Here is a 72,089-nt window from a genome sequence, read left to right as displayed (position 1 = left end):
CGAAGCTATTTAGATGAGTAGCGACATCTTCACTAGGAAGGCCGGCGAATTGATCCTTCATAACAAGATTCAACAAAGCGGTATTGATTTCACAAGATTTAGTATTGGCAAGGGGAGCAATCGGAGTGCTAAGGAAATCATTATTATTGGTATTGGTGAAGTCACACAATTTGGTAGTATCTTGAGCCATCACGACAAACAAGCAATCCAACACATGAGCAAACAAAAGGCAAGAGAGAAAAAGGCAAACGGAAAAAGAGAAGGAGAGGGAGAAGGAGAAGGAGAAGGTGAATAAAACGGCAAGGGTGAAGTGGGGGAGAGGAAAACGAGAGGCAAATGGCAACTAATGTAATGCGGGAGATAGGGATTGTGATGGGTACTTGGTATGTTGACTTTTTGTGTAGACTCCCCGGCAACGGCGCCAGAAATTCTTCTTGCTACCTCTTGAGCTTGCGTTGGATTTCCCCGAAGAGGCAAGGATGATGCAGCAGAGTAGCGTAAGTATTTCCCTCAGTTTTTGAGAACCAAGGTATCAATCCAGTAGGAGGCCACGCTCAAGTCCCTCGTACCTACACAAAAGCACTAGCTCCTCGCAACCAACGTGATTAGGGGTTGTCAATCCCTTCACGGTCACTTACGAGAGTGAGATCTGATAGAGATGATAGATAATATTTTTGGTATTTTTGATATAGAGATGCAAAGTGAAAAGTAAAAAGGCAAAGTAAAAAAGCAAAGCAAGATTAAAGTGATGGAGATTGATATGACGAGAATAGACCCGAGGGCCATAGGTTTCACTAGTGGCTTCTCCCAAGAGCATAAGTATTCTACGGTGGGTGAACAAAATACTGTTGAGCAATTGACGGAATTGAGCATAGTTATGAGAATATCCAGGTATGATCTTGTATATAGGCATCACGTCCGCGACAATTATACCGAAACGATTCTGCATCTACTACTATTACTCCACTCATCGACCGCTATCCAGCATACATCTAGAGTATTAAGTTAAAAACTGAGTAACGCCTTAAGCAAGATGACATAATGTAGAGAGATAGATTCATGCAATATGAAATAAACCCCATCTTGTTATCCTCGATGGCAATGATACAATACGTGCCTTGCTGCCCCTTCTGTCACTGGGAAAGGACACCGCAAGATCGAACCCAAAGCTAAGCACTTCTCCCATGGCAAGAACTACCAATCTAGTTGGCCAAACCAAACAGATAACTTGAAGAGACTTGCAAAGGTAACCAATCATACATAAAAGAATTCAGAAAAGATTCAAATATTATTCATAGATAGACTTGATCATAAACCCACAATTCATCGGTCTCAACAAACACACCGCAAAAAGAAGATTGCATCGAATAGATCTCCACGAGAGAGGGGGAGAACATTGTATTGAGATCCAAAAAGAGAGAAGAAGCCATCTAGCTAATAACTATGGACCCGAAGGTCTGAGGTAAACTACTCACACTTCATCGGAGAGGCTATGATGATGTAGAAGCTCTCCGTGATGACGGCCCTCTCCGATGGAGCTCCGGAACAGGCCCCAAGATGGAATCTCGTGGATACAGAAAGTTGCGGCGGTGGAATTAGGCTCTTGGCTCCGTATCTGTTCGTTTGCGGGTACATAGGTATATATAGGAGGAAGAAGTACGTCGGTGGAGCTTCGATGGGCCCACGAGGGTGGGGGCACGCTTGGGGGTGTAGGGCGCGCCCCCCTACCTCGTGCCCACCTCGAAGCTTCCTTGGCGTAGGGTCCAAGTGAGGGAGTCCTGGATCAGGGGGTGTCCGGATAGCCGGACTATAACCTTTGGCCGGACTCTCGGACTATGAAGATACAAGATTGAAGACTTCATCCCGTGTCCGGATGGGACTTTCCTTGGCGTGGAAGGCAAGCTTGGCAAAATAGATATGTAGATCTCCTCTCGTTGTAACTGACTCTGTGTAACCCTAGCCCTCTCCAGTGTCGAAATAAACCGGAGGGTTTTAGTCCGTAGGACAACAACAATCATACCATAGGGTAGCTTCTAGGGTTTAGCCTCTCTGATCTCGTGGTAGATCTACTCTTGTACTACCCATATCATCAATATTAATCAAGCAGGAGTAGGGTTCTAACTCCATCGAGAGGGCCCGAACCTGGGTAAAAACATCATGTCCCTTGTCTCCTGTTACCATCCGCCTAGACGCATAGTTCGTGACCCCCTACCCGAGATCCGCCGGTTTTGACACCGACATTGGTGCTTTCATTGAGAGTTCCTCTGTGTCGTCATCTTTAGGCCCGATGGCTCCTCTGATCATCAACAGCGATGCGGTCCAGGGTGAGACTTTTCTCCCCGGACAGATCTTCGTATTCGGCGGCTTTGCACTGCGGGCTAATTCGCTTGGCCATCTGGAGTAGATGGAAAGCTACGCCCTTGGCCATCAGGTTAGATTTGGAAGTTTGAACTACATGGCTGACATCCGCGGAGACTTGATCTTCGACGGATTCGAGCCACAGCCGGGCGCACTGCACTGTCGTGACGGGCATGATTTAGCTCTATCACCGAACAGTGCCCTGGAGGACGCACCCGCATCCGCTCTGACCCCTAGCTCGGAGCCGACTGCGCCTAACGAGGACGGGTGGTTAAACCCCGCCCCGGGGGCTGCAGTCTCGACGGCGATCGAGCCGAACACCAGTCTTATCCTCTGCGAAGCTCGTGACTCCAAAGTTCCGGACTCTTCTCCGGGCTCCGAACCATCCGTGCCCCTGCCAATCGAATCCGATTGGGCACCGATCATGGAATTCACCATTGCGGATACCTTTCAGCACTCGCCCTTCGGTGACATTCTGAATTCACTAAGGTCTCTCTCTTTGTCAGGAGAGTCCTGGCCGGATTATGACCTGCAGGATTGAGATGTGGACGACGAAGAAATTCGACGCCCACCCACCACCCACTTCGTAGCCACTGTCGATGACTTAACCGACATGCTCGACTTCGACTCCGATGACATCGACGGTTTGGATGACGATGTAGGAGACGAACAGGAACCAACACCTATAGGGCACTGGATAGCCACCTCGTCATATGACATATATATGGTGGATACACCCAAAGAAGGCAATGGCGACGGAACAGCGGGGGATGACCCCTCCAAGAAGCAACCTAAGCGCCGGTGTCAGCGGCGCCGCTCTAAGTCCCGCCAAAGAAAAAACGGTGATACCAGCACGGGAGACAACAACACCCCGGACAGTGCCGAAGACAACTCCCTCCAGCAAGATTCAGCGCAGGAGGATGGAGAAGCCAGCCCTCCTGAGAGAGCGGCAGACAGAGAGGAAGAGGATGATAATTACATGCCTCCATCCGAAGACGAGGCAAGCCTCGGCGACGATGAATTTGTCGTGCCTGAGGATCCCGTCGAACAAGAGCGCTTTAAATGCAGGCTTATGGCCAAAGTGAGTAGCCTTAGGAAAAAACAGCAGCAGCTTAGAGCAGATCAAGATTTGCTAGCCGACAGATGGACTGAAGTCCTTGCGGCCGAAGAGTACGAACTCGAACGCCCCTCCAAGAGCTACCAAAAGCGCAGGTTGCTACCCTGATTAGAGGAGGAAGCACCTAAATCACCAGCGCATGAGACAGCTGACGGGCCACCTCGCGGCCGCGACAGAGAGGCCTTTCGGCCCTCCACTCAAGCCGCACCCCGGCGTCGCTCAAAAAATACCAAATCACGGGGAAATGCGCTAGACCTGTGAGATATGTTGGAGGACAAGGCAAGGCAAACAAGATCGATCTACGAATCGCGCGGACGCCCACGACACGAGACGATAACTGTCACACCGGATACAGTAAATCTGGCCGGGCCGAACACAGCAGACAAAGCTCATCTGAGCTACGTCGTGATATAGCCCAGTACAGAGGTGCCGCACACCCACTATGCTTCACAGATGAAGTAATGGATCATCAAATCCCAGAGGGTTTCAAACCCGTCAACATTGAATCATACGATGGCACAACAGATCCTGCGGTATGGATCGAGGACTATCTCCTTCATATCCACATGGCCCGCGGCGATGATCTACACGCCATCAAATACCTCCCACTAAAGCTTAAAGGACCAGCTCGGCATTGGCTTAATAGCTTGCCAGCAGAATCGATTGGCTGTTGGGAGGACCTGGAAGCCGCATTCCTCGACAATTTCCAGGGCACCTATGTGCGACCACCAGACGCCGATGACCTGAGCCACATAAATCAGCAGCCAGAAGAATCTGCCAGACAATTCTGGACACGGTTCCTAACCAAAAAAAATCAAATCGTCGACTGTCCGGACGCAGAGGCCCTAGCAGCCTTCAAGCATAACATCCATGACGAGTGGCTTGCCCGACACCTTGGACAGGAAAAGCCGAAATCCATGGCAGCCCTCACGACACTCATGACCCACTTTTGCGCGGGAGAAGACAGCTGGCTGGCTTGTAGCAATAACATGACCAAGAGCCCTGGTAATTCGGATAGCAAGGACAGCAATGGCAGGTCGCGTCGCAACAAGCACAAGTGCCGCATTAACAGCGACAATACTGAAGATGCAGTAGTTAATGCCGGATTCAGAGGCTCTAAACCCGATCAGCGGAAAAAGGAATTCAAAAGAAACACTCCAGGCCCGTCCAATTTGGACCATATACTCGATCGCTCGAGCCAGATACATGGCACCCCCGAAAAAATAGCCAGTCACACCAACAGGGACTGTTGGGTGTTCAAGCAGGCCTTCAAGTTAAATGCCGAAAACAGACACAAGGGGCTACATAGCAATGACGAGGAGGAGCCCTGTCGGTGTCAAAACCGGCGGATCTCAGGTAGGGGGTCCCAAACTGTGCATCTAGGCGGATGGTAACAGGAGACAAGGGACACAATGTTTTACCCAGGTTCGGGCCCTCTTGATGGAGGTAAAACCCTACGTCCTGCTTGATTAATATTGATGATATGGGTAGTACAAGAGTAGATCTACCACGAGATCAAGGAGGCTAAAACCCTAGAAGCTAGCCTATGGTATGATTATTGTATGTTGGAGTTGTCCTACGGACTAAAACCCTCCGGTTTATATAGACACCGGAGAGGGTTAGGGTTACACAAAGTCGGTTACAATGGTGGGAGGTCTGAATATCCGCATCGCCAAGCTTGCCCTCCACGCCAAGGAAAGTCCCATCCGGACATGGGACGAAGTCTTCAATCTTGTATCTTCATAGTCCAGGAGTCCGGCTGAAGGTATAGTCCGGCTACCCGGACACCCCCTAATCTAGGACTCCCTCAGCAGCCCCCGAACCAGGCTTCAATGACGAGTCCGGCGCGCAGATTGTCTTCGGCATTGCAAGGCGGGTTCTTCTCCAAATTCCGTGTACCTGTTGAATAATGTCCGGTTTTTGTAATTTAGTGCTCCTTGGCTTCTACGCCCAATAATGGTCGTCTTCCACGTGTCAAACGAATACAAAAAGTCTGGGTGTTTTTATATTTACACCCCTAGCCGCGTAAATGAGCTGCCTATTTAAAGGGATGAGGATTTAGATCCAAACCACACCTTCTCCCCTCCGCGAGTGTTCATCAGAGCGCATCCGACAAAGGTCCATTCTACCATGGCCGGCCGTCGCAACTCCTCCTCTCGCCCTTCTAGCCCTTAGCCCGGAGATTGGGAGAGGTGCTCCATCCCGCATAGCGAGCTAGTGTCGCTCCAGACCAAGGGATTTCTCCCCCCGGCCCATATGGTCCCAGTTCGAGCTGGACTTGCCACCTATAATGGCGGAGAGCAAGCGGAGCGCGCCCCCAATCCCTCCAAGGGAGAGCGGGTATGCCTTGTCCCTTATTTAATAAGAGGGCTCAGATTTCCAATTCATCCGTTTCTCCAGGGGCTCCTGGAGTTCTATGGTCTCCAGCTGCACAACCTCACGCCTGCCTCCATATTGCATATCGCGGGCTTCGTAGCCCTTTGCGAGCTGTTCTTGGGTGTTAAGGCTCATTCCGCGCTGTGGAAGAGGATATTCTGCCTGGTGCCCCGTTCTTAGGAGGGGTCAATATATCAAGTGGGCGGAGCTGAAGTGTGGCGTGTCGCCGGGACCGGATATCTATCCGGAACCCCAAAGAAGGCGTCCGAGGACTGGCCTTCAGAATGGTTTTATATGGAGGATGTCCCGCTGCCGGATCCTATTCGGACCGGCCTCCCTGAATTCAGCAGTGCTCCCTTGAAGAAACGCCTAAGCTAGCGTCCACGGAGCTCTCAGAGAGAAAGTGACAGGGACGTCCTTTACCTGATGGGCTGGATAAGACTATTGGCTCATTCCGGACTAACCATGATCGGAGTCATGGCCATATGCATCATGCGAGGGGTGCAGCCGCTTCAGTATAGAGGCCACCCCATATGGGACTTCAACGGGGAGGACGACGCCACCCGTCACAGCCGTAAGGGGCCGGACTTAGCTGCCGCTCTAGTAAAGATCTTGTCCACTTTGTACAAGGGAGAAGAGGAGGAATTCCTCCGCGTCAACCCACAGGGTGGATTTACTATGTACAATCCTCCAAGTTGGGTAAGCGGACAATTTCACTTGCCCATCCGTTTCATATTCCCATGATTAAATATATAGTCTAACGACTTCAACGCAGGAAATGCATCAGGAAGTAAAGGACATAAACAGCCGTCCTCCACAGCCCGAGGATCCGGAACGGTCCCTCGATCCGGCCTCCGAAGAGGATCCGGACATATCGGTGGAGCTGACTGACGGGGTGTTTTATCAGCTGAACAAGGACAATACCTTGGTGGCCATTACGGCCGATTACCCAGGGTTAATCCCGTCCTCCCAAGTAACTGAGACAGGAGTCCCAACACCTTGGAAAGGGATCCATCCCCACGTGTTTTCAGTTTCCTGACAACAACCGTGTTTTGCAGGGGAGGTTCCTGAGGCGGGAGGCCGATCCTGCGGCGACTGGCCAACGAGGGGCTGCAGGGCCCCGTGGGGCAAAAAGAAATGTAGTCCGGACCGAGGCACCGGCGCAAAGGTATACTGCGCCTCCTTATTCTCCGGTGTTATTCTTTCAAGGCATATTAACACTCGTGCTCTGTTCAGAACAAAGAGACCTCGCCGGACTATATCTGGAGAGGCTGCCAATCGCGCCTCAACCAGCCAGGCTCCAAGGCTCGGTCCGGAGGCGGAGGCAAACACGAGGTGCGCACCGGACGCTCCTCCGACAGAGGATGTGGACAGGCTGTCTGCCACCCATTCCGAGGTGGAGAGTGCCATGAACCACCGGCTCCGCCGGACAGTTCTTCGTGACGCTTGTTTCTCCCAAGAGGCGCTGGATGCCTTCAATTCGGGAGATGCGTATCTCCGTGCCGCTCAAAATGGTCTAGCCTGAGCCACGGAGTAATATGTAAAAGACATACGGGTGAGAAAATTTAATGGTTATATGTATCAGTAGCCCCCGAGACTTGAAACAGTTAGAATAACTGATTTAAGGATCATGTAATACACAGGTTCTTTCAGAGAAGAATACCCAACTGTCCCAGGAGCTAAGAGAGTGCAAAGCCCAACTTGAGGCCGCACTAGCCGCGACAGGGGAGCCCAAGGAGACCCCCTCTGGTAATATATGCTTCAAAAAGATAAGTGTTATGCAGCGTATGTGCGAATCTGACAAATCAAATTGCAGATGGCGTTGGACTGGATCCGGAAAAGCAACAACTCCTACGTCAGCTATAGGCTCGTGAGAGCGTGCTGACAAAGGTGAGGTGGGAGAAGAATGATCTTCAGGATGCCAACACCAAGCTGGGCGTTGAACTAAAAGATGTTCGTGCCCAGCTGTCGGACTCCACTAAGGAGAATCAACGGCTTCGACGCGGCATATTTAGTAAGTGCTTAAACGAACTTTGAAAAAGGAGTTCGGCGACGAAGTCGACTAACAGAGTTATGTCTGTAGGTATGCTAACAGGTCGTCCTGTAGAGGAGATGCCCGGTTCTACGGGTGACCTTCTTCCCGAGCTCTCGCAACTGCACGAGCGAGTTCGACAGGCGATGCGAGGCGTTGCCCAAGCCTTATGGCCTTCGCACTCCATGCCCGAGGGCCTTGGAGAGCTTGCAGAGAAGCTGAAGGAAGCTCGGCGGCGCTTCCGGTTGTGGAAGATATCGGCCTGCCGTCAAGGCGCTAGGGAGGCCTGGGCCATGGTGAAGACGCGATACACGAAGGCTGACCCAAACCACATGGCCGAGGTAAGACCTGTGGGGCCCGATGGGAAGGAGATCCCTGTAAGCTTAGTATACGGCCAAGTAGAATTGGCCACAAAGTATTCCCAGCAGGACTGTAAGCTAGACAGCCTGTTGGATGGTATTGGAGAGGAATACGAGCAGTCATAATGACTATGTAATTTTAATTGACATGTGTAATGTCTTCTAGCCGAATTGTAGATTGTTTGTCGTTGCTGACCTTTTCGCTTCGACCTCGGGACCTGACGGTCCGGAGTGTGTCCGAATATCCTTGCGGTTATATAAGAACCGGGGTATGCATGGAGACCAGGCGTAGGGGTCATTAGTGCTTTATCAAACAAGTGCCCAACTAGTTATGTTATATTACATGGTTAGTAAGAAACATCTTCCAGGGAGAATAGTTCCGTTAGGGGTTCCTTTCCCTGGGAGGCATGCCCTAAAGTGCATGTCCGGACTGCGAAAGAAAGAGACGCAGAAAAAGCATCTGGGGGCACATAAATAAGTAAAAAGGTCATCTTGAGTTCACCGACCGAATATTCCCTTAAGAACGCTAGCTTTCGGCTTCACCCAGTCTGAGGTACACATCCGGCTGACCCGACAGTAACAATCTTAGAGGTGCTCCCTTTACCGCCTAGCCGAACAATCGGGAACGTAGGGGTAAGCACAGGAGCCAGGCAACCCAGCTTGGCCAAAACTTAAGTCATATCGATGCATATAATGGTGAACAAAAGGTACATGCGGAAGTGTGACACATGTGTTGGGCACGAAGCCCGTATAAAGAAGCCCCCAAGTTTAATGAGCGCGAGTAGCGCGTCACTTGATGAGCCTTTAAGGGCTATAATAGAAAAGAGGGGAAGGAGAGAAATATAAGACAGAAAATGTAAAATATGGACAGAGGAAGGAGATGAACACAGAGTCCGGCGCTAGGCGTAGAATCTTTGGAGACGGGCTGCGTTCCATGGGTTCGGCTCGAGTCGGTTATCCGAGGCATCTCGCAGGCGGTACGCTCCACCAGTCAGGACTTGGTCAATTATGAAGGGACCTTCCCACTTGGGCTTGAGTTTGTCCTTTTTCTTGTCCGGCAGGCGTAGAACTAATTCGCCAACGTTGTAATTTTTGGCCCGCACTTCTCTGCTTTGATATCTTCGAGCCTGCTGTTGATAGAATGCGGAACGGGCTTTTGCCACGTCACGCTCCTCCTCCAAGGCGTCCAAACTGTCCTGCCGATCGATCTCGGCCTCTCTTTCTTCATACATGCGCACTCGTGGTGAGTCATGAATTATGTCGCAGGGCAAGACTGCCTCTGCGCCATACACCATAAAAAATGGTGTGTATCCGGTGGTGCGATTCGGCGTGGTCCGCAGCCCCCAGAGTACGGAGTCTAGCTCCTCTACCCAGTGCGTGTTAGATTCCTTAAGGGACCGCACTAATCTGGGTGTGATGCCGCTCATGATAAGACCATTTGCGCGTTTGACCTGACCGTTAGTTTGTGGGTGATAGACGAAAGCATAATCGAGCTTGATGCCCATGTTTTTGCACCAGAGTTTTACCTCATCGGCCGTGAAGTTCGTGCCGTTATCAGTGATGATGCTGTGGGGGACGCCATAACGGTGTACGACCCCGGATATAAAGTCTATCACCGGTCCGGATTCGGCTGTTTTAACAGGCTTGGCTTCTATCCATTTGGTGAACTTGTCCACCATGACCAGTAAGTATTTTTTCTTGTGGCTTCCGCCTTTAAGGGGTCCAACCATGTCAAGCTCCCAGAGGGCGAAGGGCCAGGTGATGGGGATAGTTTGGAGGGCGGTGGGTGGCATATGGCTTTGGTTTGCAAAAAGCTGGCAACCGACGCATCATTGGACCAAGTCCTGAGCGTCTGCCCGGGCCGTCAGCCAATAAAAGCCTGTGCGGAAAGCCTTGCTTACAAGGGACCGAGCTGCAGCGTGATGACCACCGAGTCCAGCATGAATTTCAGCCATCAAGTTCCGCCCTTCCTCTTCGGAGATGCATCTTTGAAGGACTCCGGTAGTGCTTTTCTTATAAAGTTCTCCCTCATGGACTTTATAGGCCTTAGATCGCCGCACTATGCAGCGTGCCTCATTTTGGTCCTCTGGGAGCTCCTGCCTAGTAAGGTAGGCTAGGAATGGTTCTGTCCACGGGGCGATGACGGCCATTATTACGTGGGCTGAAGTTGTAATTTCATTGCCAGAGCCTCCGATTATGTCAGATTGTTCGGCGTCGGACAGTGCGGTTGGGTCCGGGCTAGTATTACCAGGTTCCCCTTCCCATACTACGGATGGCTTAAACAGCCTTTCCAAGAAGATGTTGGGGGGCCTGCATCGCGTTTTGCGCCGATGCGTGCCAAGACGTCTGCCGCCTGATTGTTTTCCCGGGCTATATGGTGAAATTCGAGTCCCTCGAACCGAGCTGATATTTTTAATACGGCATTGCGGTAAGCTGCCATTTTTGGGTCCTTGGCATCGAAGTCTCCATTTATTTGGGATATCGCGAGGTTTGAATCCCCGCGCACCTCTAGGCGTTGAATGCCCATGGATACTGCCATCCGGAGGCCATGTAAAAGGGCCTCGTATTCGGCTGCATTGTTGGAGTCTGTTTACATAATCTGGAGTACGTATTGGACTATGTCTCCTGTGGGGGACGTCAAGACGACGCCAGCCCCTAGTCCGGCCAACATTTTGGAGCCGTCGAAATGCATGATCCAGTTTGAATATGTGCCGTACTCTTTAGGGAGCTCGGCCTCCGTCCATTCTGCGATGAATTCGGCCAAAACTTGCGACTTAATAGCTCGCCGTGGCTTATGAGTTATGTCAAACGGGAGGAGCTCGATGGCCCATTTTGCAATCCGGCCCGTTGCGTCGCGGTTGTTGATAATATCATTGAGTGGTACTTCCGAGGCTACTGTTATCGAACACTCTTGAAAGTAGTGTCGTAGCTTCTGGGATGCCATGAATACCGCGTATGCAATCTTTTGATAATGTAGGTACTGTGATTTGCATGGGGTGAGGACAGTGGACACGTAGTAGACCGGCTTTTGAAGGGGGAATTTGTGTCCGTCCATTTCCCTCTCGACGACGAGCACTGCGCTGACAACCTGATGGTTTGCTGCAATGTACAATAGCATTGGTTCGCCGATGTTTGGCGCGGCCAGGACTGGGTTTGTTGCCAATATGGCCTTTATTTCGTCGAGTCCGGCCGTGGCGGCATCCGTCCACTCGAAGTGTTCGATGCGCCGAATGAGGCGATAGAGGGGTAGTGCCTTTTCTCCCAAGCGGGAGATGAAGCGGCTTAGAGCCGCCACGCATCCAGTTAATTTTTGCATTTGTTTGAGGTCCTTTGGGATATCCAATTGTGACAAAGTTTGGATCTTGGCTGGATTTGCTTCGATTCCTCTACCGGATACAATGAAGCCCAAGAGCTTTCCGGCTGGAACGCCGAAAACGCATTTTCCGGGTTGAGCTTGATGTCGTATTTTCAGAGGTTATCGAATGTAAGCCTCAAGTCGTCTACTAGAGATTCGACATGTCTTGTCTTTACGACCACATCATCCACGTATGCCTCCATTGTTTTGCCGATCTGGTTTGCCAGACATGTCTGAATCATGCGCTGATATGTTGCGCCGGTGTTTTTGAGCCCAAAGGGCATTGTGTTGAAGCAGAATGGGCCGTATGGTGTGATGAATGCCGTTGCGGCTTGGTCTGACTCTGCCATCTTGATTTGATGGTAACCGGAGTATGCGTCGAGGAAACACAACAAATCGTGTCCTGCAGTGGCATCGATAATTTGATCGATGCGGGGGAGGGGGAAGGGATCCTTTGGGCAAGCCTTGTTAAGGTCCTTGAAATCAACGCACAGGCGCCAGGATTTGTCCTTCTTTGGTAACATCACCAAGTTTGCTAGCCAGTCCGGATGTTTTATATCTCTGATGAATCCGGCCTCCAGTAGCTTGGCTAGCTCCTCTCCCATGGCCTGTCTCTTGGGTTCGGAGAAACGCCGAAGGGCTTGTTTGACCGGTTTGAATCCTTTTAGGATATTTAAGCTGTGTTCGGCCAGCCTGCGTGGGATTCCTGGCATGTCTGAAGGGTGCCAGGCGAAGATGTCCCAATTTTTACGTAGGAATTCTTGCAGTGCGGCGTCTATATCAGGGTTTAATTGTGCCCCGATGGAAGCTGTTTTATTGGGGTCCATTGGATGGACCTGGAATTTGACTATTTCGTCCGCTGGTTTAAAGGAGGTGGACTTGGATCTTTTGTCGAGTATCACATCGTCCCTGTTTACCGTGGAGCGCAGCGTAGTCAGTTCCTCAGCCGCTAGGGCTTCGGATAGTGCCTCGAGGGCCAATGCGGCTGTCTTGTTTTCGGCGCGGAGTGCTATGTCCGGATCACTAGCGAGAGTGATGATTCCGTTCGGCCCGGGTATCTTGAGCTTCATGTACCCGTAATGGGGTATTGCTTGGAAGATTGTAAACGCTTCCTGCCCTAGCAGAGCGTGGTATCCGCTACTGAACGGGGCCACCTGGAACGTGACGTCTTCGGACCTGTAATTATCCGGCGTGCCGAACACCACATCTAGTGTGATTTTTCCTGTACAGCGTGCTTCCCGAGTGGGGATTATTCCTCTAAAGGTTTTGCTGCTTCGCTCGATGCGGTTCCAGTCTATTTCCATTTTTTGAAGGGTTTCCTCGTAAATGAGGTTCAATCCACTGCCTCCATCCATGAGTACCTTGGTGAGGCGAAAGCCGTCCACAATTGGACTGAGGACCAATGCGGCTGGTGCTCGAGCTGTTCGGAATTTAGGTTCATCACTTGCATTAAAAGTAATAGCCGTGTCACTCCATGGGTTTATTGTTGCTACTTGATAAACTTCGGCGAGGCTGCGGAGTGTTCTTTTTCGCATATTATTTGATGCGAATGTCTCGAAGACTATTAAGACTGTACTGGAGTCCCTAAGGTGGCTTTCTGCGGCCTCCGGAATTAGGAGATCTTCGCCCATCTTGGCCACCTGCCGGAGTATCCAACATGCTCTAAGGCTGTGAGTTGGTGTGGCGTCCTCTGTACTATGAATTTTACAGGGTCCATTAAGCCATCCCTCCAGTACGGTTCCATGTCCTGTAGAGGGTTTTGGTTTTTTGGTTTTTAACCCAGGTGTCTGACGATGATGCACCCTTTCATTTCGGACGAGGTTTCTATTCAGGGCCGGATTATCCCAAAATTTTATTTCAGTTTTCCAGGCGCTTTCCATCACACAGTACTTTTGTACTATGGACGCCAAGTCAGCGAAGCGTGTAATATCACGACGACTTATGGCGTTGAGGATTCCCTTGTCCGTGCAATTATTGCAGAAGATTGAGATTGCGTCTTCCTCGCGGCAGTCCTTTATCCTGTTCATAACCAGGAGGAACCTCGCCCAGTAATGATGTACTGTTTCTTCGGGCTTTTGCCTGATTTGGGATAGATCGCATATGTTCGGGTGGGTGGGTGGAATTAAATCCGAAACCTCACCCAATCTGAGACTCAGAGGCCAGGGAGTTTCCGAACTCTGAAGTTTGGATTCTTGGATGTTGTCCAATGAATCTAGCCCGTTGCCTGATTCTAAGTTCAGGTCTTGTCGTGGTATTCTCACGGGGGGCTTGCGAGTCGACAGATGCCACAAGGGCTTAGTGTGTGGGTAAGACTGCTGCTGATAGGCCCGGGAGCGGGTATGCGAGTAGCACGCGGTGGTTTACCCAGCTTCGGAGCTCTCCGGAGAGATAATACTCCTACTGATGCATGTCTGAGTGTATCTGGTATGTATATCTGGTACAGAGTGCTCTTGGAGTTGTATCTAAGCTCAGTGCCATAGGCATCTGGCTTTGTATATGCCTCATATGTGTGTATGAGCTAGCTAGCTAGTGGGCATGAGAGAGCTCCATCGTGAATGAGCATGGATGCATGCGTGTCCCCCTGGTGGATGGATGGATGGGTGGTATATATATATGGGCATGGCTAGCTTATTTCCTAAGCTAGGTGAGTGGCGTGGGGGGCAAGTGGGCATGGGGCACCATGCCCATGAGAGGTGTGGTGCATGCCATGCTTGTCCCCTGGGCACTTTATAAAATAGTGCCAAGGGGACCGGTACACTATAGATGACGTCGCAGTATGGCCTTCTCGTCGATGTCTTGTCGGTGTCGGGTCGCGCTGCAGTCGGCAGCCGGCTGGTTGGCGCAGTCGGTAGTCGGCAGTCGGCCGGGCAGAGCAGTCGGACGGGAAGCCGGCAGGAGCGGCCGGACAGTCGGACTGAGGGGCTTTGCTAGCCCCGATGTCTTGAAATATCATCTTGCTGTCCTCGGGGTACCCGTGGTCGATTACTCCGACAGGTCTTGAGTTACATCCTCCCCTCCGCGGGTATCCGGCTTCGAGGGATCGGGAATCCGTACGTAGCTAGTCCTTAAGATAGATGAAGGGTCGCCGCACTGCGCCTCTACCACGGCAACATGATGGGTGACTTGGGGAGAATTAATCTCTCTTAGGTCGGGTCTAAGCCCAACCTGGTCGTAATCCGTAGTGACCCCCAGGGCGGCGATGCGATCCAAGAGCTCGTTTACGAAAGAGAGCTCCGTTGGATCCAACTGCTCGACGAGTTTCGAGCTGACGTGAATATTGCTTTTGATGACCCGAGAGGTCACCGTCGGCGCAACAGTCGAACAGGCGGTCATAAGAAAACCACCTAGCCAAAGAGTTTGGCCGACAGCCAAGGCTCCCTTAATAACGGCGTCGTCTTTAAAGACGAGGAGAGGCATCCGTCCTGATTGCGACAGCACAGAGGAACTCTCAATGAAAGCACCAATGTCGGTGTCAAAACCGGCAGATCTCGGGTAGGGGGTCCCAAACTGTGCGTCTAGGCGGATGGTAACAGGAGACAAGGGACACAATGTTTTACCCAGGTTCGGGCCCTCTTGATGGAGGTAAAACCCTACGTCCTGCTTGATCAATATTGATGATATGGGTAGTACAAGAGTAGATCTACCACGAGATCAAGGAGGCTAAAACCCTAGAAGCTAGCCTATGGTATGATTATTGTATGTTGGAGTTGTCCTATGGACTAAAACCCTCCGATTTATATAGACACCGGAGAGGGTTAGGGTTACACAAAGTCGGTTACAATGGTGGGAGATCTGAATATCCGCATCGCCAAGCTTGCCCTCCACGCCAAGGTAAGTCCCATCCGGACACGGGACGAAGTCTTCAATCTTGTATCTTCATAGTCCAAGAGTCCGACAGAAGGTATAGTCTGGCTACCCGGACACCACCTAATCCAGGACTCCCTCAAGGCCCGGCCGCCGAACAATAGTGGACAGAAGGGCTTCCCCACACAAGTGCGGACGGTGAAAATGATATACGCAACCCAAATACCCAAAAGGGAACGGAAGCATGCGCTAAGGGACATATACGCGTTGGAGCCAGTCGCCCCAAAGTTCTACCCATGGTCCTCCTGCCCGATCACTTTCGATCGAAGGGACCACCCCACTAGCATCTGCCATGGCGGATTCGCCGCATTGGTTCTAGACCCAATCATTGACGGATTTCACCTCACTCGAGTCCTTATGGACAGCGGTAGCAGCCTGAACCTTCTTTATTAGGATACAGTGCGGAAAATGGGCATAGACCCCTCAAGGATCAAACCCACAAAAACGACCTTCAAGGGCGTCATACCAGGAGTAAATGCCAACTGCACAGGCTCAGTTACACTTGAAGTAGTCTTCGGATCCCTGCATAATTTCCGAAGCGAGGAGTTAATCTTCGACATAGTCCCGTTCCGAAGTGGCTATCACGCACTGCTTGGACGAACCGCATTCGCAAAGTTTAATGCGGTGCCGCACTACGCATACCTCAAGCTCAAGATGCCAGGACCTCGAGGAGTCATTACGGTCAATGGAAACACCGAACGCTCTCTCCGAACGGAGGAGCATACGGCGGCCCTCGCAGCGGAAGTACAAAGCGGCCTCTCATGGCAATTCTCCAGTCCGGCAATAAAACGTCCGGACACCGTCAAGCGCGCCCCGAGTAACCTACAAAAAGACCGCCTGGCACGTTCCAAGCAAGCGTAGCAATGCGGCCCCAATCCCAGCCCTCGCGCAATTGTGAAACCAGTACTACGCGTACATAATTACGCTCTGGAAATACCATGGGCACAGGGGGAGGGGCACGACCACGGCACACCCAAAATGCGGCTCAACCGCACTAGGGGCTCCCGATTTTGTCATTTTTTCTTGCTTTCAGGACTTCACTCTACGGAAGGCCTGTCCGGCAGTACAATCGCCGAACACACGATGCAACAACCAAGGAGGCAGAAAGCTACGTCGAATGCCCAGGTGATCTCTATAACGAGCAAAATACACGTCTTACATACCGTCCCGCAGCTCGCCCCTGGAGGGGGACATGTCAAATAGTCCCATCTCTTGCTTATTGCACTACTTGTATCGTTCTGCTTTTCCCACAGCCTTTTCGAATAAACAATGCTTAGCTTCAGCTTATTATTGCATTCTCTATTCATTCCTTTTCCTATATATATACATGTTCAGTTATGACATTATGCACCCGTACACTTTGGTACGGCCAATATGCCAGGGGCTCAAGCACCCCATAATACGGCATGAGAAGTCCGAACACTTTCACAAGTGCGGCACTCCAAACTTATAGCATTATATGCATCAGCTCCGAATCATGTCTTTGGTCAATAGTTGGGTTTGCCCGGCTCCCATGTTTTGGTACCTTACGTTCCGCTATATCGGCTAAGGTAGCGCTGGGAGAACTACTGCGATTGTGCCCCGGTTGAGCTGGGCTAAGCACCTCAGTAGAGAAAGCTAAAACTGACTGTCATGATACGGCGAGAGCTGGTCGCTGTTCGAGAGGTTTCGAGTCCTTAAAGACTCATGCCGCTTAGAGCGAGGAGTCGGCTTTGTCCGGCCTAGGCGTGTCTAGCACCCCGAACTCGGTCTTCCGAACACTAGGGGCTTCGCCGAAATTTAAAATTATAGAATTCTCTGGCTAAGTGAGAGTGATAACGCATTATAGTCCGATTTCCTCGTTCGTTGTGCTGAGTGCCTCCCTCGAAGGACCCAAGAATGGGAAAAAGAGTGCTCGGGTTTATCCCGAACACCCCAGCACTCGTGGCATGGGGGCAGAAGCCGACGACTCGCCATCTCTCAGATTTTATAAACGGCCGCATAGAAGGCAATATTTTAAATTAAAAACAAGCGTTGCATAGCGCATATTAACAAATTTTCAGCGCACACGATAACACGAGCGAGTTTACTCAAATATTACATCCTTGGAACACTCATCCGCCACAAGGCGGGCACCCTTCAGGACACCCTCATAGTACATCTCGGGGTGGCGATGCTCCTTGCCCTGCGGTGGCCTGTCCTTCACAAGCTTCTCCGCATCCATCTTGCCCCAGTGCACTTTAGCACGGGAAAGCACCCTACGGGCACCCTTGATGCAGACGGAGCGCTTGATTACTTCAAGCCGTGGACAGGCATCCACCACCCCCCTCACCAGCCCGAAGTAGCTCCCAGGCACGGCCTCTTTAGGCCACAGCCGGACTGTGATACCCTTCATGGCCTGCTCGGCCACCTTATGGAGCTCGACCAACTGCTTCAGCTGGTCGCCCAAGGGCACAGGGTGTCCGGCCTCAGCATACTGAGACCAGAACACCTTCTCCGTCGAGCTCCCTTCCTCGGCCCGGTAGTAGGCGGCGGCATCTGACACGCTGCGGGGCACCGGACTCGGGTAAGTAAGAAGTAATTCACTTTCACATGCTTGCTTTGCATAATGAATGCCTTACCCGCCGCTATCTTCTTCATCGCCTCAATTTCCTGGAGGGCTTTTTGGGCTCTCGGCTTTGACAGACTTGGTGCTTTCAAGGGCCACCGCGAGCTCGACTCTCGCGTCTTTGAGTCAAGCTCCAAACTCTTCGTGTTTCTTCATGAGAGCCCGGAGCTCTTTCTGCACCTCCTCCACCCGCGCTTCCTGCTTTCCTCACTTGGTGCGCTCTGCGGCCGATTTATCTTCAGCCTCGGACAGCGCTTGCTTCAGGGTCGCCACCTCGTTTGTGGCCCCTGCAATAGTCACGTTGATCCTGTTATCTTTGCAACCACATCTTTCTGATTCATACTTACATAAGGTATCACTTACCATCCTTGTCCTCGAGCTGCTTCTTGGCACGGCGAGCTCTTGCTCGGACCGCTCGAGGTTCTGCTTCAGCGCGTCCACCTCCGCAGTTAGTGCGGCAGAGGTCAACAGCGAAGCCTGCATACGCATATCGACATAATTATGTTAGGCTCCTACGAATATTACTAGATCCTCTATTCAGCTTTTTCCTTGTGAACGCCAAACAGAGCATCAGGGGCTACTGTCTATGCGGTAATATTTTCATATATTTTCTACATACCTCAAAGCCTGTCAACAGGCTGGCACAGGCTTCAGGCAGCCCGCTCTTAGCGGACTGAACCTTCTGGATCACCGCACTCATAATAGTGCAGTGCTCCTCGTCGATGGAGGCGCCGTTAAGCACCACCAACAAGTTATCTGGTGCCTCCAGTTGGACGGAGGTCACCGACGCACGTAAGGCACAGATAACTTGATTAGTAGGCTGTGTCGCTGTCTTGACTTAAACTAGGGTTGGGCCCGTCCATCCTCGCGCAGGACCTACACTATAGAATGGTCCTCTTTTATCAAATCATGTCTGAGACTACTAACTGCAGCGTAACTAGATGAATAATACTGTCGGACTCCAGAACCGCTGAAGGTTCCGGCGCGGTGTCCGGCCCAAGGCCGGACTTGGGGCCCTTGGGAGTCTTGCCCCCTTTGCGCCTGGAGTCCGTAATGTCGCCTTGTGGCGCCTCCAGGACTACCTCCCCATGGTTTGGAACCTTTTGGGACAACACCTCGGCGTCGTCCGTAGGGCGAGGGGAGGAGGCGGTCAGAAGTGAAGTGCTGTTCACATCCGACGAATCCAAGGAACCGCTCGACGACACGTCGAGCCGGGCTTTGGGCGGACTGCATAATTATATTCGGTGTAAGAAGAAACCGTGCAATGAAGGAACACTATGAATCACTCTGGTGTCCGAATACTTATGACTTCTCCAAGGGCTTGGCCCTGAGCGGCCACTCCTCTTCGCCGTTGTCAGCATTGGTGGAGTAGTCCGGGGGGAGGGTCCTCCCCTTCTTGGACCCGCCGGCCACCCCAGTTGGGGCGGCCTTCCTTTTCTTTTCTCCCCCCGCTGGAGGGGGAGAAGCCTCTTCTTCCTCCTCCTCATCTTCATGGGAGGAGTGTGCGTCGGAGTCATCGGATGATGAATCCGACACCATCGGGCATCGGGAACTCTTCCCAATTCCCGTGGCCTTCTTCTTGGCCATCTTCTCCGGCACCACGTAAGGTGCCGGACCCAGCAGCTCCGCCAAGCGGGTGTCTGTTGGGTCTTCGGGCAAGGGAGCCGGATAGTTGATCTGTCCGGCCGTCCTCTGCCAGTCCTGTCAAAGGCATGGGAGTTTAGATCCCGCATAGAGTCAAACTATGAAAGACAGATATCCTGTAAGAGGTAAAATAGCTAACTGCGCTGGCTTGACGCTGCATGCAGAATCCGCGATCCTCGGTGGCGGAAGCGGGAGCCTCGGCGCCTTTGAATAGCACCTTCCAGGCATCTTCGTATGTTGTGTCGAAGAGCCTGTTTAGAGTTCGGTGCTGGGCCGAATCAAACTCCCACAAGCTGAAAGCTCATTGTTGGCACGGGAGGATCCGGCGGATGAGCATGACCTGGATTACGTTGACGAGTTTGAGCTTCTTGCTCACCAGGTTTTGGACGCATGTTTGAAGTCCGGTCAGCTCTCCCGAACTACCCCACGGCAGGCCCTTCTCTTTCCAGGAGGTGAGCCGCGTAGGAATTCCGGATGGAAACTCGGGGGCTGCGACCCATTCAGGGTCACGTGGCTCGGTGATGTAGAACCACCTCGATTGCCACCCCTTTACGGTCTCCACGAAGGAGCCCTCGAGCCATAGGACGTTGGGCATCTTGCCCACCATGGCGCCTCCGCACTCCGCCTGGCGGCCGCCCACTACCTTCGGCTTGACATTGAAAGTCTTTAGCCATAGGCCGAAGTGGGGGTGGATGCAGAGGAAGGCCTCGCACACGACGATAAGCGCCGAGATATTGAGGATGAAATTCGGGGCCAGATCGTGGAAGTCCAGGCCATAGTAGAACATGAGCCCCCGGACGAATGGGTGGAGAGGGAAGCCTAGTCCATGGAGGAAATGGGTGAGGAACACCACCCTCTCATGGGGCGTGGGGATGGGGATGAGTTGCCCCTCGTCGGGGAGCCGGTGCACGATGTCGTCGGAAAAGTATCCGGCTCTCCTCAGCTTCTTGATGTGTCCCTCCGTGACGGAGGAGACCATCCACTTGCCTCCCGCTCCGGACATGGTTGGAGAAGGTTGAGGTGAGGGATGCGTACTTGGGCGCTAGAGCTTGAGTGTGCGAAAATGGATAAGCAAAGGAGGAAGAAGGCGTGGATGAAAAGGTGGATCCTTATCCCCTTATATGGGCGGACGAAGCTATGTGTCCTCACCCGTCTGGTAAAACTCGCTTGTTCCCCAAGTGCCGTAATTGATGGCGCGGTTGGGTTACCCACGCCCGTATTGATGAGAATCCCGCGATAAGGGGGCACGATCTCTGCTTCAACAAGACGTGCCAAGGAAACCACCTCGCAAAACACGCTGGGGTGGGACAGTAAAAATGATTCGAATAAAGGCTTGGTTGTGGTGTGATGTCACGCCACAGAATACGTCAGCAGATTAGATTTGTGTAAACATTATTCTCTCTACGGCAGTATGTGGAACTTATTTTGCAGAGCCGGACACTATCCTTGTGTTTAAAATATTCTATGAAGTATTCGGAGGAGGAACCCGCCTTGCAATGCCGAAGACAATCTGCGCGCCGGACTCGTCGTCATTGAAGCCTGGTTCAGGGGCTACTGAGGGAGTCCTGGATCAGGGGGTGTCCGGATAGCCGGATTATAACCTTTGGCCGGACTCTTGGACTATGAAGATACAAGATTGAAGACTTCGTCCCGTGTCCGGATGGCACTTTCCTTGGCATGGAAGGCAAGCTTGGCAATACGGATATGTAGATCTCCTCCCATTGTAACCGACTCTGTGTAACCCTAGCCCTCTTCGGTGTCTATATAAACTGGAGGGTTTTAGTCCGTAGGACAACAACAATCATACCATAGGCTAGCTTCTAGGGTTTAGCCTCTCTGATCTCGTGGTAGATCTACTCTTGTACTACCCATATCATAAATATTAAACAAGCAGGAGTAGGGTTTTACCTCCATCAAGAGAGCCCGAACCTGGGTAAAAACATCGTGTCCCTTGTCTCCTGTTACCATCCGCCTAGACGCACAGTTCGGGACCCCCTACCCGAGATCCGCCGGGTTTGACACCGACACCAAGTCTCTTGGGTCATATTCAGGAAGAAAATCACGTTCCAGAAAGGATTATTCCGTTTGGACTCCGTTTGATATTCCGTTTCTTCGAAACACTAAAATAGGCAAAAAAAACAGCAATTCTGGGCTGGGCCTCCTGTTAATAGGTTAGTCACAAAAATAATATAAAAGTGGAAAATAAAGCCCAATATAGTCCAAAACAGTAGATAATATAGCATGGAGCAATCAAAAATTATAGATACGTTGGAGACGTATCAGGCATCCCCAAGCTTAATTCCTGCTCGTCCTCAAGTAGGTAAATGATAAAAAGAGAATTTTTGATGCGGAGTGCTACTTGGCATAATTTCAATGCAAATCTTCTTAATTGTGGTATGAATATTCAGATTCGAAAGATTCAAGACAAAACTTTATATTGACATAAAAAATAATAATACTTCAAGCATACTAACGAAGCAATTATGTCTTCTCAAAATAACATGGCCAAAGAAAGTTATCCCTACAAAATCATATAGTCTGGCTATGCTCTATCTTCACCACACAAAGTATTTAAATCATGCACAACCCCGATGACAAGCCAAGCAATTGTTTCCTACTCTAACATTTTCAAAACTTAATTTTTCGATCTTCACGCAATACATGAGCGTGAGCCATGGATATAGAACTTATATGGAATAGAGTGGTGGTTTTGGAGAAGACAAAAGGAGGGGAAGATAGTCTCACATCAACTAGGCGTATCAACGGGCTATGGAGATGCCCATCAATAGATATCAATGTGAGTGACTAGGGATTGCCATGCAACGGATGCACTAGAGCTGTAAGTATATGAAAGCTCATCAAAAGAAACTAAGTGGGTGTGCATCCAACTCACTTGCTCACGAAGACCTAGGGCAATTTTGAGGAAGCCCATCATTGGAATATACAAGCCAAGTTATATAATGAAAAATTCCCACTAGTATATGAAAGTGACAAAATGAGAGACTATCTATCATGAAGATCATGGTGCTACTTTGAAGCACAAGTGTGGCAAAAGGATAGTAACATTGTCCCTTCTCTCTTTTTCTCTCATTTTTTTATTTGGGCCTTTTCTCTTTTTTTATGGCCTCTTTTTTTCGTCCGGAGTCTCATCCCGACTTATGGGGGAATCATAGTCTCCATCATTCTTTCCTCACTTGGGACAATGCTCTAAAAATTGATGATCATCACACTTCTATTTTTCTTACAACTCAACAATTACAACTCGATACTTAGAACAAATATGACTATATGAATGCCTCCGGCGGTGTACCGGGATATGCAATGAGTCAAGAGTGACATGTATGAAAGAATTATGAACGGTGGCTTTGCCACAAATACGATGTCAACTACATGATCATGCTAGCAATATGACAATGATGGAGCGTGTCATAGTAAACGAAACGGTGGAAAGTAGCATGGCAATATATCTCGGAATGGCTATGGAAATGCCATGATAGGTAGGTATGGTGGCTGTTTTGAGGAAGGTATATGGTGGGTGTATGATACTGGCGAAAAGTGCGCGGTATTAGAGAGGCTAGCAATGGTGGAAGGATGGGAAAAAGTGCATATAATCCATGGACTCAACATTAGTCATAAAGAACTCATATACTTATTGCAAAAATCTAGAAGTTATCAAAGCAAAGTATTACGCGCATGCTCCTAGGGGGATAGATTGGTAGGAAAAGACCATCGCTCGTCCCTGACCGCCACTCATAAGGAAGACAATAAATAAATAAATTATGCTCCGACTTCATCACATAACGGTTCACCATACGTGCATGCTACGGGAATCACAAGCTTTAACACAAGAATTTTTCAAATTCACAACTACTCAACTAGCATGACTCTAATATCACCATCTTTATATCTCAAAACAATTATCAAGTCTCAATATTTTCTTAGTATTCAACGCACTCAAAAGAAAGTTTCACAAATCTTGAACACCAAGCATATTATTATTAAGCAAATTACCATGCTATTATGACTCTCAAAATAATCTAAGTGAAGCATGAGAGATCAATAGTTTCTTTAAAACAAACCACCACCGTGCTCTAAAAGATCTAAGTGAAGCACATAGAGCAAAATCATAACGCTAAAAAAGATATAAGTGAAGCACATAGAGCAAAACTACATAGCTCAAAAGATATAAGTGAAGCACATAGAGTATTCTATCAAATTCCAATTCATGTATGGCTCTCCCAAAAGGTGTGTACAGCAAGGATGAATTTGGAACACTAAAAAACAAAGACACAAATAATACAAGACGCTCCAAGCAAAACACATATCATGTTGGTGAATAAAAATATAGCTCCAAGTAAATTACCGATGGAAGTAGACGAAAGAGGGGATGCCTTCCGGGGCATCCCCAAGCTTTAACTTTTTGGTGTCCTTGGATTATCTTTGGGGATGCATGGGCATCCCCAATCTTAGGCTCTTGCCGCTCCTTGTTCCATAATCCATCAAAAGAATTCACCCAAAACTTGAAAACTTCACAACACAAAACTCAATAGAAATCTCATGAGCTCCGTTAGAGAAAGAAAACAAAAGACCACTTCAAGGTACTGTAATGAACTCATTCTTTATTTATATTGGTGTTAAACCTACTGTATTCCAACTTCTCTATGGATTATAAACTATTTTACTAGCCATAGATTCACAAAAATAAGAAAACAACACACGAAAAACAGAACCTGTCAAAAACAGAACAGTCTGTAGTAATCTGTAACTAACGCAAACTTCTGGAACCCAAAAAATTCTACCAAAATTAGACGACCTAGACAATTTGTTTATTGATCAGCAGAAATTGGAATAAGTATTTTATCACGTTCTGATGATTTTTAACAATTCGGGAACTGAACGCAAAGTTTCTGGAAATTACAGCAGGATCAAATAACTATCATCCAAGAAGATCCAATAGGTCTAACTTGGCACAAACAATAACTAAAACACAAAATCACATCCAAACAGAAGGTAGATGGGTTATTTATTCCCTAACACAAAAAACTAAAAATAAAATTGGGTTGCCTCCCAACAAGCGCTATCGTTTAACACCCCTAGCTAGGCATAAAGCGAGGATAGATCTAGGTATTGCCATCTTTGGTAGGCAATCCATAAGTGGCTCTCATGATAGTTTCATATGGCAATTTTATTTTGTTTCTAGGAAAGTGTTTCATGCCCTTTTTTAATGGAAATTGGAATCTAATATTCCCTTCCTTCATATCAATAATCGCACCAACTGTTCTAAGGAAAGGTCTACCAAGAATAATAGGGCAAGAAGGATTGCAATCTATATCAAGAACGATGAAATCTACGGGCACATAATTCCTATTTGCAACAATAAGAACATCATTAATTCTTCCCATAGGTTCCTTAATAGTGGAATCCGCAAGATGCAAATTTAGAGAGCAATCATCAAAATCACGGAAGTCAAGCAAATCACATAAAGTTTTGGGGATAGTAGAAACACTAGCACCCAAATCACGCAAAGCATAAAACTCATGATCTTTAATTTTAATTTTAATAGTAGGTTCCCACTCATCATAGATTTTTCTAGGGATAGAGACTTTCAACTCAAGTTTTTCTTCATAGGATTGCATCAAGGCATCAACAATATGTTCGGTAAAGGCTTTCTTTTGACTATAAGCATGAGGAGAATTTAGCACGGATTGCAACAAGGAAATACAATCAATTAAATAGCAACTTTAATAATTAAATTCCTTGAAATCCAATATAGTGGGTTTAGCAACATCTAGATTTTTATTTCTTTCAATCCCACTTTCATCAATTTCATCATAAAGATCCAAATACTACGAATTTTTGGAATGCCTTCTAGGTAAAGGAAGATCATATTCAGTTTCATCACGATTCATGTTGAAAAACAAAGATTTGATAGGTGACACATCAATAACTTTTAGATCTTCATCTTGATTTCCATAGGAATTGGAAGAACACGCTTTAATAAAGGCATCTTTCGTAGCACGCATCCTAGCGGTTCTTTCCTTGCACTCATCAATGGAAATTCTCATGGCTTTGAGAGACTCATTGATATCATGCTTAGGAGGAATAGATCTAAGCTTTAAAGAATCAACCTCAAGAGAAATTCTATCAACGTTCCTAGCCAAATCATCAACTTTAAGTAATTTCTATTCAAGTAAAGCATTAAAATTCTTTTGTGAATTCATAAACTCTTTAACACTATTCTCAAATTCAGAGGGCATCTTATTATAATTTCCATAAGAGTTGTTGTAGGAATTTCCATAATTATTAGAAGGATTACTAGGATAAGGCCTAGGATTAAAATTCCCTCTATATGCGTTGTTACCAAAATTATTCCTACGAACAAAATTCACATCCATAGATTCATTATTATTCTCAATCAAAGTAGACAAAGGCATATCATTAGGATCAGAAGAAACACGTAGCAAATAATTTCATAAGTTCATCCATCTTTCCACTCAAAACATTGATTTCTTCTATCGCATGCATTTTTTTATTAGAAGATCTTTCAGTATGCCATTGAGAATAATTAACCATAATATTATCTAGGAGTTTAGTAGCATCTCCTAAAGTGATTTCCATAAAAGTGGCTCCCACGGCCGAATCTAAAAGATTTCTAGAAGCAAAATTCAATCCGGCATAAAAATTTTGTATAATCATCCATAAGTTCAAAACCATGAGTAGGGCAATTACGTATCATTAATTTCATTCTCTCCAAAGCTTGTGCAACATGTTCATGATCAAGTTGCTTAAAATTCATAATGTCGTTTCTAAGAGAGATGATCTTAGCGGGAGGAAAATACTTAGAGATAAAAGCATCTTTGCACTTGTTCCAAGAATCAATACTATTTTTAGGCAAAGACGAAAACCAAGCTTTAGCACAATCTCTAAGCGAAAAAGGAAATAGCTTCAATTTAACGACATCATTATCAACATTTTTTTTCTTTTGCATATCACATAAATCAACGAAGCTATTCAGATGAGTAGCGACATCTTCACTAGGAAGGCCGGCGAATTGATCTTTCATAACAAGATTCAACAAAGCGGTATTGATTTCACAAGATTCAGTATTGGCAAGGGGAGCAATCGGAGTGCTAAGGAAATCATTATTATTGGTATTGGTGAAGTCACACAATTTGGTAGTATCTTGAGCCATCACGACAAACAAGCAATCCAACACACGAGCAAACAAAAGGCAAGCGAGAAAAAGGCAAACGGAAAAAGAGAAGGAGAGGGAGAAGGAGAAGGAGAAGGCGAATAAAATGGCAAGGGTGAAGTGGGGGAGAGGAAAACGAGAGGCAAATGGCAACTAATGTAATGCGGGAGATAGGGATTGTGATGGGTACTTGGTATGTTGACTTTTTGTGTAGACTTCCCGGCAACGGCGCCAGAAATTCTTCTTGCTACCTCTTGAGCTTGCGTTGGATTTCCCCGAAGAGGAAAGGATGATGCAGCAGAGTAGCGTAAGTATTTCCCTCAGTTTTTGAGAACCAAGGTATCAATCCAGTAGGAGGCCACGCTCAAGTCCCTCGTACCTACACAAAAGCAATAGCTCCTCGCAACCAACGCGATTAGGGGTTGTCAATCCCTTCATGGTCACTTACGAGAGTGAGATCTGATAGAGATGATAGATAATATTTTTGGTATTTTTGATATAGAGATGCAAAGTGAAAAGTAAAAAAGGCAAAGTAAAAAAGCAAAGCAAGATTAAAGTGATGGAGATTGATATGATGAGAATAGACCCCGGGGGCCATAGGTTTCACTAGTGGCTTCTCTCAAGAGCATAAGTATTCTACGGTGGGTGAACAAATTACTATTGAGCAATTGAAAGAATTGAGCATAGTTATGAGAATATCCAGGTATGATCATGTATATAGGCATCACGTCCGCGACAAGTATATCAAAACAATTCTGCATCTACTACTATTACTCCACTCATCGACCGCTATCCAGCATGCATCTAGAGTATTAAGTTAAAAACTGAGTAACGCCTTAAGCAAGATGACATAATGTAGAGAGATAAATTCATGCAATATGAAATAAACCCCATCTTGTTATCCTCGATGGCAACGATACAATACGTGCCTTGCTGCCCCTTCTGTCACTTGGAAAGGACACCGCAAGACCGAACCCAAAGCTAAGCACTTCTCCCATGGCAAGAACTACCAATCTAGTTGGCCAAACCAAATGGATAATTCGAAGAGACTTGAAAAGGTAACCAATCATACATAAAAGAATTCAGAAAAGATTCAAATATTATTCATAGATAGACTTGATCATAAACCCACAATTCATCGGTCTCAACAAACACACCGCAAAAAGAAGATTACACCGAATAGATCTCCACGAGAGAGGGGGAGAACATTGTATTGAGATCCAAAAAGAGAGAAGAAGCCATCTAGCTAATAACTATGGACCCGAAGGTCTGAGGTAAACTACTCACACTTCATCGGAGAGGCTATGATGGTGTAGAAGCCCTCCGTGATGACGGCCCTCTCCGGCGGAGCTCCGGAACAGGCCCCAAGATGGGATCTCGTGGATACAGAAAGTTGCGGTGGTGGAATTAGGTTTTTGGCTCTGTATCTGTTCGTTTGGGGGTACGTAGGTATATATAGGAGGAAGAAGTACGTCGGTGGACCTTCGGTGGGCCCATGAGGGTGGGGGCGCGCCTGGGGGTGTAGGGCACGGCCCCCTACCTCGTGCCCACCTCGAAGCTTCCTTGGCGTAGGGTCCAAGTCTCCTGGGTCATATTCGGGAAGAAAATCACGTTCAAGAAAGGATTGTTCCATTTGGACTCCGTTTGATATTTCGTTTCTTCGAAACACTGAAATAGGCAAAAAAACAGCAATTCTGGGCTGGGCCTCCGGTTAATAGGTTAGTCCGAAAAATAATATAAAATTGGAAAATAAAGCCCAATATAGTCCAAAACAGTAGATAATATAGCATGGAGCAATCAAAAATTATAGATACGTTGGAGACATATCAAGCAGCCACGTAAAACTTGCAACAACAAAGTAGAGGACGTCTAACTTGTTTTTGCAGGGCATGTTGTGATGTGATATGGTCAAGACATGATGCTATATTTTATTGTATGAGATGATCATGTTTTGTAACAGAGTTATCGGCAACTGGCAGGAGCCATATGGTTGTCGCTTTATTGTATGCAATGCAATCGCCCTGCAATTGCTTTACTTTATCACTAAGCGGTAGCGATAGTCGTAGAAGCAATAGTTGGCAAGACGACAACGATGCTACGATGGAGATCAAGGTGTCGCGCTGGTGACGATGGTGATCATGACGGTGCTTTGGAGATGGAGATCAAAGGCACAAGATGATGATGGCCATATCATATCACTTATATTGATTGCATGTGATGTTTATCCTTTATGCATCTTATTCTACTTTGATTGACGGTAGCACTATAAGATGATCTCTCACTAAAAATTTCAAGGTACAAGTGTTCTCCCTGAGTATGCACCGTTGCCAAAGTTTGTCGTGCCGACACACCACGTGATGATCGGGTGTGATAAGCTCAACGTCCTTATACAACGGGTGCAAGCCAGTTTTCCACACGCAGAATACTCAGGTTAAACTTGACGAGCCTAGCATATGTAGATATGGCCTCGTTACACTGAGACCAAAAGGTCAAACGTGAATCATATAGTAGATATGATCAACATAGTGATGTTCACCATTGAAAACTACTCTATTTCACGTGATGATCGGTTATGGTTTAGTTGATTTGGATCACGTGATCACTTAGATGATAAGAGAGATGTCTATCTAAGTGGGAGTTCTTAAGTAATATGATTAATTGAACTTAAATTTATCATGAACTTAGTACCTGATAGTATTTTGCTTGACTATGTTGTTGTAGATAGATGGCCCGTGCTGTTGTTCCGTTAAATTTTAATGCGTTCCTTGAGAAAGCAAAGTTGAAAGCTGATGGTAGCAATTACACGGACTGGGTCCGTAACTTGAGGATTATGTTGGGGAACGTAGTAATTTCAAAATTTTCCTACGAACACGCAAGATCATGGTGATGCATAGGCATGAGAGGGGAGAGTGTTGTCCACGTACCCTCGTAGACTGAAAGCGGAAGCGTTAGCACAACGCGGTTGATGTAGTCGTACGTCTTCATGATCCGACCGATCAAGTACCAAACGCACGGCACCTCCGAGTTCAGCACACGTTCAGCCCGATGACGTCCCTCGAACTCCGATCCAGCCGAGTGTTGATGGAGAGTTTCATCAGCACAACGGCGTGGTGACGATGTTGATGTTCTACCGACGCAGGGCTTCGCCTAAGCACCGCTACAGTATTATCGAGGTGGACTATGGTGGAGGGGGGCACCGCCCACGGCTAAAAGATCAAACGGATCAATTGTTGTCTCTTTGGGATGCCCCCTGCCCCCGTATATAAAGGAGCAAGGGGGGTGCGGCCGTCCAGGGAGGAGGGCGCGCCAGGAGGGAGTAGGACTCCCCCCTTTCCTAGTTGGATTAGGACTTGCACTACAAAAAAAGACACATCCGTGACATTTTGGGCCGAACGAATTTTTTTTCTGTCATACATACGACACTTCTATGACGATAATTGTGACAAAACCCGATATCATCATAGATGTGGTGGGCTCCTACTTCTATGACAAAAAAATCATGACAGAAAATGGGTTTTTCATCCTGGGCGAGCCGGAGACGCAGCTGCATGACATTCTTTGGGCCGTCCATGACGGAAAAAACCATGGTAGAAGCGAGGGGGAGGAAAATTTCGGGGAGTTCCCGGTTACGGTGGGAGGTCGGGGGTCGAGCGATGCGCGTTTCTCTCGTACACGTACGCACGTGTGTGCGAGGCGTTGGCTCTAACTGAACCCGAGCGAGGCGTTGGGCTCTAACTGAACCCGAGCGATTGCACTGCAGGATACGCGTTACTGAACCCGAGCGATCGATCGATGGCTGTTAACTGAACCCGATCGAGCGATTCCTTGGCTACTGCTGCTAACTAAAGTCGATCGATGGGATGAACAGTGAGCGTTGCGGGGGGGTTTGGATGAACAGTGAGCGGTGGCGTTGCCTCTGGATGAACAGGACCCCATGGTGTGGTGGAGGGCTGGATGAACAGTAGACGGTGGAGGGGTGCCCGTGGAGGTGTGGATGAACAGGACCCCGTGGTGTGGAGGGCAGGATGAATAGTAGACGGTGGAGGGGTGGCCATGGAGGGGTGGTTGAACAGGACCCCGTGGTGTGGAGGGCTGGATGAATAGTAGACGGCGGAGGGGTGCCCGTGGAGGGGTGGTTGAACAGGGCCCCGTGGTGTGGAGGGCTGGATGAACAGTAGACGGTGGAGGGGTGGTTGAACAGTAGCCGGTGGAGTATCGCACGGTGGAGGCTGGATGAACAGGAGCCCGTGGAGGCTGGAGGAGGTCGACGGTGGATGAACAGTAGCTCGTGGAGGCTGGAGGGGGTCCATGGTGGAGACGAATAGTATCCCGTGGAGTCCCGTTTTGCGGTACGCCACACCCCTCCCGATCAACAGGACCCCCATTTCGACCGTAGGAGGTCTGTTTCCTCCGTTTTGCGGTACGCCACACCCCTCCCGATCAACAGGACCCCCGTTTCGACCGTAGGAGGTCCGTTTCCTCCGTTCTGCGGTACGCCAGGCCTCGTTTCCATCACCTGTTCCATCCAAGCCCTCCCGATGAACACGACCATGCATTCCGTTGCCTCCCCATGAACACGACGACGACGCTGTTTCTCCGTTCCGACCCAGCCATGTCAACGAGCCCTCGCCGTACGTATGCGCGAGTAGGCGTTGAGACCCCGCCCGTATGTACACATACGTGGCTGTATTTTCTTTCTTGCACCCTGGCTGCCTCTACTACGACACGTGCGGTTCTCTACATCCACCAGTATATATGTACGTACACGTTCGCGACCAGAATGACAACGCTACGTACGCTTCGACCAGGTGGGTCCCGACTGTCAGGCACTTCCTTGCCTGCGAAGATGTAGCTGGTGGGTCCCAGCAGTCAGGGGGGCGAAATACAGTGGCCCGTCCGGTGGGTCCCCGCTGTCAGGTGGAGGAATAATTATTTTGCACGTAATAAGGAGGCACTTCCTAGCTGCGGCCGTGGACCTAGCTGTCAGCCTCTCCATGTACAGTCCACATCCGATGGAAGTCGTTCCTTGACCACGTTCACCACGCCACGGCGAGAGCACCAGGGCGGTGGACGACGGCGAGGCCTAGGAAGGGGACAACGCGGAGCCGGGGAAGACGCGGCAGTGGATGCCCAGGCGTAGAGGAGTACAAGGGTTCACTGGTTCGCTGCGGTGTGAGGCTGCCGTCGCCGCAGAATAACAGGGGGTGTGGGTGAGTAGAGGGATGGCCTGGCCAGCGGTGGGAGTAGTTGGTTCCGGTGAGGCCTCCGCCGCAGCGCAGCAGGCCACGGGAGGCAGGAGCACGAGGCACGACCGGCGCTGGGTTGGGCGGCTGGAGCAAGAAGACCAGAGGTTGAAGAAGCACTACGGCCGTTGGATGGACATCGTACGGTCACTGGAGCTAGAATCGTGCATATTGACTAAGTTGACAAAGCCCTCCGTCCCCGTCAACTTAGTAGGCCCACAAGTTAGCCTCCCACCAAGGTGGGTCCCAGCTAGCAGGGGTATTCATTTTTTTGTGCATAATAAGGAGGCACTTCCTTGCGCGCGAAGATATAGCTGGTGGGTCCGAGTTGTCAGCGGCGGTTACGTTTTTTCGCGAAATACAATGGCCCTTTCGGTGGGTCCCTCATGTCAGGTGGAGAAATCATTATTTTGTGCGTAATAAGGAGGCATTTCCTTGCATGCGGCCGTGGACCCAGCTGTCGGCATCTCCACGTAAAGTCCGCTTCAGATGCATGTCGGTTGTTGACCACGTTGACCAGGCTGCGCCGAGAGCACCAGGGCGGTGGACGACGGCGAGGCCTAGGAAGGGAACGACACGGAGGCAGGGAAGACTTGGAAGCTATTTCCCACGCGGAGGGGAGTACGACTGTACGAGGCCTCGCCGTCGCCGGAGAATAACAACATGTGTGGGTGAGTAGAGGGATGGCTAGGCCAGCGATGGGAGTACAGTGGGGCGGTGAGGCCTGCGCGGCAGCAGAGCCGGCCGCGGGGAGGAGGGAGCAGGCAGTCCCGCCGGTGCCTGTTTGAGCGGCTGGAGCAGGAAGAGCAGAGATTGAAGAAGCACGACGGCCGTTGGATGGCCATCCAACAGTCACTGCTTGTGCGTCAACCTTTTTTTAGGAAAGCCTCAAATCTGTGGGAAACAGCATACAGCCCATCTGCCATTATTTCTAATAATTATACATCCCATTTGCTAATTATTAAGGTTTTTTTGGAGCCCATATTCTTTTTGTTAGCATTACAGCCCATATTGTGGCCATGGTTAAAAAATTATACGAAATTTTGCATATTTCGGTGCGGTCCAAACTGTTTTTAATCCTGAAATTTCGACTCACATTCAAACTGATTTTAAAAATAAATGTATATCAATATAAAATCCAACAAATTCTCCACGCATAAAAATTAATGTAATTTCAAATCTCGAAATGAAAAAAAGATATTTGGAACTAATTGCCGGTTTGATGTGTTTTAAAAATGTACAGCCCATTTCACATTACTGATGGGCCATTTTCTCGGCCAGCCGAATGAAAGCTCTCCTCCTCGTCTTGAAAGATTTGCAGCCCAACAGGCCTGACAAAGTGACTTAGTTGGAAAATCACAAAAAAAACTAGGCTGTGGCCGTGGACCCAGCTGTCAACCTCTCCACGTACAGTACTCTTCTGATGGAATATCGTTGACCACGTTGACCACGCCGCGCCGAGAGCACCAAGGCGGTGGACGATGGTGAGGCCTAGGAAGGGGACGACGCAGAGCAGGGGAAGACGCGGCAGTGGATGCCCACGCAGAGAGGAGTACGAGGGTTCGCTGGTTCGGCTGCGGTGTGAGGCTGCCGTCGCCGCAGGGCCTGGCTAGCGGTGGGAGTAGTAGGGGGCGATGAGGCCTCATCGGCAGCACAGCCGGCCACTGGAGGCAGGAGCAGGCGGTCTCCCCAGCGCTGGTTTGGGCGGCTGGTGCAAGAAGAGCAGCGATTGAAGAAGCAGCAGGACCGTTCGATTCAAATCCAACGGTTACTGCTGCTAGAATCGTTTGTTGACTAAGTTGACAAGTCCTGCGTACGCGTCAACTTAGTAGGCCCACAGGTCAGCCTCCCAACCAGTGCGCCCCAGATGTCAGTGGGAGGAATCATTTTTTCACGTAATAAGGAGGCAGTTGATTGCGTGCGGCCAGGCCAGCAGAGGGAGTAGGGTGGGTCGGGGAAGCCTGCGCGGCATCACAGCGGGCCACAAGAGGAGGGAGCAGGCAGTCCCGCCGGCGCTAGTTTAGGCGGCTGGAGCAGGAAGATCAGAGATTAAAGAAGCACGTCGGCCGTTGGATGGACATCCAACACTAACTGCTGCTAGAATCGTGTGTTCACTGACAAAGCCTTGTGTAAACAAGTCAGCCTCAAAATCCGTGGCGTGTACAGCCCATTTGTTATTATTTTTATAATTTTTACTCATTTTCTAATTCATGCGGAATTTATTGCAGCCCGTTTTCCATTTTTAGAATTGCTGGCCATTTTCTGGTCAGTACCAGGGTCAAAAAATTAACTAAATATGTGGAAAATTTTGAAAATTCACAAATTTTTGCTGGGGAACGAAATATTATTAATCCAAAAATTAATAACCATAGTAAAATAAATTAGTACTATGTCATGTTAAATCCAATGAAATACATATAAGATATCAGTGAAGAACAAAAACAAAAAAAAGAAACTTATATCCCATTTGCTATAAATTTTTTGGAATTTTCAACCCCTTTTGATATTACTTTTAACAGACATTGACCATACTCTTAAGCCAGGTCGGAATGCATCCCTCCTCGTCTTGAAAGATTTGCAGCCCAGTAATTCGAAGAAAATAAATAGGCCTAGCTTGGGTATTCTTCAAAAAGAAATACTGGGCTACCTATTTTCTCATAGAACTGGTGCATGAGCATTTAGCTTTATTTATTTATTTATTTACTTATTTATGTTTAGGGGACCATGAGCATGTACCTGGGCCGGATTCATGTGAGAGCCTCCCTTCCAGTTAATTATGGGCTTCTCTATTGGGCCTTCATCAGTGGGCTGCATCTTATCAACAAGTGGCAAATGTGTTCCGAGTTTTAAAAAAATGTGTTCCGTACGATAAATAGTATGCGCTACGTACGGTACGGGGCACTAAAGGATCGACCCGTGCAACGACTTCCAAAACATTGTGTTTGTCGTTCTAACAACACATTTATTCAACCAACAGACGAAATATACTACTGATTGTACATTGAAAACAGGAGCAGCAACCAGGGCTGGGGGTGCAACAGAAGCAGTAAGCAGGCCAGAAGAGTGAAGACGCAGCTCTCTCTTCCAAACCAAACATTAGCCATCATTACAAAAGGGCTACCAAAAAAGAACAAGTGTATGCATCAAACTAAATAAAGATCCTACTACACCAAGTGTATGCATCTAACTAACTGGCTCAGTTAGACGTTACTATTTATTAAGCTGCAGTGGAGTCGCAGATGGAAAGGAGTGGGAAACTTCACTGGTTCGGGTGCGCGGCAGCACAGCCATGGTGCCGCCCACGGGAGACAGGAGCAAGAAAAGAGGTTGAAGAAGGAGCACGGCTGTTGGATTAACATCCAATGGTCCAGCTGCTAGAATCATTTGTTGATTAAGTTGACAAATTCGTGCGTACACGTCCACTTAGTAGGCCCACAAGTCAGTCACCAAATCCGATGGGTCCCAGCTGTCAACGGGATGAATAATTTTTTTCGCAAAACAAGGAGGCACTTCCTTCCGTGCGAAGATACAGTCGGTGGGTCCCAGCTGTCAGGTGGAGGAAACATTTTTTTTCAGCTTAATAAGGAGGAACTTTCCTTGCGTGCGACCATGGACCTCGTGGGTCCCAGCCGTCAGGCTCTCCACGTAAATTCCTCTTCCGATGACTCTCGTTTGTTGACCATGCCGCACCGAACGCAGCGAGGCGGTGGACGACGGCGAGGCCCCAGACGGGAACGACTCGGAGATGGGAAAACGCGGCAGTGGAGTCGCAGATTGAGAGGAGGAGAAGGGTTATAATTGGTTCTGTTGCGGCGTGGGGCTGTAGTCTGTGGAGAATAACATGAGGTGTCGAGGGGTGGAGGGATAGCCTGGCCGGCGGTGGGGTAGCGCTTCGCAGCGATGCGTGCTAAGCAGAGCCGCTAGCCGCCGGAGGACAGACCAGGCGGTCCCGGCGACGCTGGAGGAAGAAGACGAGAGATTGAAGGTGCATGCCGGCCGTTGGATATAAATCCAATGGCTGTGGATGACACAATCATTTGTTGACCAAGTTGACAACGCCCTGCGTAGGCTTCGACCTATTGGCCGACATGTCAGCCTGCAAAAATGTGGCATATATTTAACCTAGAGGCACATTTTTTCTATATATAGTTAAGAAATTAGCGAGTTATTGCTCAAAATAAAAATGAGCGCGTTATTATTAAATTGGTCCTTAAAATCTTCGCAATCACCAGGATTTTCCTTGCGTGTGAGTCAAAAACAACTAGGATTTTCCTGGCGTGTGAGTCAAAAACAACCAGGATTTTCCTTGCCTGTGAGTCAAAAACAACCAAGATTTTCCTTGCCTGTGAGTCAAAAATAACCAGGATTTTCCTTGCCGACTTCCGTTAAACATTTACTTTTATAAGTTGGGATGTTTTTATAATGTATATATAAGTCTCTATAAAATATACGATAATAGTAATAATATAAATATATATAATGTGGTTAGAAGGGAAAACATAAATTGGACACAGCATTACTTTTATAAGAGACCTGCGTTTTATACCCCACAGTAGGCATACTAACAAGTTCACACACAAATACAACAGAAAAGTTAAACATTCATATCAAACTCAAGTTCACAGGACACGTTCATATCCATAGCCAACATTCACAATCAACAACTCAAAAGATTCATATATACACAAGCTCAGCATATCTATGCATCCAAATGATTGATAGATCACATGACAATATTCATACATAATTTACAAAAAGATTCAGATATACACATGTTCAGTATGTTTATGCATCCAAATGATTGAGATCACAGCCAATTTGATCCATGGACGAATTTAATTACCTAGGGTACAGAGTGGTAAATGGTGTTCAATTGGAGGTACTTCTTGCTAAAATTACTTCTTGTACGAGTAAACTTTCGAGTACATAAGAGGCAGCACAGACAATCTGAACTTTGCTTGTACGTTTATCCTCAAATAGTGGCCTTGTGCCGAGGGAGGTTTGAGCAACTTGGCCACTACTTTCATCGAACCAGTTTACTGGCTCATCTTGGTCCTGTATCTCGCCAAAATTCTACATTGCAGACGAGAAAGGAAGCGGTTGAGAAAATGAACCACCCAAATTTTTTGTGCAGTTCAACTGAAATGGAGCATCCTTGGCGTGCAAATTGATTAAGTGCCAGATGAATATACACGTCAACCAACTTGTCTGGAATCTTTAGACTCCATGCCATATAGTTCGCTACCACATGTGCCGATAACCAAAAGGCACAAGTTGGGACCAAAGACTGGACTGCGTTTTTCTGGGCTATGCACCAAGCAATATTTTTGGCGTGCACTCTCCTAATACTTGGAGTTTGACAATTGGTTGACGCTGGTTGATACTCGAATGAATATAGGCACTTCTTGTCAACATCGTCTGTGATAGCCCTTTCGTAAAAGGGTCTGCCAGATTCTTAGCCGTCTGGATATAATCCAACACTATTACTCCGGAGTTTCTTGATTTTCTGACATATTTCAATCTTCTTCTTATGTGCTTTGTGGATTTCATGTTGTCCTTTGAACTCTTAGCCTTGACAATTGGTTGACGCCGGTTGATACTCGAATGAATATAGGCACTTCTTGTCAACATCGATGCTTGTCTAAGTGAACTTTGGAGTACATAGCAGCAGCATAAGTACCTGTCCATCTGATCATTTTGTGCAGTTCTACTGAAATCACCCGATGTAATGATTTGCCTGCGAGTTCAGGCTCCAAAATACTCCTTTATGAAATTGGCAAACAGTAGCAAAATACCAAATTACCAATACATATGACATGCACAATAATCAGGATAAAGATCAGTACCAACCTGTGTCAGGTAGCATATCAATTACTATTTCCTTTGACTGTAGGCCGAGATAAGCCAAGCGACTGACAGCAAAGGAAGAAAGCATGCGGAGTTTAGCGACTGACAGGAAAGGACGGAAGCTGTCGAGGCAATGAAGCACCCAAAGTTTTTTTGCAGTTCCACCAAAATCGAGCATCCCTATTGGCACATATATTGAGAGAGTGAGATTACTGTAATAGTGGGACTAGTTTATGAAACATACACTAACAAATAGAAGCATCCTCATTATCTTAATGGGTAAAGTTAGCAACATAGTAGTCTTGCTTAAAGAGAGGTATTAGTTTATTTAATCAATGCCAATTAGCTCAACTCAACACTCAAAGCATTGCCATTTATCATAGGTTGCAAAACTTTCACGTGCAAAGATAAAGGAGTTTCTCATGACAGTAGCACGATACAAATAGAGATGACAGCAAACTAATATGGATGAAGGCCTTAGGCCCGTACCAACCTGAGAAAAAAAGCTTATTCATGTAGTCCCATAAGAGATGATAAAGCACTCACTAGAATCACACAATAGTATATATTTTTGTGCACTTCAAATGTATGGTTGAAATCACTCTTGTTTACCAGTGCTGAGATTATATCGAAAGATTATCAAGAACTTCCAGCAGAGTTAAAGCACTGGCTGGGATACAGTTCATTGTATTGTCTTGTGTAGTTCCATTTAATGTATGATTGGCACAACATGATCCCTGTTTGCACAAGTAGGAACAAGGTGAAACCTTCATTAGCTTAGTGAGAAAGGATAGGAAGACATTAGCATATTACTCAACTAGTAGCATCAAATTCATGATGGACAATACGCAAAACATTGCCTCATTGAACCAATGGCAATAAATTGACATGCAAAAAATAGCACTATTATGTCATGACAGTAATAATATTCCCTCCCTGCTCCACTACATGATTCACCTCCATAGACAAACATACACACGTACATGATTCAGCATAGGGTCCTACTAAAGATTTTTTTAACTCCAACAGGAAAATTAGGCAGTAATAAATTAGTGGTACTTAAGTACTCCTAATTAATTAAGTGAGACAGCAGAAGTGGAAGGGCTCCCTGGAAGATCGTCTCACATGTAAGGTAGTCGTTGCCGGAGCCCTTGAATGGCCTCGACTGAGGCCTCTGGCTTCAGCAAGATCGCCTTGGCACTGTTTATTCTTCTTCTTCTTCCTCTTCATGCTCTGTTTCTCTTTATCCTCACCAGTTGGTGAAACCAAGTACATGATTGGCCTTCTAATTCAGAATTGGTTTTGTCAGTGAGGGAGTACAAGTGTACTAGTAAAAAACAGCATTATTTTCTCATGGCAGTCGGAAAATAGAGATGAACACATGCATTAAATATCATTCTTACCTAAAGGAAGGTTATGGCGCCAATATGGATGATGAGGATTGGAACACAGATCTCCCTTTGTGCAGTTCCACCAAAATGAACCAACTGTTCCATTCTGACATTCCAGTTAAACAGCACAAAAGGCACTTCTTTTAAGAAGAGTTTTGTGCAGTGCACCAAAAGGTCACAACAGCAACCAGGTGAATTGGATATCCCTGTTTGCACAAAAAGGCAGAGGAAACAGTCAGAGTCTCAAACAATTACAGGCAAAAACATTTGGCTAAACTTGTCATGGCTTATAACAGTGGCATGGCTTCATTTTTACCAGGGACATTAGATTAAGAACAACTAAGGCTGCGTTCGGTTCACAGGTTTGGTGCAGGATTTCCGTAGGAACACAATTCCTACGGTATTCTTTCCCTTCCAATCGTTCGGAACACGGGAAAGGTGAATAGTGTTTCATAGGAAAGCTGGTCTGGTAGTACTGATTCCATAGGATTAGAAACATCCACGCACTGCTCATTTTTTGGGTGGAAGCCCGAGGCAGGCGCTCGCTGCCATGCGTTAGACAAGTTGTTGTGCTGTGTTGCCGGAATAAAAAAATCAACCTATGTGTGGTACATGAGGTGAGGACAAGAGTAGTCACTGTGCAGCTGAATAAACAAATAGCATCTCATACTGCCAAGCATGCTACTCTAAAAAAACAAAACTATACATTTCGTAGTCCATCCGAACACATTCTCTTGAGAGTTTCCTCTGGTTCGCTGTTCCAAAGTTTTATACCTACATTCCTTTCCTATTCCTCTATTTTTCATCAAGACCTATGTTTTCTGCCCCTTTATTCCGAACGGAGCCTAAATATTTGGTATAAGGGCATGGGACAGTGGGTGCACCAGCAGTCCAGCACCATGTACGTAAACAGGGGCATAAAGTGGTGATTCATAGTTTGTTGCCCCAAGAAACAAACATCCAAGAAACATATCTGGGTTGGTCCCATTTTTGTTCACTCTAGCCACCTACTCCTATGTGTGGATAGCAAATCTAGTCCTGGTCATACCACTGTGTACAGCGTTACCCCTGTATTTCCCTTTTCGACCAAGAGACCGGTTGGATGACCAATCTGTACTACTTTCACCCACTTTCCTTCCTGTTTGTACCAAGTCCGATGTACGTACTAAATTCCCCCACGCCCACTTTATTTCTTGTTTGAACCAAGTAGTACAAGATTCGACTCCGTGAAGTAGCTTTACCTCCAACAATAGAAGAAAAAAATGTGACGTTGGATCATCCGATCGAGAGGGGCTGAGAGGTAGAAAATGATGCACATGCAGCAACGTAGCGAGCTGGGGAAGTAGTGCTAAGGCGGTTTCGAACGAGGGGGATACGTCCGGATCTGTAACCAGTGGTGAGGATAGAAAGCCAGTGTTTTTTGAAGGGAGAAAGACAGTGTTACTACCCCTATCTTGTTTAGATCTGGAGAGGATGAGAGTGTGTGAATAGAGCAACCCTAGCAAGCAAGCGCGGAGGCTCCGACCTATATATACGTAGTGAGCAACCCTAGCAAGCAAGAAACCCCTATCTTCATCAACTCGTACAAGACCGAGAAATTTGATTACTACAATGCCCTCTCCCTCACGGACTGAGCTCTGGTGCCTTAACTGCGCCTGCCTTTGGCTGCATGACAGGAGGGCCAACCACCTGTTGGGCCCACCTGTCATAGACGCAAAGGCAGGAGCAGTAATTAGAAGCTTTCGCTACACGCTATCCCTCCCGCACGAGGTGGACGGACATGCAGGAGTGGATTCGATACTGTAGAAGTAGGAGTAACATCATTGTTCGTCTTCTCGAAGAGGCGAAGAGCCAAGCGCAACCCGAACGTGGCAGTTGCGAACGCTTGCGTGGTGCGGTTCCTTGGAGTACTAGCCAGGCTCTTGCATGAGAAAAAATTGTTATTGTTTAATCATTTAACCTCCATTATCCATTGGTTGATACTCATTCTGCATAGGTCCACGCGCTTAGCACCGTTTCCTCCTGGGGTCACCAATGTTTATTTGCTAATTAATAGCATTGCATGCAATGAACTAGCCATTGCAAGTCATTAAAAGCATGCACACCTCTCATCTCTTATTGGTTGATATGTCAAGAAACAAGGTAGAATTTAATGCACCGCGCCTAAGTGTTTTGGGACTACGTATTTGGTTTTCATAAGATGACTTACACACCTAGACGGAGGGAGTAGTATAGCACTGTAAAACGGAAAGGAGTATTTGCCTTTCTAGAGATTTCAACAAGTGACTAGACTACACCGTGTGCAGTACTCCCTCCCTTCCTGTTTATAGGGCTCAAATCTCAAATCTCATGAACCAAGGAATTTTGCGATTGGAGAAATGTATCTCGTACTTTACAAAACTACCCTAATTAAACTCATGCATTAATTACGTAGTTCTCTCGTTTTCCTCTCCGCCTTGGTCGCGGTGCACAATATTGAGCACTCCTACTCCCTCCTTTCCGGTTTATAGGGCTTATCTCAAAATCTTAGTTTTTTCATTTTATAAGGCTCAATTTGGTTGTTCCCCATCACAAGTTCAGATTCCAAGGTGCATTAAATAATTGCATGCAGGTATTAAGAGAAAATTGACTAATGCATGTACTTTATGCATGCATGCATTGCAATTAATACATTGGTAAACATACATTTTTGAAGAAAACAAGAGCATTAATTGGGTGCTTTTGCAAATTACAAAAAGGATTCCACCACTCACCATCTACCTTGGTTGGTGAATTTTTGAATTGAGCCCTATAAACCGGAAAGGAGGGAGTATATGACTATTCGCTCTATCTACATGCGGGACATTTCAAAGCATCCGGGCCCGCGTGCCATCCACCAAATCACAGCGAGGTGCTACAGTCGAGACTCACTTGTCACCCCGGTGTGGCCGTCATGACCCGTCATATCACAAAACGCACACATTTACCAGCAGTGGTAAGGTGGCCTCCAAGTTGGACTGGACGAAGCAACCATCATTTCACCGGAACGCTCGTTCAAGCCCTTTCTTCCCTTTCTTGAAGAAAACCTCACTCCAGGCTACTCACTTCTGCCATTTTTCTTCCGTACCAACGAAGGAAAGGTGGGCGAATCAGTTATGCTGCTATATTTTCATTCCAAGAATCTTCTTTTTGCGAAGCACCGCCCGATTCTCACATCCTATTCTTTTCCTGTTTTCATTGCGATTGTGGTTTCCTTTCTATTTCTTTTTGTTTGCCAGTTCATTGATGGATCCTGGAGCACTAGGCAAAGAGTTGCCGGCGGACAACCCACTGGAGACAGCGATCTCCAGGAAGCGAGCACCGACCAACGAGTTGACCATGTTGGCGGGCCAACCCATGGAGACGAATAACTCCAAGAAACAAGCACTGGCCCAAGAGTTGAGGACGTTGGCGGACGAACTCCTCAAAGAAAGTTGGAAGAACAGCAATGGCCCCACCATGCCTACCCCAGGAACTCTGATTGCCACCAATGTGAGGCTCAAGACCGAGTTTGAGGAGATAGTCGCCGTTGAGAAGCAGTATTCCCCTGGCAAGGTGATGGCCCCCATCGAGGACGAGGAGATGGCCCCAGAGGGATGAGATCCCCCGGTGAGCTGCACAAGGTAAAAAATAATGGCTTATTACCATAGTTGTGGTTTTTGATTATTTGCAATGTGCTTGCTAATATGTTAGGGTTGTGCAGGTGCCGGTAGACGTCCTTGATGATTCCGATGTCGTGGCCCGTCCTGTTGGCATCACCCCGGAGATCGATTCCGATGCCGCTGTCCATCTTGTGGACATCACCCCAGAGATCGATTCCGATGTCGCGGTCAGTGTCGGTGTCAAAACCGGCGGATCTCGGGTAGGGGGTCCCGAACTGTGCGTCAAGGCCAGATGGTAACAGGGGACAAGGGACATGATGTTTTTACCCAGGTTCGGGCCCTCTCGATGGAGGTAATACCCTACTCCTGCTTGATTAATATTGATGATATGGGTAGTACAAGAGTAGATCTACCATGAGATCAAGGAGGCTAAACCCTAGAAGCTAGCCTATGGTATGATTGTGTATGAAGATGATTGTCCTACGGACTACAACCCTCCCGTTTATATAGACACCGGATACGGTTAGGGTTACACAGAGTCGGTTACAATGGTAGGAGATCTTGAATATCCGCATCGCCAAGCTTGCCTTCCACGCCAAGGAAAGTCCCATCCGGACACGGGACGAAGTCTTCAATTTTGTATCTTCATAGTCCAGGAGTCCGGCTGAAGGTATAGTCCGGCTACCCGAACACTCCCTAATCCAGGACTCCCTCAGTAGCCCCTGAACCAGGCTTCAATGACGACGAGTCCGGCGCGCAGATTGTCTTCGGCATTGCAAGGCGGGTTCCTCCTCCAAGTCCTTCATGGAAGATTGTAAACACCAAGAATAGTGTCCGGATCTGCAAAATAAGTTTCCACATATTGCCATAGAGAGAATAATATTAACACAAATCAAATCTGCTGACGTATTCCGCAGTGCGTCATCACACTACGGCCAAGTTCTTTACTCATATCGTTTTTACTTTTCCACCTCAGCACGTTTTGCGAGGCGGTTTCCTTGGCACGTCCCGTCGAAGCACAGATCGTGTGCCCTATTTACGGGATTCTCATCAATACGGACGTGGGTAACCCAATCGTGCTCGTCAGCATGTTTCCTCGATTAAAGGCGAGTCCCAAACGGTTACGGGGAGGGCTCTTGGTATTCAACCTCTTATAAAGAGACCAAGGCCTTACTTCTTTTTTCAATCTCAAGCGAGTTCGCCCGTCGCCTCGAGTTCCAACACCCCAGGCTCTAGATTTTAGGCGCTTCGGAACTTCGACAATGTCCGGTTCTGACCTTCAAGGCCGGTGGACGCCCTCCTCCGTCACGGAGGAGGACGTGCTAAAGTTGAGGGAGGCTAAGTTCCTGACCGGTGAAATTTCACATAGGTTGCTTGCTCAAGGGCAGGTTATTCCCAGTCCCCAGCCTGGTGAGAGCATGGTGTTCATGTCTCACTTCCTCCGAGGGTTGGGCTTCCCGATGGATCCCTTTGTGAGGGGACTGTTGTTTTATTACGGGCTGGAATTCCATGATTTAGCTCCGGAGTCCATCCTCCATATCTCCTCGTTTATCGTTGTGTGTGAAGCATTCCTCCGTGTCACCCCTCACTTCGGATTATGGCTCAAGACCTTCAAAGTGGAGCCGAAGATGATCAAGGGACGGCATGCAGAGTGCGGAGGCGCTGTCATAAGCAAAAATGCTGATGCTCCATGGCCCGAGTGCTCTTTTCAAGAGGAGCTAGGCTTGTGGCAACGAGAGTGGTTTTATATCACCGCTCCCCGGGGCTCCAAGTGGGTGGCGCCTCCTGCCTTTCGCTCGGGTCCACCACCACGGCTAGCGTCATGGGTCAACAAAGGGCTGGATTGGGGTTTGTCCAAAGACGTGTCCTTGTTGCAGGGCCGCATTAAAGATCTCTTGGAAGGAGACCTCAGCCTGGTCAAGGTGACACAGGTCATGCTGATTCGCCGAATATTGCCCGGCAAACGTCGCTCCCTTCGCCTGTGGGAGTTTAATCCAGAAGGACCACGAGCTCTCCAGAATTTCATGGGCGCAACGCCCGCGGAGATGTATGAACTGTTCTTCGGATCACAAGAGGTGTGTCCGGATTTAACCAAGGACGCAGGCCTAAGCTGCAATCTCCCAGATACTCAAGTAAGTAACCTTGTGCCCGGACCTGCTATCCGTATAATAAACTTGCCCTTAAAAGTGTTGTCCTGTTAAACAGGAGTGGATAGCAAAAGCAAAGCTGATCAGGTGTCCGGCTCCCCTTCCCGAAACCAGGCCGGATCCTGTGCTTGTCAGGATGTTGAAAATAATGCCTTTGGAGGGGAGCAAGGGGGAGGACAAGGAAACTATGGCCTCCTCGAAGGAGGCCACTCCGAAGGGAGGAAACAACAATTCCTCTCCTAAGGGCAAGAAGAGAGCCGCCTCTGACGACCCGGAGACCATGGTCTCGAAGCGGGGGAAGAAATCCTCGTCAGAGGGTCCTACGCCGGGGAGTTCCTCGGCCGGACTGTGCCCTCAGGGGGATCAGCCCTCCAGCGAGCCGTAAGTAGAGAAAGATTTTCCTTTAGAGGGATGAGAGAAATCCTTGATTTTATATCTGAGAAGATTAACCGAATTTTTACCTTGTAGTTCGGACCTCAGCCCTTCTCAGCAGAGCTCGTCTTCGGGGGATCTCCTTCCGGAGATGATGGAGAGCGGGACGCCTCCTCCTGCCGTGCCGCCTAGCGAGGCGGGCGACCCTGAGGTGTCGTCGCGGAGGGTTTCTCCGAATCCGGCAGGGGCGGAAGATAGCTATGTGGCCCCCCGAGGTTCTCCGCGTCCGGCCTTAGAAAGAGGTCATGGGACAAGTCCGGCACCGTCTGGTGCTCGGTCGGAGGAGCTAAAGGTTCTGCTGGGGCGAGCTTCTATTTCGGAGGAGCACCGTGCATTGATGGGCACGGTGATTGAAAGGATCTCATCCGCAGAGAGCGGATTGCGTGAGGCCGTCAAAAGTTTACTGACAGGTTTTGAGGTACATTAGATAATGTACACTTTTGTCATTTGCGCATGAATAAGATGCGCCCTGTGTAGATAGTAGCCCCTGAGACTCTGCGCGTCGTCAAGAAATGACGGCACGCGGAGGATCATAATCCCAGGTCTAAGATGTCGCCTTTTAACGTAGGCTGCAGGGTGTCCGGAATCAAGCCGAACTTATGATTTTGCCGAACTAAAGCGGCAACTGGAGGTGGCAGATGCCGACATCGCGCTTGTCAACAAGCGGCTTGATGAGGCTCAAGGTATGTGACTCCTCAGGCGGCATTAGGTAAAAAGACTTTTATGCCAGTGTCTTATGATGTGTATGCTTGATGCAGATGGTGCGACCTCCGTGGAGAGTCTTAGGGCAGAACTTGCCCGAGCTAAAGAACAAGCCAGAAAAAGTGATGCGGCTGCCAAGAAAGCCCTTGAAGAGCTGAGAGCCGAACAGGCTGCTCATTGCCGAAGCAAGGAAGAGATGGCCGGGGTGGCCGAAAAGTTAGAGTGTTGTAGACCGTTGCAGACTTCTTGAGAAAGAAGACCAGGCGAGACAGACGGACCTAGAGAAGGTCGTTGCTGATGCCAAGGACGCGCGCTCTGCGATGAGAGCTGCGAAGGAGGAGCTACGTCAGGCCAAATAGATTGCGGCTGGAAAGCCCTTCATGCTGCGAAGAAAATTTTGCGATCCGAAGTTTGCTCCGTTGGACCGGATGTGGAGTGTGGAGGATACCTATCTGGATTTGGCAGCTAGTGCTGCTGATGCGACCGAACACTTTTGAGATCAAAAAGATCGCAAAGTGGAAAAGCTTTTCTGGTTGAAGTTTCACAATCCAGAGCGTCCACTGGCAGTGGACGATCGTTTGGCTCAATAGGCCGAACTGAATAGGTTGTCCGGACTCGCCATGAAGTACGTCATGGGTCATCTGTGGACGGGGAGATCGGAGCCGAAGAGTTATTTTAGCTTGGTGCAGCAATTCCTTGACGCGGTGCCGCGTATTAATGCAATGAAGAGGTCGGCGTGTATAGAGGGCGCAAGGATGGCTCTTGCCCGTGTCAAGACATACTGGGCAGAGATGGAGACCACCGTTGTTGCGTCTCGAGATTCGGACAAAAGCCGAGTGTCCTCCGAGCACTATTTTCAGGAAGTCCTTGAAGGTGCTCGTGTAATAGAGACACGGTGCTCGAAAGATGCTATGTTATTATAGCATATGTAATGATAAAGTAATATTTTGATAAACTGTAGTGGCCTTTTTATACTTTGTGCCTTCAAGTATTGGGAACACCTCCTGTGCGGCCGTTTTAAAATATATATATATATATATATATATATAATCTGAAAGATGGCAGTCGTTGGCTTCAACCCCCCACGCACATAGTGCGGGGGTGCTCGCAGAAGACACATGTTCACACTTAACCCAACGTCTTGGTCCTACAAAGGAGGTGATAGCGCAGCGGGCCAGGCAACCGGACTATAATGCTTTAACACTTTCACTTAGCCATAGGAGCTTGACAGTGGGGCTATTTAGGTAGCCCCTTGGTGGCGACTGCGCTCGCCCGAGTTCGGGGCGCGTGTGTGCCTGACCGGGAAGCGGCCCTTCGTAAAAACGGAGGAATCCGATAGATTCCGATAGGTCATCGAGTGGCTGACCAGTCTCACGCTACATCATGACAGTCAGTTTTCGGCTTTCTCTACTGAGGTGCTCGCCCGGCCGAACCGGGGCACAATCGCAGTAGTTCTCCTGGTGCTACCTTAGCTGATAGAGCGGAACGTAAGGTAGCTGAACTCAGGAGCTGGGCAACCCAACATTTGACCAAAGACATGATTCGAAGCTGATGCATATAATGCCAAAACTCGTGACGCCGAACACTCCCTAAGGTGTTCGGTCTTTATGAGTGCGGGCGAAACAACACTCTTTATTAAAAGGAAAAAGCCCCTAGTGTCCAGGTACGAGCAAGAAATTCTGACGTGGCCACATGCCAATACGCCAGCCTCCTCCTTGGTTATATCGTAAAAAACCAGGGGATGTGTAGCAACAAGAGACAGTAAAAAAGGTTTACGCAGGGTCTTAATCTAAAAAGAATCCTTTAGGACGGGTCCCTACTGCACGTCTGCGCCTGTGTCTCCGTTGTGCCGTATCCTGGACGGGCGCCGCACAACGTTCATCTGTAAAAGAGAGTAACTGAGTTGAAAACGGGTCGTGCCGGACAAAAGTTTTAAAATAAAAAAAGTATAAAGTAAATTATATAAAATTGAGCTTTATTGTCTCTGCATGCAGCCCCTAGTGCGGGGGTATATGGCCACTAAGCCTGCATCGATGATGATTTTGTACCGAACTCGTCTATCCGCGTTCGTGGTCTTTAATGACCTATTTCGGTTTTCGGCCGGTGAGGCCATTTTGCTGTGCGGCTGTCAAAGCGGCCGCATAGTCCTCCGCTTGGGGGAGGCGTGCTTTAATGCTTCCCCTTTAAAGAGATGATGCCTCGTGGACCGGGCATCTTAAGCGTGAGGGATGCATAATGCGGTATCGCATTAAAGTGAGCGAAAGCTTCGCGTCCCAGTAGTGCTTGATAGCGACTGGAGAACGGGACGATGTGGAAGGTCAGCTTTTCGCAGCGGAAGTTATCGACAGAGCCGAATATAACTTCAAGCCGGAGAAAACCCATACAATGGGTGTCCGGACCAGGTGTTACCCCTTGAAAGGAGGTTTTGCTGTGGCGGATTCTTGCTGGGTTTATTCCCATGTGATGGATTGTATCCTGATATATCAGGTTTAGTCCACTGCCGCCGTCCATAAGGACATTTGAAAACTGGAGTCCGCCGATTATTGGATCGAGTATCAAGGCGGTCCAGCCTGCATTCTTGATATTTCTAGAATAATCTAGCTGATCAAAGATGATTGGTTTTAACAACCAGTGGCGGGACCCTTTTGGGATAGGTCGTGTGGTACGCGCCTTTATGGGCGCCACACGTTTTGTTATGTGATGTAAGTTCACTGTTTTTACTTCTTGTGGGAAGTTCTTTTGTTTCCTGGTGTTCTGCTTCTGGGTTCATCCTCGTCTTCGCTTGGTGTGTCGAGCCCCTTGTGTTCGGCGTTGAGTCTGCCGGATTGTTTGAAAACCCAACAATCTCTGTGGGTATGGTTAGCAGGCTTCCCAGGAGTACTGTGTATCTGACATATCCTGTCCAGGATTTTATTTAAGTTGGACGGATCATCCCTGTTATCCTGGAGGGGTGGTTTTGTCTGATTTTGTCGTGAGCCTTTGAATCCGGCATTAACTGCCGTGCTCTTCAGACTTTTTTCTTTAGTCCGGTGACGATCCTTGTTGCGTCGCGGTTTTCTGTTTCCATCCCTAGTTTCGGATGTACTTGGGTCGCTGGGGCTGCACCTTGCCAACCAGTTGTCCTCTCCTATGCAAAAGCGGGTCATGAGGCTTGTTAGTGCGGCCATTGTTCTTGGCTTTTCCTGGCCGAGGTTTCTGGCGAGCCATTCGTCTCGGACATTATGCCTGAAAGCTGCTAAGGCTTCGGCGTCCGGACAGTCGACTATCTAATTCTTTTTAGTGAGGAATCTTTCCAGAACTGCCGAGCTGATTCTCCGGACTGTTGAGTTATGTGACTAAGATCGTCTGCATCCAGAGGGCGGACATAGGTCCCTTGAAAATTTGCTCGGAAAGCATCCTCGAGCTCTTCCCAACTTCCAATTGTGTTTTCGGGAAGGCACTTAAGCCAATGCCGGGCTGGCCCTTTAAGCTTGAGGGGTATATATTTGATGGCGTGGAGATCATCTCCTCTGGCCATATGTATGTGGAGGATATAGTCCTCGATCCAGACTCCGGGGTCTGTTGTTCCATCATACGCCTCTCTGTTGACGGGTTTGAATCCCTCTGGAGATTCATAGTCCAGAACCTCATCGGTCAAACATAGGGGATGTGCGGCGACCGTCGCCATATTTATCTGCGGTATTGATTACTTTGCTCCATCTAATCCGGAGTGCATCTTCCGCTGTTTTAGCTTCCGCTTCTGCTTTTTTAGACTGCATGCAGTTGCAACTAGCCTCTTGTGGAGACTCTTCTGCTCTATGGGTTTATCCGGTGTAAGATCGTCCGGAACGCCGTTTTCGCCAGGGGAGGGATGTTCGGTTTCTCTATCCGTGTTGCCTTGTTCGGACGGTTGCTCTGAGGCCTGCTCGTCGTCTTCCGGCTCATCCTGCTCTATGGCTGGGTTGTTATTGAGGCGGGGCTTGGGTCGGCGTTTACGCCGACGCTTTGATTGCTTTCCGGGGGGTCGATCTCCCGTTCCATCCCCTTTTTCCTCGTTGTCGCTTCCTTTCGGGGTATCCACCATGTACACATCGTGAGATGAGGTGGCTGTCCGATGCCCTATGGACATTGGTTCGTCGGTATCGTCATCCATGCTGTCGACGTCTGCGGAGTCGAAGTTGAGCACATCGTTTAAATTGTCGACGGCGGCTACAAAGTGGGTGGTGGGTGGGCTTTGAATTTCTTCGTTGTCCGAATCCCATCCTCGCTGACCGTAGTCCGGCCAGGGCTCTCCTGATAAAGAGAGAGACTTGAGAGAATTCAGGATGTCGCCAAAAGGTGAGTGCTGAAAGATGTCCGTGGCGGTGAACTCCATTGTCGGCGCCCAATCGGATTCGATTGACAGGGGCACGGGGGGTTCGGAGTCCGGAGAAGAGTCCGGACCCTCGGAGTCACGGGTCACGCGGATTACGGGGCTGGCGTTCGGCTCGATCGCCTTTGAGATCGCAGCCCCCGAGGTGACGTCCAACCGTTCATCCTCGACTGACGCAATAGGCTCCGAGTTAAGGGTCGGAACCGGTGCGTGTGCGGCCTCCAGGACACTGTTCGAAGGCAGAGCTAGATCATGCCCCTCGAGATAGTGCGGCGCGCTTGGCTATGGCTCGAATCCGTCGATGATCAAGTCTCCGCAGATGTCGATCGTGTAGTTTAAGCTTCCAAACCTGACTCGATGGCCAGGGGCGTAACTTTCGATCTACTCCAGGTGGCCAAGCGAATTGGCCCGCAGTGCGAAGCCGCCGAAGACGAAGATCTGTTCGGGGAGAAAAGTCTCACCCTGGACCTCATCGTTGTTGATGATCAAAGGAGCCATCGGGCCTCGAAGCCGACGACACAGAGGAACTCTCAATGAAAGCACCAATGTCGGTGTCAAAACCGGTGGATCTCGGGTAGGGGGTCCCGAACTGTGCGTCAAGGTCCAATGGTAACAGGAGACAAGGGACACGATGTTTTTACCCAGGTTCGGGCCCTCTCGATGGAGGTAATACCCTACTCCTGCTTGATTAATATTGATGATATGGGTAGTACAAGAGTAGATCTACCACGAGATCAAGGAGGCTAAACCCTAGAATCTAGCCTATGGTATGATTGTGTATGAAGATGATTGTCCTACGGACTACAACCCTCCGGTTTATATAGACACCGGATAGGGTTAGGGTTACACAGAGTCGGTTACAATGGTAGGAGATCTTGAATATCCGCATCGCCAAGCTTGCCTTCCACGCCAAGGAAAGTCCCATCCGGACACGAGACGAAGTCTTCAATTTTGTATCTTCATAGTCCAGGAGTCCGGCTGAAGGTATAGTCCGGCTACCCGAACACTCCCTAATCCAGGACTCCCTCAGTCAGTCCTGCGGACATCGCCCTAGAAATCGATTCCCATGCCGTTGTCCGTGTTGTGGTCATTGCCCGAGAGATCGATGACAAGAAATAGTTGGTCGCGCTAATCCTTCAGGGTAGTTTGCGTTGCCCTGTGTTTAATTACCAGAACGATGCGTGTTATCAAACCATCTTAGGGCTAGTGCACTGTCTTGTGTGGGCGGATCTTGCTACTTTTGTTTGATAGTGAATCATGCGAACCCTCTCCGAGTTATGGAAACAGATGTATCCTCACCAGCTTTGTATGTAATATATGGCATGATTAGATGTATGTTTGAACTGTTTATCATATCAGCAAGGCTCGTTTGATGATTCTTGGTGTTAGTAGGCTAGCTACTGTGCGAGCTATAGTACTTGCAAAACACTCACCGAAGAGAAACGTTGGGGCTGATAAGCTCGTGGTACGCTTATACTTATCCCTCATCGATCGACCAATAGCCCTAGCTCCTAAAATTGTAGGCTTAGCGGTCGATGACCTAGGCGGGCTAGTTTGGCCTAGTGGGTTTCAGTGATATGACGTGCAACACAAAATCATAGCAGTGCAGAGACGTACTCCCTCCGTTCCAAAATAGATGACCTAGGCGGGCTAGTTTGGCCTAGTGGGTTTCAGTGATATGACGTGGTATAGTGCCGTCCAGTCTTCGCGTGTGGTAGCAGTATTGCGGGTACAGTAAGTTTTCTTGAAGAAGCGGAATTAAAAGAAGTCATGATGGTTCCTTCGTCCGAACAACTTATAGTGGGAAAGGTTGGGCCTGCGATACGACCGGGGTAGACCAGGATAATTTTGTGCATGGCGGGTGGACGAGGATGGTCGACGTCCCACATGTCGGCGAATGAAAGTATTCTTTTCCGATATAGAGGACGAGCAACGAGTATTCATTGTTTATTTTTGATGAAAGCTATTGTCTCCACTGTTACGACGGAGGAGTGTGAAACACGGCAGCCCAGTGAACTTGGCATGTGCACCACTCCCTCCTTCCTCATGTAATGCCGAGGTTACAGCTTTTCTCACTTTCTCTCTATCTATTTCCTCTCAAATGTTTTTTACCTTTCTTTTTTTAAGACACAATTGTTTTTTATGCCTTTTTTTATAATTATTTTTTATACCTAGGAGCACGTGTAGAGACGGGCTCTTGCAGAGCCCACTCCTTGACTTTGTCAATGCCTCTCTCTCCTCCACATAAGGAGTACTACTTGCTATGCATGCATGCGGCGGGCACCTGGCGTCTTGAGGGGCCAGGGCGGTGAGAGCGGGCTCCGGAAGCGGTCCGGACTCTAGCATAATTTTGGTTTTTACAGTATTTCTTTCTCCATTGACAGGTAGGCCCGCGTAGATAGATAAAGAACATGAGCTGATGAGGCGCATGCAGACTGTTTGACTGGTCAACCAGAAAAATACAGAGCTATACGCTGAGCCAGTGACCGTATAATCACCATATCTCGTATACAATGATCAAAGTGAGCTATCAAGACAAGTTCGATGACCGCCAATGCATTTTACTTGGTAATAAATGACCAGGATTGAAGGGGAATCCAAATTTGCTTCGTCTTCTGTCCTTGAGCTCTTGACAAACCAATGCACTATACGGTTGTCCGGCCACTCCACCCTAGAGCTCTCACCAAGCGTCGTTCATGCCACCGCGCCGCATACTAACCAGTAAGGTAGCGATGGCATCCCGCCGCGCCGAGTTCCTCGTCGCCCACTACCGCACACAAAATGGTAGGGAAGCGATGGCATCCCGCCGTGCCGAGTTCATCGCCGCTCGCGACCTCACAACTATGTGGGAGGAATTTGAAGATGCCAAGGCCGAATGGGCGGTAGAGCAAGAGGCGGCCAAAGCCGCACAGAGGGAGCGGAAAAGTCAGAAAGCACTCAAGAAAAGAGAGGCCCGCCGCCGCAAGAAAGAAAAGGATGCACGCGCTGCTGCGGAGAGGTCGGTGGAGATCCAAGCACGGTGGGGTGTCGCCGACAAAGCCGGGAAGGAGAACGACAGCGTCTAGCCAGCATGTGAGAAGTAGTAGTACTAGTAATTAGTGTGTGTGTGTGTGTGTGTGTGTGAGTACGAGCATGTACCAGTACTACTAGTTACTACTGTAGTTTTATAGAGAAAATTACCAGTACATTAGCCTAGACTAAATGGAAAAATTCCTATCCTAAGCATCAAATGGCATCTCTTTCTCTATAGGAATTGAGATGCATGTCATCTCACTTCCTATGATGTTCATATTCCTATCCTATGAGAAAAAAGGAGGCCTCTGTTGTAGTAACTACTGTAGCTAGCAGTACTGCTGGTACAGTAGTTTTCTTCAAGAAGCGGAATTCAACGAAGTCATGATGGTTCCTTCGTCCAAGCAACTTCAAAGTGGGAAGTGGGCATGTGATTTGACGGGTCATTAGTCATTGTTACTGCGGCTCTACGACCTGGGTGACTCCCTTGGAGTTCTGCGTGCATGGCAAGTGGACCAGGATGGTCGACGTCCCACATGTTGGCGAACGGAGTAGTATTCTTTCCGATATCGAGGTATAGTATCACTGCTGATTGTTTCGCAAAAAAAAGTATCACTGTCGATTTATAATTATTTTTTATTTCTGATGAATGCTACCGTTTCAACTCTTACGACGAATGGTGCCAAACACGGCACGTGCTGGATGTCCCACATATCAGCGAAAGGAGTGGGACATGAACGGCGTGGTAGAGCCCAGCGTAAAAAAACAGCGTGGTAGAGCGTCTCCACTTCTTCCACTTTTGGGTCGGAGACCACACGTAGTAGTACTTAGTGGTATGAACGATACAAAGTGCGACCTGGAGACAAAGACACGTCTAGTTGGAAGGTCTCGGGGCATACACGTAAACAAATATAAAAGTTAATATGTGCCTCCAACTAATATAGTAGTAGTAGAGTACTTAGGCACGTACTCCATAACATCACCGTGCATTGCACGTACAACATTTAGTGGTAGTACGTAGTAAGAGACAAATGCTGCCCAAGAGTTCCCTTCTCGGCCTACTTTTGGGTGTTTGGTAGAGTGTATGGAGGGTGCATGAGTCCACACTAGTTTAGCACAAATACACTAGAAGCATGCATGAAGAGAGCATGCATGAAGAGGGGTGTTGAGTTGAGCATGCATGAAGAGGGAACAACTATGTTGAGACGAGAACGCAACCAAACACACCCTATATGCCATGCATGTTCATACGATTTGTGCCTTTCTACTTCACTTACTGCGCTACATTACTCAGGTTCGTACGTCCACTCCTGGGTATATGTTCGTCTCGTAGTTCCAGTCCCACGTGTTCTTCATATAGTTGGAACGATCCTTGCATAACACGTGCACCTTGATGCTAGATGTCTCGCGTGTTGGCAAAAGGATGAACAAAGATCACGTAAAAAAATAGAGTGGAAGAACATAGATTCCGGACGAACGAGAAGGAGCAAGGAACCTCGTGGTGGAGCGTCTGCACTCATAATATTTAATATTATTCAGCGATATAAAATTAACCAATCATCTCCACAGTGGACTGGAAGAGTACGAAACACGGCAGCCTAGTGTAGTTACATCATACTAGTACATGGCTAACCCACGCTATCACCATATTTCTTGGCTTCCGTGTGACACCTATCTCTAGTAATCCAGCAGCCTGTATCGCTTCTCCCTCCTCGTCTCTATCAAAGTGCGGCGGGCTGGCGTTTCTGCCATCTATTGAGGTCTGTTAACTATCACATGTTAGCAACATGCCAAGAGCATTCTAAAAAAATTCCTTTCACGTTCCGTTTTCAAAAAGAAAAAAATCCTTTCACGTACGAATTTGCCTGTATGCTTTGAGCAACTTGCATGTCCTATACTGCTCCTGTTTGATTCTCTAACTTAGCTAGAGGTTAGACTAACTCATGACTAACCCTGAACTAACTGTAGCCAAAGAGGTGTTTGGGTGACAGGGTTAGATTAACAATAAATGCACTTCATGGAGAGAGAAAAGTGATTTTTCAGTGGTCCCAATGAGAACTATCTCCAGTTAGCACCTCTTGGGTTGGTGGGTTCGGTGCAACTTGCTCCAATTTAAACCCTCATGCTTGGATAGTTTAGGGCTATTTGAGCCCCAACTAGCTCAAACTAACTCTAACCCATGGATCCAAACAGGGCCTATGGCCAGTCTCGACGCGGAGCAGTCGCGTGCACCGGGAAGCGGCGCTCTCTCGGTCGTCGCGCCACTTCAAAGCCGGCACCAGTGAGAGGTCGCCTCCGCTCTGGCCGAGCATTAATGCGGCACTGACACTCCAGGGCGACGCTGACCGTTTCAAGCGGGAAGCGCACGCTGGCAAGGGAGTATAGGTTTTGAACCGTTTCAGGTGTAGTACTGGTAGTTTGCAAAACTACTCAATTATTGCGCTCGGTTTCCTAGGAAATTGTGGGTAAAAAACGTTACTCCACAGCTCGCTTCCCTTCTACTTCCTCTTCCACCGCCCGCGCACGTCCGCAGGAAGCGACGGGTCAACCCTTATATAGGAGTGCTAGCACAAAAAGATGCATGCATGACCACTAAAATTTCCATATTAAAGCGCCGCTCCGGTGGGAGTATGGCGTATGTTGTTACCTTCGGCCGGCCCATGGCTACCGGGCGACGGTGACCAGAGAAGAGGCGGTGGGAGGGGAATGATTGCAGCTACTGTTTGGGTTCGCCTTCCGGCTTAAATAAATGCGCAGCATCACGTGTACCCGCGGGTGCACAAATTGTAACATACATGTCTGCTTAAGTAGGCGTCACGTAACTGGTGTGTGTGTGAGAGAGATTCTGAGAGACAGAGTGCGTGTGTGCGACTCTACTCTTCGGACATGTACTCAACCTTTTGCATCGGGATATAAGTATAATGGTATTTACTTTAGCTAGTGATTTACGTGGCCATGTTAATGTGGTTGTGTCAAAAAATGTCACTTCCTGCTCGTGATTTGCGTTATATAATTACAAGCAAGATTCTCGTGCATTGCACGGAACATCAATATGCATTTTTTTACAGAACACCTATTGTGATTGACCCATGCAGGAGTAATCTCATGTGTAAAAACTAATGATATCTCGATAATTTTATCGGAAAACTGGTATCTCGATAATGTCATCGAAAAAATGAAAGATGAGAGATAAGGCGAGGAGGAGTGGAGCGTGGTGGTGACTGGTAGTCGGAATGGGCGAAGGCATGGGGATGGACGGCGCCGGCAGGCGGCAGCGGCCACCATGCATGCTAGATTGTTCCAGAGACTTATTCCTTTTTTAATTGCTGAGCAATGAGGTTGCGGGAGATAATGATGTGGAGAGAGGTGCGGGTATCTTTTGTAAAATTATCATAGTTTGCTTTCTATCCTCAGATATAGATCATACGGTCTGTATTACAAGATGGCAGGCACACCATCACCACCAACTCATTTTTATAAGGGTACAGATGATAAGTTTGCTGACTACTAAAGTAAAGTGGAATTTGTCCATGTTATGCAAGTAAATAAAGGTGATTGTTCATCATACGGGTAAGGTTGGATGAAGGGGTAGGAACAAATGCTCCGCCTAGAGCATGTGTGTGTGAGATGGAGTCTTAGTGTGTGTGTGGGGTGTGTGTGTGAGAGAGAGAGAGAGAGAGATGGAGTCTTAGTTTGTGTGTGAGAGAGAGAGGGAGAGAGATGGAGTCTTAGTATGTGTGTGGGGGGGCGTGCGTGCTTGCGTGTGTGTGTGTGTTTGTGTGTGTGAGAGAGAGAGAGAGAGATGGAGTCTTAGTGTGTGTGTGTGTGTTGGGGGGGTGCGTGTGTGTGTGTGTCGCGGGGTCCTCTATGGCGGATGTAATTTAAGTGTCCATGGCTTTCATCATAGAGAGGTGATGTGTATGGCAGAGGCCACCAACGATGGGGTGCGAGAGAGAAAATGCCCGTAGAGAGGGAAGAGAAGGTGTATGCGTGTGAGAGGAGTCGACTTCGAGAGAACGTGTTTGTTCGAGAGACACCGAGGAAGACTACTATATATCGATGGTGCATGTAGGCGGGAATTAAACTAAGGGATGGTCTTATTGGTTTCAGGGATATAGGGGAAGAGTGAGAGGGGGGTAGCTAGAAGGAGATTTTTAAGTGTGAGTGTGTGTCTTACCCATCCAGGCGGAAGTTATGTGCACAAAAGAGGAGAACGATTCGATGTGGCGTTAGGATTGAGGGTAATTAACTACGTATGGAGACATAGAGACCTTGAACATGCATGTGTGAGAGGTATACATGTATACGTGGGATGTGTGTGTGCGCGCGCGCATGATCGAGATAAAAGAAAGAAGACATAAGTCATAAGATCAACGACATGGGAGAGACGGATTGGTATGACAATATGCATGCATGTGAGAATGCATGGAAGAAGTCCCGAAAATTGAGCATGTGTTTTTGTCTTTAAGAGATAGTGGCGTGGGCTGGAGCATCCATCTATGGCGAGCAGAGGGAGTGAGGCGCAACGATTGTGCAAAAGAGACCAACCTATAAATGCATATGTATGGAGAGACATATATAGTGTGGGTGATAGGAAGCAAGACTCCATGCGAGAAAGAAATGTTGACGGAGAAACTACAGATAGATACAGAGATGGAGATGCTAGCTAGAGGGACATCCGCTAGTTTGGGTGTTGGAGATGACCGTCGGGTGCTTCAAAGGGTGAAGTTATATATGTGTGTGAGAGGGCACTTGACTGCATGTAGAGAGAAACATATGTAGTGTGCGTGATAGGAATCAAGAGTGAGGGCAAGAAAGAAGGTTGATGGAGAAACAGATAAATAGAAAGATAAAGATGCTAGCTAGTGTGCGTTAGAGATAGGAGTATAGTGGATCAGAAGGCTGGGTTATGTGTGTGTGTGAGAGAGAGAGATAGAGAGAGGGTGCGTGTGAGTCACATACAAATAGATATCAAAGAGAAATGAGATCCAGAGAGACGGAGTTTTGTGTCTGCGAGAGAGAAAGATATTTCACAACGAGAGTGATAGCTAGAGAGACATATGAGGGATCGCAAGATATCTCTAGGGAGAGAGGGTGTGTGTGAGCGACATACAAGAGAACAATGGAGAAATATGAGACCCTGGGAGACAAAGTTTGTGTTTGTGTGTGAGAAAGAGATATTAAAGAGGAAGAGTCGTAGGTTCTCATATCTAAGGAGCGAAAGACATCTCTGTATGAGGGGTGTGCGAGTGGCACACATGGGAATAGTACAGAGAAATGAGACCCCGGGAGACAAAGTTTTGTGTTTGTGTAAGAGAAAGAGGTTCCACATGGAGAATCATAGTTAGAGACACATAGCAGGGAGCGAGATATTCTTAGAGAGAGATAGAGTGATGAAGGTCGAGGGAGAGAGTACCGTCAGTGTGTTACGAAGATAAAAGATCATTGTCGACATACAGGTAGCACGAGAGATACCTGAGAGACGATGAACGCGTATAGGTCCAGAGAGATAATCCTATATAAGCATGAGTGATAGCTATATGAGACGAATATCTGGATTAAAGGGGATTCAAATATTTAAACTAGAGATCATGACATCAATAATATCATAACGCAAATTGGTGTATCAAACATGCATATTCATTTGAATTTGGGCACACGTGTAATGTTATATAGTTTATCAATATTGGTGATCCATAGATTCTTCAATTACAAACAATGCATGGTTTATATGCAATTAATGTCTAAACAGGATTACACTATATGTTGCGTGTGTGAAACACATTATACATGTTTGAGAAGTAAAAAAAACCCCGCATGAAACACACATTAATTGGAGACAGTTAGTGAGGAATGCATTCATTGGATTTCAACATAAAGTGGTTTCAAATATTTGAAAATCCAAATTGATGGATACAACCTTATGAATCTGAGATCATGCCATTTGTAAACCATATTTATGTATAAATGGTGTTGTGCTTTTGAAAGTATATATAAAAAATGATGTATATAGAATGTAATTCCAATTGAAAATGGATCCCGCCCGAAAAAATAAATAGAATACAAATGGGATTCGAATTGAGTTGGCACGGTAAACATGAACTCTGCAAAATTTGAATGAAGCGGGGAAAGTCGCAGTAACCACCCGAAACCAAAATCTGTGAGATGGAAACCACTACTGCCTATCCCTGCCACGCAAAGCCTATATGCTGGATTTCTATAGGTTTCGATAGGGGTAGGTTTGTAATTTCACCTAAACGTTACGTAACCGCCTCTCACCCGGATTCATACACGGTGGGCGCGAAAACACAGTGTGTCCTCGGCCGAAATTGACTCCCTCCCCGATTCATATTCATACACGGTGGGCGCCAAAAACAAACTCTCGTCGGCAAATATTCGGTGTATGCGAGATTACCGTCCTATCCCCAACCGACTAGTGTTGTTGTGGTGTAGTAGAAATTTGCAACGGGGACTAAGTTTGTAAATTTCCTCGCATTTGAGACAAGCGCGCCCTGAATACATGGTTCCCCCCTTCCTCTCTACCTCCCTTTTCCCCTATTCGTACTCCGTGGGCGCCAAAACACCCTCTCCACCCCTCCCTCCTCCATCCGCCGCCGCCGTCCACCACCCCATCCACCGCCGTCCTCCTCCACCATGCCGGAGCTGATACCCCAATGCTGCCGTCCATTACAAGAGATCGACCTCTCTCATCCACGGCTTCGGACTGGGATCTTTGCATCCCGTCCTCTCGCTTCATCCCCGCCGTCGTCCACCTTGCCGGCGCCGCTCCTACGACCGTCTCGTCCACCGCGCCCCGCCGCCACCGTCTACCCTCCTAGATCTTCTTCCACGCCGCCGACATCCATCACTACCACAGCACCGTCAAATTCTCAGCAGATGCGTACACGGCGCCGCACCAGAGGCGGTACTCTTTCGTATCTGCTCAACTTATTTATCGCAGCAAGAAAATAGATTGCCACTGCTTTACTCTGATTTCTTGTCTTGGTTTTGCACCTTCAGATCCTCCATGGCACGCTCAACACCATACTCGCAATGCTCATGGTTTTCCCCTTTTATATTCCACACTAGTTAAATCACAGTAGACTAAATTTCAAAATTGGGTCAGTCGATTGAGCTCGCCGGAGTTCGCCGGAGCGATCGAAGGGGCTCGGGTGGGAATGGTGGTTTTGGGGGGCGGTGGTGGGGCCTCGTCGAACGAAGAAAACTCGATGCGGGTGGGGGCGGGGGTGGGGGTGGGGGTGGCGGAGGAACACAGGCGGTGGGGCCGGTGGTTCGGCCGGTGGCCCGTGCGGTGTTCTATATGGGAAGCACAGTATGTTCCTTGTCAGGAAGGGGAGCAGGGACATCTGCAGTCAACAGCTGATAAAGCTGGCCTATACATGATCGATAGGCTTTCAATTACTAGCGGCAATACAACACCGTAATTTCCAGCCAGTTCCACTTTCCCGATTTATATATCCTGGTTATGGTGTACCCCTGTTATGTACACTATGATCTGCCTAGTTGCTGTGTGCTCTTGTTATCATGGTTTGGCAATAAACTCTCTATACAGTATATTATGAACCTATCATCTGCCAGCTATCCTTACTTCTGGAGCCTATTTTTTGTGTACTTGTGCCAGATTATATAAATGCATGCACCATATTACAGCACACATGAGCTCTCTCATCAAAATCCAGTGATAGCACACAACTGTTTACAGGGACGCCCCTATATTAGAATATCATCTGCATTACAAAGATAATCTCACAACTATTTATGTTTTCATGGTTCTCAGATATCATACGCAATTATAGTGAATATCGGAATCCGCGCATCAGAAGAATATTGTGGAACACTACAATGACTTACAAAATTGGCACCAAGGCATTGAGTGTCATTCTGGAAGCAATGAAACTCGTACGCTCCCCACCTGTTGATTCTTGTTCAGACTATCATCCTAATGACTATTCTAACCTCGAGGAGTCAAAGGCAGATGGCCTGTCCTGTTCACCCATCAAGGTGCCTGTTCTAATTTGGCAAGGTTTTATTAATTGCGCGTATCTTGCATATGTTGTCTTGCATTTCTTCTACTTTGTTGCACCGCCATCTTCTTAGTTTACTCATCATATATGTCGAGATGCCATGCCCATCCATTATCAATACATATTCCATCTGTGACAGCAGTATGCATGATAGCTTGCTTATCAATTGTTCGCTCCAAATTATCTTATCTGTATAAATGGTTACATTAGTGTAGAATATATCCAATGCCAATGTTTTTTTAGCTCTGCATTGTTCTTGTAAGTACATGTTGTCCTTTATCAGTGTACTTATAATGACAGGTAGGTGTTCATGTACCATCACTCTGCAGCTTATTTTCCTTTGCCCTCCATTTTCTACACATCAGATCTATATTTACTCTTACCATAAGGTTGGTACTGAAGAAGTTTAGCTGTGCATTGCTCTTGGTTGTACCTTTTGCCTGTATCGCTGCACTTACATTTATAGCTACTTGGTTATGTAGCATCACTCTTCATCTTATCTTAAATATTCTTCATTTTTTCATATATTATCACATCTATATTTACTCTTAACAAAATGTAGACTAAAGGCAATGCTTTTGAAGAAGATTCTGTGGTAAACTTCTTGAATTGTCCCCCCCCCCCATCAGCATGGACAAGGCCTTTATAGAGCCTGTCTTCACCAATAATGTAAGTTTGTCCATCTCAAGCCTTCAAACTTTGTTGTATATATTTGGTTAGGCATGACTGCAACAGCTGTTTATTTTTGGTGTTTGCATCAAATTGCTTGTTTAAAGTTTATTATATGTAGTTCATAAACAAAAGTTTGTCCTTTCTCAATTTAAGTTTTCAGTTGTACAACCAAGTTCCTTCTTCATACCATGTAAATTAAACTATACAGAGCAAGTGATCTTCTTTTGCACTGCATGTATGCTTCTGTTCTTCATCTGTAATCTAGTGGTGTGGTGAACCTACCCACTACAGCATAATGTCATATTCTGCAATGTCTTAACTATGAACAATGTCATATCATTCTACTATTATTTAAACCGTCTCTTTATTTGCCAATCTGAAATGGTATAAATTGACAGCACACTAACCATTGATACTTATGAGTTCTTGATCTGTAATCCAGTGGTGTCGTGAAGCTGCCAACTCCTTCACAATGTCATTTCCTGCCATGTCTTGACCTAAACAATTCCATATTGTGTTAATGCAAATTTAAACTATGTCACTTTATTCGTTAGTAAGAAATGTGATGAATTGTCATCACTGATACTTTTATGTGCAAAACTTGTCATCTGTCTGCTTGTTTATCTTTCGGAGTGAGGAAGATATAAGTGTTGAACAAGCGCAGTCTCATCATCTTGCTCAACTTATTGCGCTGCAGCTCCCCAGCAGGGCTAACCTTTCTTGAACTCTATTGAAGTGCTGTCGGTTTTGTATATTATTTTGTCGGCGTGTTTATTTGCACTGGTGGCGATCTTTGATGCCCAGTGCATGTAATCTGCTATCTGCTTGTGCTTTATTATCATAGTGGCGAACTTTGATGCCCAGTGGATGTAATATGTCGTAATTTCTTTATTGTATAGTTTAGGTTTTTTCTTATTCACGATGCTGCAGTTATTTTACCGTATATATATCCTGTCTTCGCAGTAAACCGGCCAAACCGTAAAATTATGGTACATAATCGGGCCGTCGTGCAATCACGATGTAGGTTGGGCCTGAAAACATGCAGATCAGCTCACGGGCCGGCAGCAGCCCGAAATGAACCCCGGCCCATGATTGTGCGAATCAAATCACGGGCTTTTAACAGGCCGAAAAATTGTCTCGGTCCTGGTTTGGCCCAATCAGATATCGGCTGCGAGCAGGCCGGATGCAAACCGGGCCGTAGTTAGGCCCAACTGTATGACGGGCTTTTAACAGGCTGAAATTAATATAGGGCCGAAATGTTAAACGGGCCCTTAACAGGGCAAAACTAATATCAGGCCGAATTACTAAGTGGGCCTTTAGCAAGTCGGCCCAAAAGCATAGTGTCCAGTTGATGGGCCGAATCTGATATGGGCCATAATTGAGCCCAAAGCCTCTTAAAGGGCCGGAGCTGATCTGGGCCGTAATTTGGCCCAGAACGTCGTAGGCCTTTAACGGGTCGGATCTCATATGGGCCACTATTAGGCCCGGAGCATGGCAGGCCATTAATGGACCGGATCAAATATGGGTCGGCATTTGGCCCAAAACATGGCAGGCAGTTAATGGGCCGGCCTACTAGGGTCCACAAAATCTTGTGGGCCTACAGCTGGGCCGGCCCATTAATGTCGGTGAAATCTCGTGGGCCTTTAGCTGGGCCGGCCCATTATGACCCGCAAGAATCTTGTAGGCTTTACCTGGGCCGGCCCATTATGGCACAAAAAAATCTTGTGGGCCTTTACCTGGGCCGGCCCATTATGGCCCGCAAAATTTTGTGGGCCTTTAGCTGGGCCAGCCCATTATGGTCCGCAAAATCTCATGGGTCTTTAGCTGGGCCGGCCCATTATGGTCCGCAAAATCTTGTGGGCCTTCATTTGGGCCGGCCCATTTAAACTTGATGGGCCGGTCCACATGTCAACATATCATAGGCGCGTCTCGCCCATTGGATGAGTTGACACGTGTCTCCTCCAGCCAATGATGATTTTACACGTGGAAAATCCCCATTGGTCGGGGCTGTTAACGGGTTATCGGATCCAAAACCTGACTCGATAGCTTAACGGCGTTCCGTTACGGTGGATGCCACGTGTCGGTCACCCTTGACGAAAGCACTTCTGTGACGCGCGATTTATTGTCATGGAAGTGGACACTTCTATGATGATAATTTTGGTAATGTCATGGAACACTTCTATGACAGCACAGGTGAGTGAGTCCTGGATTAGGGGGTGTCCGGATGGCCGGACTATACCATCAGCCGGACTCCTGGACTATGAAGATACAAGATTGAAGACTTCGTCCCGTGTCTGGATGGGACTTTCCTTGGCGTGGAAGGCAAGCTTGGCGATACGGATATTCAGATCTCCTACCATTGTAACCGACTTTGTGTAACCCTAACCCTCTCCGGTGTCTATATAAACCGAAGGGTTTTAGTCCGTAGGACAACATAACATACAACAATCATACCATAGGCTAGCTTCTAGGGTTTAGCCTCCTTGATCTCGTGGTAGATCTACTCTTGTACTACCCATATCATCAATATTAATCAAGCAGGACGTAGGGTTTTACCTCCATCAAGAGGGCCCGAACCTGGGTAAAACTTCGTGTCCCTTGTCTCCTGTTACCATCCGCCTAGACGCACAGTTCGGGACCCCCTACCCGAGATCCGCCGGTTTTGACACCGACATTGGTGCTTTCATTGAGAGTTCCTCTGTGTCGTCGCTTTTAGGCCCAATGGCTCCTTCGATCATCAACAACGATGCAGTCCAGGGTGAGACTTTTCTCCCCGGACAGATCTTCGTCTTCGGTGGCTTCGCACTGCGGGCCAATTCTCTTGGCCACCTGGAGCAGATCGAAAGCTACGCCCCTGGCCATCAGGTCAGATTTGGAAGTTTAAACTACACGGCTGACATCCGCAGGGACTTGATCTTCGACGGATTCAAGCCACAGCCGACCGCGCCGCACTGTCCCGATGGGCATGATCTAGCTCTGCCGCCGAACAGTGCCCTGGAGGCCGCACACGCATCAGTTCCGACCCTTAATTCGGAGCCTACTATGCCGATCGAGGATGAGTGGTTGGACGCCGCCTCGGGGGCTGTGATCTCAAAGTCGATCGAGCCGAACACCAGCCCCGCACTCCGCAAGGCCCGTGACTCTGAGGGGCCGAACTCCGAGCCCTCCGCGCGCCTGCCGATCGAATCCGATTGGGCGCCGATCATGGAGTTCACTGCCGCGGACATCTTTCAGCACTCGCCCTTTGGCGATATTCTGAAGTCACTAAAGTCTCTCTCTTTATCAGAAGATCCCTAGCCGGACTACGGTCAGCAAGGTTGGGATACGGACGATGAAGAAATTCAAAACCCACCCACCACCCATTTGGTAGCCACCGTCTATAATTTAAACGACGTGATCAATTTCGACTCCGAAGACATCGACGGTATGGACGACGATGCAGGAGACGCATATGAACCAACGCCTATAGGGCATTGGACAGCCACCTCATCTCATGATGTGTACATGGTGGATACACCTAAAGGAAGCGACAAGGAGGAACACGGGGATGCAACGAGGGATCGACCTCTCGAAAAGCAATCAAAGCGGCAGCGTAAACGCCGCTCCAAGCCCCGCCTCGATACAGACCCAGCCATAGAGCAGGATGAGCCGGCAGACGACGAGCATGCCTTAGAGCAACCGTCCGAACAGGGCAACTCGGACAAAGTAACCGAATAACCCATCCCCGGCGAAAACGGCATTCCGGACGACCTTACGCCGGATAAGCCCACGGAGCAGAAGAACCTCCACAAAAGGCTCGTTGCAACCGCACGCAGCCTGAAAAAGCAGAAGCGGAAGCTAAAAACTATGGAAGATGCACTCAGAATCAGATGAGGCAAAGTAATCAATACCGCAGACAAATACGGCGGCAGTCGCCACACTAAAAGCTATCCGAAGCGAAAGCTACTGCCTGAATTCGACGAAGAGGCCTTAGAGCCCTCGCATTCAAAAAGTAAGAAAGCCACCCGGTCGGATAGACGACCCCATGGCCAGCATAAAGCGGCAAGCGGCGCCGCACTCAAGCCGGCATGCGACCCACTCAAGGATTCTCATCAAAAAGATGGCCCAGCCAGGTCTATTTATGGGCCAAGAAAGCAAGCTCTCGTAAGCAATGCAACAAAACCAATATCCGAACATCACGGCACACCCAAATACAGGGGTGCCGCACACCCCCTATGTTTCACTGATGAGGTCCTAGATTATGAATTTCCAGCGGGATTCAAACCCGTAAACATAGAGGCATACGACGGAACAACAGACCCTACAGTCTGGATCGAGGATTATATCCTCCACATACACATGGCTAGAGGAGATGACCTCCACGCCATAAAATACTTACCCCTCAAGCTTAAAGGGCCAGCCCGGCATTGGCTTAAAAGCCTTCCTGAAAACACAATTGGAAGTTGGGAAGGGCTCGAGGATGCTTTCCGAGCAAACTTTCAAGGGACCTATGTCCGCCCTCCGGATGCAGACGATCTCAGTCACATAACTCAACAGCCCGGAGAGTCGGCTCGGCAATTCTGGAACAGATTTCTTACTAAAAAGAATCAGATAGTCGACTGTCTGGACGCCGAAGCCTTAGCAGCTTTTAGGCATAATGTTCGAGACGAATGGCTCACCAGACACCTCGACCAAGAAAAGCCAAGAACAATTGCCGCATTAACAAGCCTCATGACCCGCTTTTGCGCAGGAGAGGACAGCTGGTTGGCAAGATGTAGCACTAGCGACCCAAGTACATCCGAAACTAGGGATGGAAACGGAAAACCGCGACGCAACAAGGATCGTCGCCGGGCTAAGGAAAACAGTCCGAAGAGCATGGCAGTCAACGCCGGATTCAAAAGCTCACGGCAGAATCAGAAAAAGCCACCCCTCCAGGATAACAGGGACGAGCTATCCAACCTAAACAAAATCTTGGACAGGATATGTCAAATACACAGTACTCCCAGGAAGCCTGCTAACCATACCCACAGAGATTGTTGGGTCTTCAAACAATCCGGCAGACTCAACGCCGAACACAAGGGGCTCGACACACCAAGCGAAGACGATGATGAACCCCAAAAGCAGAGCACCAGGAAACAAAAGAATTTTCCACAAGAAGTAAAAATAGTAAACTTACTTCACATAACAAAACGTGCGGCGCCCATAAAGGTACGCGCCATACGGCCTATCCCAAAGGAGTCTCGCCACTGGTTGTCAAAACCAATCATCTTCGATCATCTGGATTATTCTAGAAGTATCAGGAACGCAGGCTGGACTGCCTTGGTACTCGATCCAATAATTGGCGGGCTCCAGTTTACAAATGTCCTGATGGACGGTGGCAGCGGTCTAAACCTGATATATCAAGACACAATCCACCACATGGGGATAGACCCAACAAGAATTCGCCACAGAAAAACCTCCTTTCAAGGGGTAACGCCAGGTCCAGATACCCATTGCATGGGTTTTCTCCGGCTTGAAGTTATATTCGGCTCCACCGATAACTTCCGCCGCGAAAAGCTAACTTTCCACATTGTCCCATTCTCAAGTCGCTATCAAGCACTGCTGGGACGCGAAGCTTTCGCTCGCTTTAACGCAATACCGCATTACGCATCTCTTATGCTTAAGATGCCCGGTCCACGAGGCATCATCTCATTAAAGGGGAAGCATTGAGTGCGCCCCCCCCCCCCCGGAAGATTGTGCGGCCGCCTTAACAGCCCCACAATAAAACGGCCTCACCAGCCAAAAACATCTAAACAGGTCATTAAGACCACGGACACGGCTAGACGAGTCCGGCACAAAAATATCATTGATAAAGGCTTAATAGCCATATACCCCTACTCTAGGGGCTCCGCACATATAAAATAAGAGACAGTCAAGCTCAATTTTACCCATTTCAATTTATACTTTGTTTATTTAATATAACTTCTGTTCAGCACGACCTTTTTCAACTTAGTTCCTCTCTTTTACAGATGAATATCGTGCTGCGCCCGTCCAGGATACGGCACAACGGAGACACAAGCGCAGACGTGCAGCAGGGACCCGTTCCAAGGATTCTTTTTAGATTAAGACCCTGCGTAAACCTTTTTTACTGTCTCTTGTTGATACACATCCCCTGGTTTTCTCTAGTATAACCAAGGAGGAGCCTGGCGTCTTGGCATGTGGCCACGTCAGAATTTCTACGCGTACCTAGACACTAGGGGCTTATACCTAAGGGCGTTGTCTCGCCCGCCCTCATAAAAGACCGAATACCTTAGGGAGTGTTCGGCGTCACGAGTTTGGCCATATATGCATCAGCTCTGAATCATGTCTTTGGTCAAATGCTGGGTTGCTCGGCTCCTGTGTTCGGCTGCCTTACGTTCCGCTCTATTGGCTAAGGCGGCACCAGGAGAACTACTGCGATTGTGCCCCGGTTCGGCCAGGCGAGCACCTCAGTAGAGAAAGCCGAAAACTGACTGTCATGATATAGCATGAGACTCGTCAACCACTCGATGACTCTCCGGAATCTATAGGATTCCTCCGCATTAACGAAGGGCCGTTTCCCGGCCAGGCACATACGCGCCCCGAATTCGGGCGAGCGCAGTCGCCACCAGGGGCTATCTAAGTAGTCCCACTGTCAAGCTCCTATGGCTAAGTGAAAGTGATAAAGCATTATAGTCCGATTGCCTAGTTCCCTGCGCTATCACCTCCTTTGTAGGACCAAAACGTTGGATCAAGTGTGAAAATGTGCCTTTTGCGAACACCCTTGCATTATTTGCGTGGGGGCTGAAGCCGATGACTGCCATCTTTCAGATTTTATATATTTTAAACGGCCGCACAGGAGGTGTTACAATACTTGCAGGCACAAGTATAAAAAGTTCCTACAATTTATCAAAATACCGTTTTACAATCGCATATGCTATTCGAACATAGCATCCTTCGAGCACTGCGTCTCTATTACACGAGCGCCTTGTAGAACTTCCTGAAAATAGTGCTCGGCAGGTACTCGGCTTCTGTCCGAATCTTGGGATGCAACAGCCGTGGTCACCATTTCCGCCCAGTATGTCTTGGCACGGGCAAGAGCCATCCGTGCACCCTCTATGCATGCTGACCTCTTAATTGCATTAATACGCGGCACTGCACCAAGGAACTGCTGCACCAAGATGAAATAACTCTTCGGCTCCGATCTCCCCGGCCACAGGTGACTCATGACGCACTTCATGGCGAGTCCGGACAACCTATTCAGTTCGGCCCATTCAGCCAGACGATCGGCCACTGACAGTGGACGCTCTGGATTGTGGAACTGCGACCAGAAAAGCTTTTCCACTTCGCGATCTTCTTGATCTCGAAAGTGTTCGGTCGCATCAGCAGCACTTGATGCCAAATCCAGATAGGCGTCCGCCTTACTCCACAACCGGTCTAACGGAGCATGCTTAGGATCACAAAATGTCCTCCGCGGCATAAAGGGCTTTCCAGCTGTAATCTCTCCAGCCTGACGCAGCTCCTCCTTCGCAGCTCTCATCGCAGAGCGAGCATCCTTGGCATCGGCAACGGCCTTCTCTAAGTCCGTCTGTCCTGCCCGATCTTCTTTTTCAAGAAGCTTGCAACGGTCAGCAGCGCTCTTTAGCTTCACGGCCATCTCGGCCATCTCTTTCCTGCTTCGGCAGTGAGCAGCCTGTTCGGCTCTCAGCTCTTCAAGGGCCTTCTCGGCAGCTGCATCACTTTTTCTGGCTTGTTCCTTGGCTCGGGCAAGTTCCGCCCGAAGACTCTCCATGGTGGCCGCACCATCTGCTTCAAGCACACACATTGTAAGATACTGGCATAAAGCTCCTCTTACCAGGTGCTGCCCGAGGAATTACATACCTTGTGCCTTATCAAGCCGCTTGTTGACGAGCGCGATGTCGGCATCTGCCACGTCAAGTTGCCGCTTTAGCTCGGCAAATTCATTAGTCCGGCTGGATTCCGGACACTTCGCCACCTACATACAAAGGCGACATTTTAGACCTGGGATTATGATCCTCTGCGCGCCGTCACTTATTGACAACGCACAGAGTCTCAGGGGCTACTACCTACACAGGGCGCATCTTATTTATGCACAACTGTCAAAAAGTGTACATTATTTCACACACCTCAAAACCTATCAGTAAACTTCTGACGGCCTTGTGCAATCCGCTTTCCGCGGACGAAATCCTTTCAATCACCGTGCCCATCAATGCATGGTGCTCCTATGAGATAGAAGCTCGCCCCAGCAGATTCTTCAGCTCCTCCGACCGAGCACCGGACGGTGCCGGACTCGTCCTGTGCCATCTTTCGAAGGCCGGACGCGGAGAACCTTGGGGGGCCATATGGCTACCTTCCGCCCCTGCCGGATTCGGAGAAACCCTCCGCGACGACACCTCAGGGTCGCCCGCCTCGCTAGGTGGTACGGCAGGGGGAGGCGTTCCGCTCTCCATCATCTCCGGAAGAAGGTCCCCCGAAGACGAGCTCTGCTGAGAAGGGCTGAGGTCCGAACTACAAGGTAACATTTCGGTTAAATCTTCTTAGATATAAAGCAAGGATTTCTCTCATCTCTCAAAAAGAAAATCTTTCTCTACTTACGGCTCGCTGGAGGGCTGATCCCCTTGAGGGCATAGTTCGGCCGAGGTATCCCCCGGCGTAGGACCCTCTGACGAGGATTTTTTCCCCCGCTTTAGGCCATGGTCTCCGGGTTTTCAGAGGCGGTCCTCTTCTTCCCCTGAGGAGAGGAATTTTCGGTTCCTCCCTTCCGAACAGCCTCCTTCGAGGAGGCCGTAGTTTCCTTGTCCCCTCCCTCACTTTCCTCCAAAGGCGCAATCTTCAACATCCTGACTAGCACGGGATCCGGCCTGGTCTCGGGGAGGGGAGTCGGACACCTGATCAGCTTTGCTTTCGCTATCCACTCCTGTTTAAAAGGACAACTCTTTTTAGGGGCAAGTTTATGACAAGTATACAGATAGCAGTCCAGGCACAAGGCTACTTACTTGAGTATCCGGGCGATTGCAGCTCAGACCTGCGTCCTCGGTCAAATCCGGACACATTGCTTGTGATCCGAAGAACAGTTTATACATCTCCGCGGGCGTTGCGCCCATAAAATGCTGGAGAGCTCATGGTCCCTCCAGATTAAACTCCCACAGACGAAGGGAGCGACGTTTGCCGGGCAGTGTTTGGCGGATCAGCATGACTTGTGTCACTTTGACCAGGCTGAGACCTCTTTCTAAGAGATCCCTGATGCGGCCCTGCAACAAAGGCACATCCTGGGATGGCCCCCAATCTAGGCCTTTATTGACCCACGACCCTAGCTGCTTTGGGGGACCCGAGCGAAAGGCAGGCGGCGCCACCCACTTGGTGCCCCTGGGAGCGGTGATATAGAACCACTCTCATTGCCATAAGCCGAGCTCCTCCTGAAAAGGGCCCTCAGGCCATGGAGCATCCGCATTCTTGCTTATAACAGCACCTCCGCACTCTGCGTGCCGTCCCTCAATCATCTTCGGCTCTACCTTAAAGGTCTTTAGCCATAATCAGAAGTGAGGAGTAACACGGAGGAATGCTTCACAGACAACGATGAATGAGGAAACATGGAGGATGGACTCCGGAGCTAAGTTGTGAAATTCCAGCCCATAATAGAACATCAGCCCCCTCACAAAGGGATCCATTGGGAAGCCTAACCCCAGAAGGAAGTGAGACACGAACACCACGCTCTCACCAGGCTGGGGACTGGGAATAGCCTGCCC

The sequence above is a fragment of the Triticum urartu genome, chromosome 4 (genome assembly GCF_003073215.2).
Source record: "Triticum urartu cultivar G1812 chromosome 4, Tu2.1, whole genome shotgun sequence".
Taxonomy (NCBI): domain Eukaryota; kingdom Viridiplantae; phylum Streptophyta; class Magnoliopsida; order Poales; family Poaceae; genus Triticum; species Triticum urartu.
This window is presented reverse-complemented; position numbering follows the sequence as displayed.